A 72,089-nucleotide genomic window follows, 5' to 3' on the forward strand; every position below is an offset into this window, starting at 1 on the left:
TCCTCTATCATATAACTCTATATATCACAGAGCTCAGCTTCTCTCCTCTATCATATAACCCTATATATCACAGAGCTCAGCTTCTCTCCCTCTATCATATAACCCTATATATCACAGAGCTCAGCTTCTCTCCTCTATCATATAACCCTATATATCACAGAGCTCAGCTTCTCGCCCTCTATCATATAACTCTATATATCACAGAGCTCAGCTTCTCTCCTCTATCATATAACTCTATATATCACAGAGCTCAGCTTCTCTCCCTCTATCATATAACCCTATATATCACAGAGCTCAGCTTCTCTCCTCTATCATATAACCCTATATATCACAGAGCTCAGCTTCTCGCCTCTATCATATAACACTTATATCACAGAGCTCAGCTTCTCTCCCTCTATCATATAACTCTATATATCACAGAGCTCAGCTTCTCTCTTCTATCATATAACTCTATATATCACAGAGCTCAGCTTCTCTCCTCTATCATATAACCCTATATATCACACAGCTCAGCATCTCTCCTCTATCATATAACCCTATATATCACAGAGTAAGCTTCTCTCCTCTATCATATAACCCTATATATCACAGAGCTCAGCTTCTCTCCTCTATCATATAACCCTATATATCACAGAGTTCATCTTCTCTCCTCTATCATATAACCCTATATATCACAGAGCTCAGCTTCTCTCTTCTATCATATAACTCTATATATCACAGAGCTCAGCTTCTCTCCTCTATCATATAACCCTATATATTAGAGATGAGCGAACACTAAAATGTTCGAGGTTCGAAATTCGATTCGAACAGCCGCTCAATGTTCGTGTGTTCGAATGGGTTTCGAACCCCATTATAGTCTATGGGGAACAGATACTCGTTAAGGGGGAAACCCAAATCCGTGTCTGGAGGGTCACCAAGTCCACTATGACACCCCAGGAAATGATGCCAACACCTCTGGAATGACACTGGGACAGCAGGGGAAGCATGTCTGGGGGCATCTAACACACCAAAGACCCTCTATTACCCCAACATCACAGCCTAACAACTACACACTTTACACACTCAATACCACATCTCTGACAGTAGGAAAACACCTTGAAACATGTGTATTTGGCACTTGCAGTGAGGAGAGCTTGTCACCAGCAGTGAATTTGGCCCTTGTAGTAAGTTGAGGTTGGCACCAACATTTGTTTTGAAAATCAGGGTGGATTGAGCCTCTAACCAGCAGAGTTTGGGCAAATTCATGGTGGAGGGAGCCTCTAAACACCCCAGTTTGGGCAAATTCATGGTGGAGGGAGCCTCTAAAAACCCCAGTTTGGACCAATTCATGGTGGAGGGAGCCTCTAACCAGCCCAGTGTGGGCAAATTCATGGTGGAGGGAGCCTCTAAAAAACCCAGTTTGGACCAATTCATGGTGGAGGGAGCCTCTAACCAGCCCAGTTTGGGCAAATTCATGGTGGAGGGAGCCTCTAACCAGCCCAGTTTGGACCAATTAATGGTGGAGGGAGCCTCTAACCAGCCCAGTTTGGACCAATTAATGGTGGAGGGAGCCTCTAACCAGCCCAGTTTGGACCAATTAATGGTGGAGGGAGCCTCTAACCAGCCCAGTTTGGACCAATTCATGGTGGAGGGAGCCTCTAACCAGCCCAGTTTGGACCAATTCATGGTGGAGGGAGCCTCTAAACAGCCCAGTTTGGGCAAATTCATGGTGGAGGGAGCCTCTAACCAGCCCAGTTTGGACCAATTAATGGTGGAGGGAGCCTCTAACCAGCCCAGTTTGGACCAATTAATGGTGGAGGGAGCCTCTAACCAGCCCAGTTTGGACCAATTAATGGTGGAGGGAGCCTCTAACCACCCCAGTTTGGACCAATTCATGGTGGAGGGAGCCTCTAAACAGCCAAGTTTGGACCAATTCATGGTGGAGGGAGCCTCTAAAAACCCCAGTTTGGACCAATTCATGGTGGAGGGAGCCTCTAACCAGCCCAGTTTGGGCAAATTCATGGTGGAGGGAGCCTCTAAACAGCCCAGTTTGGGCAAATTCATGGTGGAGGGAGCCTCTAACCAGCCCAGTTTGGACCAATTAATGGTGGAGGGAGCCGCTAAACAGCCCAGTTTGGGCAAATTCATGGTGGAGGGAGCCTCTAAACAGCCCAGTTTGGACCAATTCATGGTGGAGGGAGCCTCTAAAAAACCCAGTTTGGACCAATTCATGGTGGAGGGAGCCTCTAAACAGCCCAGTTTGGGCAAATTCATGGTGGAAGGAGCCTCTAACCAGCCCAGTTTGGACCAATTAATGGTGGAGGGAGCCTCTAAACAGCCAAGTTTTGGGAAATTCATGGTGGAGGGAGCCTCTAACCAGCCCAGTTTGGACCAATTCATGGTGGAGGGAGCCTCTAAACAGCCCAGTTTGGGCAAATTCATGGTGGAGGGAGACTCTAAAAAACCCAGTTTGGACCAATTCATGGTGGAGGGAGCCTCTAACCAGCCCAGTTTGGGCAAATTCATGGTGGAGGGAGCCTCTAAACAGCCCAGTTTGGGCAAATTCATGGTGGAGGGAGCCTCTAACCAGCCCAGTTTGGACCAATTAATGGTGGAGGGAGCCGCTAAACAGCCCAGTTTGGACCAATTCATGGTGGAGGGAGCCTCTAAAAACCCCAGTTTGGACCAATTCATGGTGGAGGGAGCCTCTAAAAAACCCAGTTTGGACCAATTCATGGTGGAGGGAGCCTCTAACCAGCCCAGTTTGGACCAATTAATGGTGGAGGGAGCCTCTAAACAGCCAAGTTTGGACCAATTCATGGTGGAGGGAGCCTCTAAACAGCCCAGTTTGGGCAAATTCATGGTGGAGGGAGCCTCTAACCAGCCCAGTTTGGACCAATTAATGGTGGAGGGAGCCTCTAACCAGCCCAGTTTGGACCAATTAATGGTGGAGGGAGCCTCTAACCAGCCCAGTTTGGACCAATTAATGGTGGAGGGAGCCTCTAACCACCCCAGTTTGGACCAATTCATGGTGGAGGGAGCCTCTAAACAGCCAAGTTTGGACCAATTCATGGTGGAGGGAGCCTCTAAAAACCCCAGTTTGGACCAATTCATGGTGGAGGGAGCCTCTAACCAGCCCAGTTTGGGCAAATTCATGGTGGAGGGAGCCTCTAAACAGCCCAGTGTGGGCAAATTCATGGTGGAGGGAGCCTCTAACCAGCCCAGTTTGGACCAATTAATGGTGGAGGGAGCCGCTAAACAGCCCAGTTTGGGCAAATTCATGGTGGAGGGAGCCTCTAAACAGCCCAGTTTGGACCAATTCATGGTGGAGGGAGCCTCTAAAAAACCCAGTTTGGACCAATTCATGGTGGAGGGAGCCTCTAAACAGCCCAGTTTGGGCAAATTCATGGTGGAGGGAGCCTCTAACCAGCCCAGTTTGGACCAATTAATGGTGGAGGGAGCCTCTAACCAGCCCAGTTTGGACCAATTAATGGTGGAGGGAGCCTCTAACCAGCCCAGTTTGGACCAATTAATGGTGGAGGGAGCCTCTAACCACCCCAGTTTGGACCAATTCATGGTGGAGGGAGCCTCTAAACAGCCAAGTTTGGACCAATTCATGGTGGAGGGAGCCTCTAAAAACCCCAGTTTGGACCAATTCATGGTGGAGGGAGCCTCTAACCAGCCCAGTTTGGGCAAATTCATGGTGGAGGGAGCCTCTAAACAGCCCAGTTTGGGCAAATTCATGGTGGAGGGAGCCTCTAACCAGCCCAGTTTGGACCAATTAATGGTGGAGGGAGCCGCTAAACAGCCCAGTTTGGGCAAATTCATGGTGGAGGGAGCCTCTAAACAGCCCAGTTTGGACCAATTCATGGTGGAGGGAGCCTCTAAAAAACCCAGTTTGGACCAATTCATGGTGGAGGGAGCCTCTAAACAGCCCAGTTTGGACCAATTCATGGTGGAGGGAGCCTCTAAACAGCCCAGTTTGGGCAAATTCATGGTGGAGGGAGCCTCTAAACAGCCAAGTTTGGACCAATTCATGGAGGGAGCCTCTAAAAAACCCAGTTTGGACCAATTCATGGTGGAGGGAGCCTCTAACCAGCCCAGTTTGGACCAATTCATGGTGGAGGGAGCCTCTAAACAGCCCAGTTTGGGCAAATTCATGGTGGAGGGAGCCTCTAAACAGCCAAGTTTGGACCAATTCATGGTGGAGGGAGCCTCTAAAAAACCCAGTTTGGACCAATTCATGGTGGAGGGAGCCTCTAACCAGCCCAGTTTGGACCAATTCATGGTGGAGGGAGCCTCTAAACAGCCCAGTTTGGGCAAATTCATGGTGGAGGGAGCCTCTAAAAACCCCCAGTTTGGACCAATTCATGGTGGAGGGAGCCTCTAAACAGCCCAGTTTGGGCAAATTCATGGTGGAGGGAGCCTCTAAACAGCCAAGTTTGGACCAATTCATGGTGGAGGGAGCCTCTAAAAAACCCAGTTTGGACCAATTCATGGTGGAGGGAGCCTCTAAACAGCCCAGTTTGGACCAATTCATGGTGGAGGGAGCCTCTAAACAGCCCAGTTTGGGCAAATTCATGGTGGAGGGAGCCTCTAAAAACCCCCAGTTTGGACCAATTCATGGTGGAGGGAGCCTCTAACCAGCCCAGTTTGGACCAATTAATGGTGGAGGGAGCTGCTAAACAGCCCAGTTTGGGCAAATTCATGGTGGAGGGAGCCTCTAAACAGCCCAGTTTGGACCAATTCATGGTGGAGGGAGCCTCTAACCAGCCCAGTTTGGGCAAATTCATGGTGGAGGGAGCCTCTAAACAGCCCAGTTTGGGCAAATTCATGGTGGAGGGAGCCTCTAACCAGCCCAGTTTGGACCAATTAATGGTGGAGGGAGCCGCTAAACAGCCCAGTTTGGGCAAATTCATGGTGGAAGGAGCCTCTAAACAGCCCAGTTTGGACCAATTCATGGTGGAGGGAGCCTCTAAAAAACCCAGTTTGGACCAATTCATGGTGGAGGGAGCCTCTAAACAGCCCAGTTTGGGCAAATTCATGGTGGAGGGAGCCTCTAACCAGCCCAGTTTGGACCAATTAATGGTGGAGGGAGCCTCTAACCAGCCCAGTTTGGACCAATTAATGGTGGAGGGAGCCTCTAACCAGCCCAGTTTGGACCAATTAATGGAGGGAGCATCTAACCACCCCAGTTTGGACCAATTCATGGTGGAGGGAGCCTCTAAACAGCCAAGTTTGGACCAATTCATGGTGGAGGGAGCCTCTAAAAACCCCAGTTTGGACCAATTCATGGTGGAGGGAGCCTCTAACCAGCCCAGTTTGGGCAAATTCATGGTGGAGGGAGCCTCTAAACAGCCCAGTTTGGGCAAATTCATGGTGGAGGGAGCCTCTAACCAGCCCAGTTTGGACCAATTAATGGTGGAGGGAGCCGCTAAACAGCCCAGTTTGGGCAAATTCATGGTGGAGGGAGCCTCTAAACAGCCCAGTTTGGACCCATTCATGGTGGAGGGAGCCTCTAAAAAACCCAGTTTGGACCAATTCATGGTGGAGGGAGCCTCTAAACAGCCCAGTTTGGGCAAATTCATGGTGGAGGGAGCCTCTAACCAGCCCAGTTTGGACCAATTAATGGTGGAGGGAGCCTCTAAACAGCCAAGTTTTGGGAAATTCATGGTGGAGGGAGCCTCTAACCAGCCCAGTTTGGACCAATTAATGGTGGAGGGAGCCTCTAAACAGCCCAGTTTGGACCAATTCATGGTGGAGGGAGCCTCTAAACAGCCCAGTTTGGGCAAATTCATGGTGGAGGGAGCCTCTAAACAGCCAAGTTTGGACCAATTCATGGTGGAGGGAGCCTCTAAAAAACCCAGTTTGGACCAATTCATGGTGGAGGGAGCCTCTAACCAGCCCAGTTTGGACCAATTCATGGTGGAGGGAGCCTCTAAACAGCCCAGTTTGGGCAAATTCATGGTGGAGGGAGCCTCTAAACAGCCAAGTTTGGACCAATTCATGGTGGAGGGAGCCTCTAAAAAACCCAGTTTGGACCAATTCATGGTGGAGGGAGCCTCTAACCAGCCCAGTTTGGACCAATTCATGGTGGAGGGAGCCTCTAAACAGCCCAGTTTGGGCAAATTCATGGTGGAGGGAGCCTCTAAAAACCCCCAGTTTGGACCAATTCATGGTGGAGGGAGCCTCTAAACAGCCCAGTTTGGGCAAATTCATGGTGGAGGGAGCCTCTAAACAGCCAAGTTTGGACCAATTCATGGTGGAGGGAGCCTCTAAAAAACCCAGTTTGGACCAATTCATGGTGGAGGGAGCCTCTAACCAGCCCAGTTTGGACCAATTCATGGTGGAGGGAGCCTCTAAACAGCCCAGTTTGGGCAAATTCATGGTGGAGGGAGCCTCTAAAAACCCCCAGTTTGGACCAATTCATGGTGGAGGGAGCCTCTAAAAACCCCAGTTTGGACCAATTCATGGTGGAGGGAGCCTCTAAAAACCCCAGTTTGGACCAATTCATGGTGGAGGGAGCCGCTAAACAGCCCAATTTGGACCAATTCATGGTGGAGGGAGCCTCTAACCAGCAGAGTTGGTGGAAATCAGGGTGGAGGGAGCCTCTAACCAGCAGAGTTGGGGGAAATCAGGGTGGAGGGAGCCTAGTATTAGCAGAATTGTGCAACGCTTATGGTGGATGAGTATGAGGATGCGGAGCAATTGGAGAGGTTGAGTACAGACATGGAGTTTCATGTTGGGGTGCTTTACACAGGTGGGCACAAAAATGACGGCTCTACCCAGTGGTGGTTCATTTTTATCAAAGTGAGCCGGTCGGCACTCTCAGCTGACAGACGGGTGCGCTTGTCAGTGATGATGCCACCGGCTGCACTGAACACCCTCTCAGATAGGACGCTGGCGGCAGGACAGGACAGCACCTCCAAGGCATATAGGGCAAGTTCAAGCCACAGGTCCAACTTCGACACCCAATACGTGTAGGGCGCAGAGGGGTCGGAGAGGACAGGGCTGTGGTCGGAAAGGTATTCCCGCAACATGCGCCTATACTTCTCACGCCTGGTGACACTAGGACCCTCCGTGGCGGCACTTTGGCGAGGGGGTGCCATCAAGGTGTCCCAGACCTTAGACAGTGTGCCCCTCGTTTGTGTGGACCGGTGAGAACTTGGTTGCCTACTGGAGGAACTGCCCTCCCTGCCGCCAACGTCACATGCTGGAAACATCTCCATCATATTCTGCACCAATTGCCTGTGGCAAGCATTGATGCGATTGGCCCTCCCCTCTACCGGAATAAAAGACGAGATGTTGTTTTTATACCGGGGGTCAAGGATAGCAAAGATCCAGTACTGGTTGTCCTCCATGATTTTGACAATACGCTTGTCGGTTGTAAAGCACCCCAACATGAACTCAGCCATGTCTGCCACAGTGTTAGTTGGCATGACTCCTCTGGCCCCACCGGAAAGTTCAATCTCCATTTCCTCCTCATCCTCCATGTCTACCCATCCGCGCTGCAACAATGGGACGATTCGAAGTTGCCCGGAAGCCTCCACCATCACATCATCGGACAACTCTTCTTCCTCCTCCTCCTCCTCCTCCTCCTCCTCCTCCATTAAACGCAGTGAAGCGGACAGATGTGTGGACCTACTCTCCAGCTGTGACGGATCGGATGCTATCCCTAACTCCTCTGTGTGATCTGAGTTATCCCTGATGTCAATCAGGGATTCTCTCAGAACACACAAGAGCGGGATTGTAAGGCTCACCATCGCATCCTCAGAGCTCACCCTCCTTGTGGACTCCTCAAAGACCCGTAGGATGTCACAAAGGTCTCTCATCCATGGCCACTCATGGATGTGAAACTGAGGCAGCTGACTTTGTGGCACCCTAGGGTTTTGTAGCTGGTATTCCATCAAAGGTCTCTGCTGCTCAACCACTCTATTCAACATCTGAAACGTTGAGTTCCAGCGTGTGGGGACGTCGCACAAAAGCCGGTGTTGTGGCACATGCAGGCGTTGCTGGAGAGATTTTAAGCTAGCAGCGGCTACTGTCGACTTGCAAAAGTGGGCGCACATGCGCCGCACTTTCACCAGTAGCTCTGGAACATTGGGGTAGCTCTTTAGGAAATGTTGCACCACTAGGTTGAAGACGTGGGCCAGGCATGGAACATGTTGGAGTCCGGCAAGCTCCAGAGCTGCTACCAGGTTCCGGCCGTTATCACAAACGACCATGCCTGGGCCCAGGTGCAGCGGCTCAAACCATATTGCCGTCTCATCGAGGAGGGCATCCCTCACCTCGGAGGCAGTGTGCTGTCTGTCCCCCAAGCTGATCAGCTTCAGCACAGCCTGCTGACGTCTACCAACGCCAGTGCTGCAACGTTTCCAACTCGTAGCTGGGGTCAATCTAACAGCGGAGGAGGAGGCGGTGGCGGAGGAGGAGGCGGTGGCGGAGGAGGAGGCGGTAGAGGAGGAGGAGGAGGGGGGTGTTCTTCTCGTGTCCCTGCCAGGAATGTTAGGCGGGGAGACGAGGTACACCGGGCCAGTTTGGGAAGCAGTCCCAGCCTCAACTACATTCACCCAGTGTGCCGTCAGTGAAATGTAGCGTCCCTGTCCGCATGCACTTGTCCACGCGTCGGTGGTCAAGTGGACCTTTGTGCAAAGCGCGGAACTAAGGGCCCGCCTGATGTTGAGTGACACGTGCTGGTGCAAGGCGGGGACGGCACACCGGGAGAAGTAGTGACGGCTAGGGACGGCATAGCGAGGTGCCGCAGTTGCCATCAGGTCCAGGAAGGCGGGAGTTTCAACAAGCCGGAACGCCAACATCTCCTGGGCCAGCAGTTTAGCGATGTTGGCGTTCAAGGCTTGCGCGTGTGGGTGGTTAGCAGTGTATTTCTGCCGCCGCTCCAATGTCTGAGAGATGGTGGGTTGTTGTAAAGAAACGCCTGATGGTGCCTTTGATGGTGCAGGAGAAGGAGATAAGACAGGACCAGGGGAGGATGAGGTAGAAGTCAACAAAGTGGCGGAGGCAGATGAAGTGGTGTCCTGGCTCGTCCTCTGGAGTGCATCGCCAGCACAGTCAGCAGTGGCAGTGGCAGAGGCAGAGGCAGTGGCAGAGGCAGTGGCAGTGGCGTGAACGGCAGGCGGCCTTTGTCCTGCCGTTACTGCCTGCCACTGATTCCAGTGCTTGGATTCCAAATGACGGCGCATTGAAGTGGTGGACAGGTTGCTCTTCTCAGAGCCCCTAATCAATTTCGAGAGGCAAATTGTGCAGACAACACTATATCTGTCCTCGGCGCATTCCTTGAAAAAACTCCACACCTTCGAGAAACGTGCCCTCGAGGTGGGAGTTTTTCGGGGCTGGGTACGAACTGGAACATCTTGGGAGATTCCGGGTGTGGCCTGGCTTCGCCTAAGCTGCTGACCTCTGCCTCTGCCTCTAGCTACCCTTTTTGGTGCTGCACCTGCCTCAACATCCACACTACTTTCCCCGCTTGACATCCCCCCTGTCCAGGTCGGGTCAGTGTCCTCATCATCCACCACTTCCTCTTCCAACTCCTGTCTCATCTCCTCCTCCCGCACAATGCGCCGGTCAACTGGATGCCCTGACGGCAACTGCGTCACATCATCGTCGATGAGGGTGGGTTGCTGGTCATCCACCACCAAATCGAACGGAGATGGAGGAGACTCTAGTGTTTGAGCATCTGGACACAGATGCTCCTCTGTTAGGTTCGTGGAATCGTGACGTGGAGAGGCAGGTTGAGGGACAATGAAAGGAGCGGAGAACAGCTCTGGGGAGCAGGGACAGTTTGGGTTATTGTTCTGTAAAGCTTCGGAATTTTGGGAGGAAGGAAGACAAGACTGTTGGGTAATAGGAGGAGAGGAGGCAGAGTCTGACTGGCTGCTGGACAATGTGCTGTAAGCGTTCTCTGACAGCCATTGCAAGACCTGTTCCTGGTTCTCGGGCCTACTAAGGTTTGTACCCTGCAGTTTAGTTAATGTGGCAAGCAACCCTGGCACTGTGGAGTGGCGCAATGCTTGCTGCCCCACAGGAGTAGGCACGGGACGCCCTGTGGCTTCACTGCTACCTTGCTCCCCAGAACCATTCCCCCGACCTCGCCCACGGCCTCGTCCACGTCCCTTTCCGGGAGCCTTGCGCATTTTGAATTCCTAGTTAGAAATTGGCACTGTATACCAGTAGTAAAAATTGTGGGTGCACGTAACCCCAATATATTCTTTGAATTACCAGTCAGAAACTGGCACTATATGGCAGTAGCAAGAAATGAGGGTATTTGTATTCCCAATATATTCTTTGAATTCCCAGTCAGACACTGGCACTATATGGCAGTAGCAAGAAATGAGGGTATTTGTATTCCCAATATATTCTTTGAATTCCCAGTCAGACAATGGCACTGTATACCAGTAGTAAAAATTGTGGGTGCACGTAACCCCAATATATTCTTTGAATTCCCAGTCAGACACTGGCACTATATGGCAGTAGCAAGAAATGAGGGTATTTGTATTCCCAATATACTCTTTGAATTCCCAGTCAGACAATGGCACTGTATACCAGTAGTAAAAATTGTGGGTGCACGTAACCCCAATATATTCTTTGAATTACCAGTCAGAAACTGGCACTATATGGCAGTAGCAAGAAATGAGGGTATTTATAACCCCAATATATTCTTTGAATTCCCAGTCAGACAATGGCACTGTATACCAGTAGTAAAAATTGTGGGTGCACGTAACCCCAATATATTCTTTGAATTCCCAGTCAGACACTGGCACTATATGGCAGTAGCAAGAAATGAGGGTATTTGTATTCCCAATATATTCTTTGAATTCCCAGTCAGACAATGGCACTGTATACCAGTAGTAAAAATTGTGGGTGCACGTAACCACAATATATTCTTTGAATTACCAGTCAGAAACTGGCACTATATGGCAGTAGCAAGAAATGAGGGTATTTGTATTCCCAATATATTCTTTGAATTCCCAGTCAGACAATGGCACTGTATACCAGTAGTAAAAATTGTGGGTGCACGTAACCACAATATATTCTTTGAATTACCAGTCAGAAACTGGCACTATATGGCAGTAGCAAGAAATGAGGGTATTTATAACCCCAATATATTCTTTGAATTCCCAGTCAGACAATGGCACTGTATACCAGTAGTAAAAATTGTGGGTGCACGTAACCCCAATATATTCTTTGAATTACCAGTCAGAAACTGGCACTATATGGCAGTAGCAAGAAATGAGGGTATTTGTATTCCCAATATATTCTTTGAATTCCCAGTCAGACAATGGCACTGTATACCAGTAGTAAAAATTGTGGGTGCACGTAACCCCAATATATTCTTTGAATTCCCAGTCAGACACTGGCACTATATGGCAGTAGCAAGAAATGAGGGTATTTGTATTCCCAATATATTCTTTGAATTCCCAGTCAGACAATGGCACTGTATACCAGTAGTAAAAATTGTGGGTGCACGTAACCCCAATATATTCTTTGAATTACCAGTCAGAAACTGGCACTATATGGCAGTAGCAAGAAATGAGGGTATTTATAACCCCAATATATTCTTTGAATTCCCAGTCAGACAATGGCACTGTATACCAGTAGTAAAAATTGTGGGTGCACGTAACCCCAATATATTCTTTGAATTCCCAGTCAGACACTGGCACTATATGGCAGTAGCAAGAAATGAGGGTATTTGTATTCCCAATATACTCTTTGAATTCCCAGTCAGACAATGGCACTGTATACCAGTAGTAAAAATTGTGGGTGCACGTAACCCCAATATATTCTTTGAATTACCAGTCAGAAACTGGCACTATATGGCAGTAGCAAGAAATGAGGGTATTTATAACCCCAATATATTCTTTGAATTCCCAGTCAGACAATGGCACTGTATACCAGTAGTAAAAATTGTGGGTGCACGTAACCCCAATATATTCTTTGAATTCCCAGTCAGACACTGGCACTATATGGCAGTAGCAAGAAATGAGGGTATTTGTATTCCCAATATATTCTTTGAATTCCCAGTCAGACAATGGCACTGTATACCAGTAGTAAAAATTGTGGGTGCACGTAACCCCAATATATTCTTTGAATTCCCAGTCAGACACTGGCACTATATGGCAGTAGCAAGAAATGAGGGTATTTGTATTCCCAATATATTCTTTGAATTCCCAGTCAGACAATGGCACTGTATACCAGTAGTAAAAATTGTGGGTGCACGTAACCCCAATATATTCTTTGAATTACCAGTCAGACACTGGCACTATATGGCAGTAGCAAGAAATGAGGGTATTTGTATTCCCAATATATTCTTTGAATTCCCAGTCAGACAATGGCACTGTATACCAGTAGTAAAAATTGTGGGTGCACGTAACCCCAATATATTCTTTGAATTCCCAGTCAGACACTGGCACTATATGGCAGTAGCAAGAAATGAGGGTATTTGTATTCCCAATATATTCTTTGAATTCCCAGTCAGACAATGGCACTGTATACCAGTAGTAAAAATTGTGGGTGCACGTAACCCCAATATATTCTTTGAATTCCCAGTCAGACACCGGCACTATATGGCAGTAGCAAGAAATGAGGGTATTTGTATTCCCAATATATTCTTTGAATTCCCAGTCAGACAATGGCACTGTATACCAGTAGTAAAAATTGTGGGTGCACGTAACCCCAATATATTCTTTGAATTCCCAGTCAGACACTGGCACTATATGGCAGTAGCAAGAAATGAGGGTATTTGTATTCCCAATATATTCTTTGAATTCCCAGTCAGACAATGGCACTGTATACCAGTAGTAAAAATTGTGGGTGCACGTAACCACAATATATTCTTTGAATTACCAGTCAGAAACTGGCACTATATGGCAGTAGCAAGAAATGAGGGTATTTGTATTCCCAATATATTCTTTGAATTCCCAGTCAGACAATGGCACTGTATACCAGTAGTAAAAATTGTGGGTGCACGTAACCACAATATATTCTTTGAATTACCAGTCAGAAACTGGCACTATATGGCAGTAGCAAGAAATGAGGGTATTTATAACCCCAATATATTCTTTGAATTCCCAGTCAGACAATGGCACTGTATACCAGTAGTAAAAATTGTGGGTGCACGTAACCCCAATATATTCTTTGAATTACCAGTCAGAAACTGGCACTATATGGCAGTAGCAAGAAATGAGGGTATTTGTATTCCCAATATATTCTTTGAATTCCCAGTCAGACAATGGCACTGTATACCAGTAGTAAAAATTGTGGGTGCATGTAACCCCAATATATTCTTTGAATTCCCAGTCAGACAATGGCACTGTATACCAGTAGTAAAAATTGTGGGTGCACGTAACCCCAATATATTCTTTGAATTACCAGTCAGAAACTGGCACTATATGGCAGTAGCAAGAAATGAGGGTATTTGTATTCCCAATATATTCTTTGAATTCCCAGTCAGACAATGGCACTGTATACCAGTAGTAAAAATTGTGGGTGCACGTAACCCCAATATATTCTTTGAATTCCCAGTCAGACACTGGCACTATATGGCAGTAGCAAGAAATGAGGGTATTTGTATTCCCAATATATTCTTTGAATTCCCAGTCAGACAATGGCACTGTATACCAGTAGTAAAAATTGTGGGTGCACGTAACCCCAATATATTCTTTGAATTACCAGTCAGAAACTGGCACTATATGGCAGTAGCAAGAAATGAGGGTATTTGTATTCCCAATATATTCTTTGAATTCCCAGTCAGACAATGGCACTGTATACCAGTAGTAAAAATTGTGGGTGCACGTAACCCCAATATATTCTTTGAATTCCCAGTCAGACACTGGCACTATATGGCAGTAGCAAGAAATGAGGGTATTTATAACCCCAATATATTCTTTGAATTCCCAGTCAGACAATGACACTGTATACCAGTAGTAAAAATTGTGGGTGCACGTAACCCCAATATATTCTTTGAATTCCCAGTCAGACACTGGCACTATATGGCAGTAGCAAGAAATGAGGGTATTTGTATTCCCAATATATTCTTTGAATTCCCAGTCAGACAATGGCACTGTATACCAGTAGTAAAAATTGTGGGTGTATATAGCCCCAATTCTATTGCTAGGGGACTTGCAGGGTATTTCTGGGGTGAAGGTGGGGGGGCACACCGTTGGAACGGGTATCGGGGTATATATCGGGTATACGGGAATACACTGACAGTGTATTCCATTCAGGATCCTGGGAAAGCTGGGTTGCGGCGATTGAGCCCGTCAGTGCCACGTTACACTGACAAGCTTCTCCCTGGAATTTAGCTCTTATAAGAGCTGTTGGTTGTCTTCTCCTTCCTATCCTAGCCTGTCCCTGCCTACCCAGAATCTAAGCCCTAGCTAACTGGACGGAAACCTCCGTCCTCGGTGAATTGCAAGCTCAGAATGACGCGAACCTGGGCGGCGCTGTTCTTTTAAATTAGAGGTCACATGTTTTCGGCAGCCAATGGGTTTTGCCTACTTTTCTCAACGTCACCGGTGTCGTAGTTCCTGTCCCACCTACCCTGCGCTGTTATTGGAGCAAAAAAGGCGCCAGGGAAGGTGGGAGGGGAATCGAGTAATGGCGCACTTTATCACGCGGTGTTCGATTCGATTCGAACATGCCGAACAGCCTAATATCCGATCGAACATGAGTTCGATAGAACACTGTTCGCTCATCTCTACTATATATCACAGAGCTCAGCTTCTCTCCCTTTATCAAATAACTCTATATATCACAGAGCTCAGCTTCTCTCCTCTATCATATAACCCTATATATCACAGAGCTCAGCTTCTGTTACTATATTACATAGTAAGCTTTATTTTGGTAACATATCTGTGTAGTAATCTTGCTTTTTTTATCTTGTCTGTGTAGTAAGCTTGACCTTGTTGTTGAATCTAAGCTTGCTACATGTATCAAGTTTATGTAATAAACTAATTTCTGGTAAGTATATATGTAATAAGATTGATTGTTGTACCATGACCATATTGGAAGCTTGGTTATAACTAGAAGAGAGCGAATCATTTCATAGCGAATTTTCCAAAGGTTTTGGATAGACAGAGGGCAAATACTCCTGGTGGCAGAACCTGTTTGAGAATTCACCTGTCCAGTATCCACGATCAGGTGACTCTTTTCTCTTTGACGTCTGTATACTCTGAAATACCCACAGAAAATTATTGCACTAATTTGCTTTCTAAGCAGTATTTTTTCTCTCTTTGTGATCAATAGACATCTCCATAGTTCCAATGTATAAACTGGATTATCTTTGCTGGAAAATGAATAATCAATTTATTGCATTATATCCAAGATGCAACATCCAAGTCAGCTAAAAGAGCTCCACACCAAAGGATGATCAGTCAATGCTCGCTCAAGAAAATACTAAAGCATTGATTCTTTTTAATGTGATTCTGTTTAGCTGATTCCTATATGGTTTGCTTAATTCTTTATTGTTTTACTAAGTGTGGTGGGGTGATAGAATTACAGATACTAGTCTTTCCTGTGCTTCATGGATAGTATGGGCTGGACTCTCTACTATTTACTAGGAGGCTTCGGCATGTTGAGCATGTAGGTGCTATCAGGTGCCACAGACTGCCGATAAAAGATCAACTTTCCATCATGAGTCAGAATAAATCATGATAAATCTGATGGACTGACTCCTGCACCGCTCAGCCCACTGTCTGAATAAGTGCTGGACAGGGCGCAGGGGCTGAGATGCGGCATTGTGCATCAACAACATTCTGAATTGAGATATTTTTTACCACATTCTTGGCACAGCCCAGTTAGTAAATTTGGCACAATGTTTTGTTCATTGCCATCTTCCATTGTGTCTATATTATGATTTTATACTTTGTTTCATTCTTTTATATTTTGTAACTCATTTTACAAAGACACAAAGATAGCAGCCTTGTCACAATAGATGAATTGCTGTAGCTACATTAAGGGATTCAACATATTCTTTTACCTTACAACAATAGTGTACATAAAGTAAAACAATACATTAGTTGTAATAGTAATGAACCATGTGCATTCTACAGTATATACTGCTTGTCATTTAGGCCAAGGCCACACATAGTGTAAAGGCAGTGATTTGGCCGTAACGGAATACAGTACCTGCAAAGTGGCTAATTCCATCCACACATTGAAGAAAAACATCAAGGCAGCATGGTGGCTCAGTGGTTAGCACTGTAGCCTTGCAGCACTAGAGTCCTGGATTTGAATCCTGCCAAGGACATCATCTGTAAGGAATTTGTATGTTCTCCCTGGGTTTGTGTGGATTTCATCCTACACTTTAAAGACATACTGGTAGGGAAAAATGTACATTGTAAGCCCTATATGGTGCTCACAATCTACATTTAACCTCTTCCCGCTGACTGCATTTTTTGATTTTTGTTTTTGACTCTCCACCTTCCAAACCCCATAACTTTTTTATTCGTCTGCTTTCAGAGCTATATGAGGACAAATTTTTCTTCATGATGCTACCATTAATTATTCTGTACAATGTACTTGGAAGCTGGAAAAAAATTCAGAATGGGGTGGATTTAAAGAAAAGGGGCATTTGTGCGATTTTCTTATGGACTTCGTTTTTACGTTGTTCACTGTGCAGCCAAAATGACAAGTCACCTGTGTTTTGTGTTTCATTATGATTCCAAGGATACCAAATTGATATGGTTTTATTTACAATTTAACTAGAGATGAGCGAACAGTGAAATATTCAAGATTCGATATTCGTTTCGAGTAGAGCCTCTATATCCGACTACTCGATCGAATATCGAATCCCATTATAGTCTATGGGAAAAAATGCCCATTACAGGGGAAACCACTATTCGACTAAAGGAGAGTCACAAAGTCCACGAATAGCAGGAGGAGAGTGTTTAGGAGGAGCGCTGTGCAGTTAAAGCGCACGGATCCCATTACAGTCTATGGGATCCGTGTACTTTAACTGCACAGTGCTTGCAGTTATGCTGATAAAAAGTAAGCTTCCTCGTAACTGCAAGCTGCCAGCTCTCCTGACTAGCAAAGACGAACCTGCGGCAAATCAATGCTGGTTCTGCAGCAGGCTCGACCTTGCTAGTCGGGAGAGCTGGCAGCTTGCTGTTACGAGTGAGCTGACTTTTTGTCATAGGAATGAATTGACCAGCGTTGATTGACCAGTGTACAGCATTCGGCCAATCAACGCTGGTTCTGCCAGAGGCTCTTCTGTGATGAGGTGGAGTCTAAAATTGGACCACAATGGAGACTGCTGTGATTCGATCTCAGACTCTGCCTCCTCACAGACGAGCCTCCGGCAGAACCAGCGTTGATTGTCCAAATGCTGTACACTGGTCAATCAACGCTGGTCAATTCATTCCTATGAGAAAAAGTAAGCTCCCTCGTAACAGCAAGCTGCCAGCTCTCCTGACTAGCAAGCACAAGCCTGCTGCAGAACCAGCATTGATTTTCCGCAGGCTCGTCCTCACTAGTCAGGAGAGCTGGCAGCTTGATGTTACGAGGGAGCTTACTTTTTATCAGAGCTATTGCTTTCAAGTAAAAACAAGAGGAAAGACACCGAGCGGAAATATAGTATAGTAAGGGGCCACACGGTGGCTCAGTGGTTAGCACTGCAGCCTTGCAGCGCTGGGTCCTGGTGTTCAAATCCTGCCAAGGGCAAAAACCATCTGCAAGGAGTTTGTATGTTCTCCCCGTGTTTGCATGGATTTCCATCCCATATTCCAAAAAGACATACTGATAGGGAAAAATGTACATTGTGAACCCTATGTGGGGCTCGCAATCTACATTTATAAAAAAAAAAAAAAGAAATATAGTATAGTATTTTCAGCAAATGAATAAATCATAGTATTATATGGTAAGATAGCTTGATTGGCCTTTTACCTTCTGGTGTAGCTAGTAGCCTTAGGTTAATACCTGATGATTATGGAGGCAGCAACTTCGTCCTCACGTTAACACTAGGTTGCGTGTACCAGTGTAGTGTATACCCTCCAGGTGCAAAGCCCTTGGGGTGGAGGAAGACTCTGGATACTGTGCGCACAATATCCGCAGGACCTGTGAATCAGGGAATAGTTAACAGTTTATTAGACACTACGCGTTTTGGGCTGGAAGCCCTTTCTCAAGTGGATAGCTTTCAACAAGCTTTCGACTATCCCAGATGTCTAATTCCCTGATTCAGGGTTCCTTCAGATTTTGTACGCACATTGTCCATAGTCTTCCTCCACCTCACGGGCTTCGCACCTGGAGGGTCATATACTCTATTGCTTTCAAGGTCTTTGATTTTTGTCAATCGTATGGATGTCTTGGCCCAGCAGTCCCACAATCTTACTCTAGGGAGGGTTATAAATACATTTTATCTTTTACAAGCTGAGCAGCTTTCTTAACATCGGTGTCAAAGCACATGACTTGTCTGGAGTGTATTATACAAGGTGTCTTCTTGATTTCTTTTTTTCTTTTTTTTCACTTAAGAATAAAACTTGGCATAAGAAGAAGACATTATAACTCACAAGCTCCTAAAAGACTGTGTATTAGTATCCAGAGCGTATACAGTATTGTGTCAAAGACTTAGGACAGTGATGGAAATATGTTTTCAAAAATGTATCAATAGTTTATTTTTGTCAATTAACCCTTAAGTACTATGATGTATGATGTATGTCGATTATACACCACTAACATAGACATATCATTGTGATAGACACCATGATAGTACTTAAGGGTTAAAATAAACAAATGAGAGATCTAAATCTCATTAATATGGGTGTGACCTTACCCTTGACCTTCCATCGGTTCTTCTCGGTACTTGTAGACAGTTTTTAAAGGAGTTCAACAGGAAGGTTGTTCCCGCCATCTTGGAGAACTGAGCTCAGATCTGTGGATGTAGGCTTGCTCCAATCCTTCTGTCTCTTCATGTAATCCCAGACAGACTGGATGGTCAGAGATCTGTGGTGGCCAGGTGATAATTTAAGGCTCACACATCCTAGTGCAAAAGCTCATATTGGGCCAACAGGTGCAAACTCTCAAAAATTCTCAAAAAAACTCCTGAACCCATATAGATACGCCAGTGGTGGGGGCCATAACATCCTTTCCAGGACCCTTCCGTCAAAGGGCGATGGCACCAAATATTGATTTCTCTTTCATTCATTCCCTTCATTTTGTTACATGACAAAAATAAACCCTTTATTTTTTAAAGCATTCATTCTACCCCTGCCTAAAACATTTGCACATCAATATTAATACTAATCACCGACCTCAGATTTACGTATAATTGTGACTATATCCATTTTTCTGCCTTAGTTTTACTGTCAGGTCATTGAATTGTTCAGTACTAGACGAAGGCTCTTTGTACTACAAACAGCCTTAATATGCCGCTAAGTGGTGCGGGACTGCCAGATCCTTCTCATCCACAATAAGAAGAATACAAATATTCATATAAATAAAATATCCTTAGCCAATCTGTAAGAAAGGAGATTGTAGCTTTATAACAGCAATTATGAGATGCAGCCTCTTATTATGTTTTTATTCATGGTCTGGTGCTTTCGGCTAGATGTTGCGCGCAGCCAGACAAACAAAGCAAGCGGTTTGATATTCTGCCAATTTAAGGAGAGTTTGTTCTCTCTCAGGGCGGCGGATGATGTATCGTTGCATCATTAATAGGTGGCACAAGTCTCATTCATAATGAACAGCGACTCTTCTATTTGTGCTCTTAGCATGATTTTAGTCATTTAAGAAAAACACAGTATTACAATCTTTGCAAAGGTGTTGTGTTCTGCAGAGATAATCATCGCACCGCTGGCTTTCAGGGGTGACCAGTAAATAAATCTTAACATGTAATTGTATTTCAGGACAGCTCTGCATAGTGTACGGACAGTATAATAGAGCATAGCGTGTGAAAAATATAGGAAATTATCATCGCCTGGATGCAGAAAGAATGTTTGCTTTCTATTGGATCAAAGTTTCTTTGGTTTGCTCTTTTTGATGGTCACTCTAAGCGCTGGTATTATAGAAATTATACCAGATTATGGAAAGTTTGGAGCGTGTATATAGCCACATGTAAGTTGTTAGCCATAGGGAGTTTATCACAGTGTTATATAGGTGAGGCTGGCCTGAACGATTGCTTTGTGCTCCTATACAATCCATCTCTCCATTGCTGAGATATTGTTATAGTTCTAAGTATACAAATTTGTAATCTGCCACCAAGGCATATAAAATTATGGGATGTATCAAAAGAGGTCTAGATCTCATGACAAGAACATAGTTATGCTTCTATACAAATCACTGGTATGGCCACACTTAGAATATTGTGCGCAATTTTGGGCCCCAGTATACAAGTGGGACATAACTGGACTAGAGAGAGGGCAGAGAAAGCGACCAAGATTATTAGGGGAATGGGCGGATTGGAGTGCAATGATGGGTTAACAAACTTGGCATTAAAACAGACGTCTATTGGTAGATCTAATAACAATGTACAAATATATGAAGGGACAATACAAAGAACTTTCTAAGGATCTTTTTACTCCTAGGCCAGTGACAGTGACGAGAGGACGTCCTCTACGTCTGGAGGAGAGAAAGTTTCACCAGAAACATAGAAGGGGATTCTTCACAGTAAGAACAGCGAGACTCTGGAAGTCTCTGCCCCCGGAAGTGGTGATGGCGGATTCACTGAACAAAGAGGACCTGGATGCCTTTCTCGAACAGAAAAATATTATCGGTTAAGGGTTTTAAATTTTGTTAAGGACACATTGATCCATGGTTTTATACTGACTGCCAGATTGGAGTGGGGAAGGATTTTTTTTCCCTGACATGGGGCAACTGGCATAAGCATCGTGGGGTTTTTAGCTTCCTCTGGATCAACACTATAGGGTTATAGGTTGGACTTGATGGACCTCGTTCTTCATCCAACCACATCTACTATGTAACTTTGTAAGGGTGGGTCTGATGCTCCAGACTGCTATGCACTGCTCTATGATTGGTCTATTTCTGCTGTCTTCCATAAGTGACAGGACCAAAGAGCTAAGACAGCTAAGGTCTTTTGAATGCTGATTTCAAGATGTTCACCATGATTTTAGCTTCATGACTTAACTTATGTCTCCCTTCTCTGATACACAAAGACTAGGTGGGTTTTGTCCCTTGCTGTTAAGGGGTCTATAATACATGGAGGACGAGTGATCTGACATCACCTCTAGATCTGACTCTGAACTCCTGGTGTTCAGCCTGGATCCTGAGAAAGCCTTTAACTGCTTGGGGTGGCCTTTCTTATCTGTGACCTAGAACAACTTCGGTTTATGTAGTCCCTTACTAACATCGATTAAAAGTCTATATACCACCGCTATGGTGAATATTAACTCCCATGCAACACACCTTCTCCATGACTTTTACTCTTAACAATGGTATGTGGCAGGGTTTCCCATTATGCCCCCTACACTTTGTCATGTTCATAGAACCTTTGGTAGCTGTCATCCATCTGCAACCTGACATTGATGGGGTGAGGATCCAATATAAGTTTAAACTTTCCCTTTTTATGTGGATGCTGTTCTCTTGACCCTGACTAATCCACACATCATGTTCCCTAACCCTCATGCCCTTTTGGATTCATTTGCAAACCAAAAAGAATGGAAAAAGATGTGGACTGATGCGCTCACTGGTCGAGAAAGAAGGACAATTGGGAGAATGTACTGCATACACCTTACTGGCACAGTGCAACGCATTTCTGGAAAACTGAAGGCCCTTTTTCAAGTGCACAAACGCATTCCATGCATATGATTCAGTTTGTGCACTTGAAAAAGGGCCTTGAATTTGCCCAAAACATGTTGTACTGTGCCAATAAAGTGTCTGTGGTTCATACTCCCAATTGTCCTTCCTTCTAGACCAGTCAGCGCGGACCTCAACTTTTTCCATTCAGTTGGGTTTGTATTTCTGTTTCTTCCGATTACGTACCTTGGTATTCGGTGACATCAGTGGGATTCAATGCCACTCTCACCTGGGTCTAGTTCAACTACAAGCTTCTATGTGTGGTTGTGACATTTTAACAATCACAGCGAGAGAGAGGTCTTACATATTTCTAGTGAATTTTCTGTAATAATTATCCAAATGGTTCTACACTATTGTGTTGCTCGGTGTCTCTCTCCCTTTTGGATGCATTTGGCCGTCTCTCTGGCTGCAAAATTAATGCTCCTAAATCCAAGGCTTATCCATCCGGATCTACTCTTCACATTAAACTTACCTGCGAAGCAGACCTACTGGAATGAACTATGATACAGTCAATTCAATATAAGTAGATAGACCCATTCAGAGAAGAGAAATTTGAGGTGGACATCTGCCTCAGTTTCCTCTTTATTCTTTGATTCATTCTTTGTTGCGCCATTTCTCTGTAATATGCCCTCAAAATTTATGATGCAAAGAAAATCAAATTGTAAGCTTCAGCTCACCTTATTTAGGAGGTAAATAATAGGAGATGCCTCCTCTCCACTTTCATTCCATGATGTGCGCCAGAGAGTTTTAACTTGATGCTTCTGGACCCCAATGCATAATTTGTAATGGATTCCCACTTACCATGTGCTATGTATAATGCTGGTAAATTTGCATGTTGTAGAAAAAGTCTTTGGGCCCCCCTCAGGCCACAGGGCCCAATAGCAATTCCTAAATATGCACCCATGACATGATCATATCTCCTTTTCTAAACTTGAGATAATCCTTTTTTTTTGCATATCAATAATTTTTCTGTCTGGATACCAGAGAGTCCTACTTTTCCTGGTCATTTATAAATAGCTTGCCAAACGGGTGTTACTGCCTTTGACATAGAGACTTGAACTAGCAGTACTGACTGTAGTGTCGGGACACCATCCTAAATGCTGCCAACAACCAGCTGGCAGTTGACAGTGGCCTTACTTGTCGCTGGTGACATCTCGGAGTCCAACCAGTCTAACTGGTTTTGTGATCCTTTCCATTTTTGACCCATGGGATGACATGGGAAGGGAACGGGACCAGAACTGTACAACAGAGTGGGGTATAGGGGACTTTTTTGTTCTACACCCATCCTGGCCATTCTTGAGTTTCTGGCAACTCCTGGATGACCCTATTAAAAGGCCCCAAGGGCCCTCTGCCGCAGAGAAGACCTCTTAAAGGAGCCCAAAGGGCCCTCTGCCACAGAGAAGACCTCTTTAAGGAGTACAAAGAGCCCTCTGCCACAGAGAAGACCATAGTATAAAAAAGACACATGGCTGGGAAGGAGGTATAATAGATTTTGCATTGGGGCCCAGAAACCTGAAGTTTCCTTTGGCTCCTTATCAGTTTGTGGCCAGCACATCAGGTAGCACATCTACATTCTAATGAAGCGAATGGCAGACATGAAGTATGTACAATATTATATCATCACATCCTGACATAAAATGATTGCACATAATTATTAGCTTCATATAGAAAAGATTTTCACAGCCCCGAGTTGCCTATTCACAACATATTAGCGACAAGCAGATGGGCTTCTTGGCTATAGATTTTGTACATTATGGAATTGAAAAGCATTATTTGACATGGATAAGACAGAAGGGAGTGTGACATGATATCTCGGAGGTTATGTCAGCGGGTGGCTTATTAAGGCTCGCTTCCCTTCTGCAGGTCTGAGAGGGGCTCCCAGCAGGGAAGTAATTTGTGAGTTGCTTCAGGTATGCTATTAGTTGTCTGATGAGATTCACCAGGATGTCACTAATGATTGACAGACATTATAAAATCCCTCGTGATGCCGCTTATTTGACTGATCGCTCCAGTTTTAAAAGGTTGTGCATTTGACAGGTTGATAACTGAGCTTCTTGCTGAAGTGGTAGTATTTCTGGAATGTGCCCTATTCTCTGCCACATCTACTAATTAACATAATTAGCAATATATACATTACATTTTTATTATTTCAGACAATGAATTATTGATTTTACATTTCCATCTGCATAGTTACTTCAGTTAAATATGTGGTAGCATTAGCCAGCTAAGTGATATTAAAGGGGTTGTTTTATCACATACAACCCCTTTAAACCCGAGAGACTCACCCAGCAAATAAATGAAATTCCCAATGGAAAGCTGCTTATGTATTCTACAGAGGCCACTACAGGGGAAATGTAGAATTACAATCAGCCATTCAAATGAATCGACTGGCGTTCCAAATGGTTGTCAATTTATCCAACTATTTGAAAATGGCAACACAAATTTATTGTAATTTTGATACTTCTTTGACACTTTAACATGTATCTCCAATTATAACATAAGTTTTCATTAATGAATAAAACAGGCAGGGGTGTAGCTATATGAGGTGCCAATATAGCAATTGCTATTGGGTCCTGGAGCCTCACAGTTCCAAAAGGCCTCTCTACAACATAAGAAGATACCAGTATTTTAGACAGCACATGGTAAGTTGGGGTCTCATTATATCTTAGATCGGGGCCCAAGTTATGGCTCTGAGAACAGGTGAGTATAAGAAACTTTGTAATATATCTTAAAGAGAACCTTTCACCACCTCCATCAACTCCAATTTTAGCATCTGTTAATAAGTACCAATCTACTCATTCAAGCGTAGTTGGAATTTTCTCTCTAGCTCCCACCATTCCTGAGCAATCACTGCTGGTAGTTTGGTACCTGATATGTTACTTAAGTTCTGTATGGTCAGGCGAGCAGTGTCAGGCAGGATCAGACAAGGGGCTTGATTCAGAGGTAGCCAGTGTCAGCGCTGAGAATCACACCACTTGCTTGCTCCTGCCTGACACGACCTGCCTGAGAGTACAGAGCCTAAATAGCATATCACACAACAAAAAGAACAGCAATTATCACTCAGGAATGGAGGGGCTAGAGAAAAAACTCCAACTGTGCTGGGATCAGTGGAGCAGCAGCTATTAAATGATGCATAGAGCTGAACTTAGAGGAGGTGGTAAAAGGTCCTCTTCAATAAGAAAATATTTTTCCTTTTCCACTTATTAGGCTAAAGTTACTTTATACACAGAAGTCTTCGGAGAGGGGACAGGGTAGAAAACATTGCTGGAAAAGACACACAAATAACTACTGCTGCTACTCTTTGAGCGAGAGAGCTCTTCTAACAATGCTATATCTTTAAAATAGGACTGTACCGTGCATAGTAATAAATCAATTACTGTAACTGGTCAGCAGTAGTTTTTCCTTTACCCTCTGTCCTGTCCATAGACTTCTGTGTCTGAGTTGGATACCAATAATGAATTCTATATAAATAAACAGTGAGTGAGGATTAGAAGGCGGAGAGTAACCTAATAAGTGGAGAAGGAAACATATTACTTTAATAAGATATATTACAAACTTTCTTATATTTGCCTGTACTATTCATGTATGAAAAGTGGTTTTATAATTGGAGATATATTTTACACAAAATTATGTATAGCAGATATGTTATATGTTTCTATTTACATTTGATGACTAAACCTTTCAAGATTTGGGCAAAAGTGCTTACTTGGGGTTTTTAGACACAAATGGTAGTTATAATAATAATAATAATACATTTTATTTATATAGCGCCAACATATTCCGCAGCGCTGTATAATTTGTAGGGTTCAAATACAGACAGAAAGATACATTACAAAGAAAGTCATTTCACACAATGGGACTGAGGGCCCTGCTCGCAAGAGCTTACAATCTATGAGGTAGAGGGGGTGACACAAGAGGTAGAAGGGGCGATATTGCTTATACAGAGGTCAGACACTTTTGTAATAGAGGTTACTGTCATTACACAAACATAAAACTTTATGAGCCGTCAACAGTCGTGTCCTTTAACATGTGGATGGAGCTTGGACAGATAAAGTTATCCTGAGATGACATCATATATGTGGGGAAATGTGGAAGCGGGGACAGAGGAGGGTTAAGGGTGTACGTTAGAAATTGTGATAGGCTTGTCTGAAAAGATGCGTCTTTAGGGCTCGTTCACATGGAGTAAACGCGCCACGCAATGTGGCGCGTTTACGGCGCGTGTACACCGCGGTTTTTTTTACGGTGCGCGATTACTCCGTGTGAATGAGCCCTTAGTTTGCGTTTGAAGCTGTAGAAATTGGGAGTTAATCTGATTGTCCGGGGTAGAGCATTCCAGAGAAGTGGTGCAGCTCCGGAGAAGTCTTGTATACGAACGTGGAAGGTTCTGATAATAGAGGATGTAAGTGTTAGGTCATTGAGTGAACGGAGAGAACGGGTTGGACGGTAGACAGAGCTGAGGGAGGAAATGTATGGAGGTGCGGCATTATGGAGAGCCTTGTGGATGAGAGTGATAACTTTATATTTTATTCTATATTTGCAAAGTTATAGTTATAGTTATATTGCAAAAAGCAATGGTTTTATAGAAAAATTAGCCTGTTTTGATGGTTTGTAAGTGCTACAGGCGCTTATTTTTGGAAGACAAATTTTTAGCTGTGAGACACTTGAAAAGTGATGAATTGGCTTTACATGTCTGGTGGTAGCTGTGGCAATAGGAGTGGCACAGTATAATAGCAATCCCAGGTAGTGCTGAACAAACCCAAAACAAACCAGAGGGGTAACAAACACAAATATTCGTTGCAAAGAATCTCGTCTATTTGTCTATCTTTACCCACCTCTAGGGGAATGAATATAACTACCATTGAATTCAAAGGAAGCTGTAAAAATCTCCTTGCGTTGCGCTTTGTTCTCGTACAAGTGGCTTCCGCAGGACAATATAGTGAATCAGTCTTGAGAAGCAGAAGAAGATAAGCATCGGCCTCCTCATCCCACAGGTGCCATAAAAGCTGTGAGGTCTATCTACACGGTAAGTAGACCATTAAGTTCTTATTAAAGATGAGCGAGTAGTATTCGATCGAATATTACGGTATTTGAAATACTCGTACTCAATCGAGTACCACTCGCTATTCGAATGTAAAAGTTCGATGCAGAACCAGCATTGATTGGCTGAATGCTATACAGTCGGCCAATCAATGCTGGTTCTTCTCCTACCTTTAGAAGTCTTCTCCGTGCGGCGTCTTCCGGCTCTGAATTCACTCTGCCGCTTGTAGTGCGGACATGCGCAGTCGGCTCTGCCCAGGCCCGATGCCTGGCAGAGTGAATTCAGAGCCAGAAGATGCCGCGGGGACGCTGCACGGAGAAGACTTCTCGGAGGATCCAGCCCGACCCTCACTCGTGGACTTGGTAAGTATAATTTGATTGAATGTTGCCTACCCCTGAAATGAGCATTTTCCCCCCATAGACTATAATAGGGTTCGATATTCGATTCGAGTAGTCGAATATTGAGAGGCTACTCGAAACGAATATCGAACCTCGAACATTTTACTGCTCGCTCATCTCTAGTCCTTATCATTGAAGCCATTAGAGATGGGCAAATTATTTTGCAACAAACCAGATTTGACCTTAATATTCTAAATTGCTTTGTTTTTAATGAAAACGAATAGAGATGAGCGAACACTAAAATGTTCGAGGTTCGAAATTCGATTCGAACAGCCGCTCACTGTTCGAGTGTTCGAATGGGTTTCGAACCCCATTATAGTCTATGGGGAACATAAACTCGTTAAGGGGGAAACCCAAATTCGTGTCTGGAGGGTCACCAAGTCCACTATGACACCCCAGGAAATGATACCAACACCCTGGAATGACACTGGGACAGCAGGGGAAGCATGTCTGGGGGCATAAAAGTCACTTTATTTCATGGAAATCCCTGTCAGTTTGCGATTTTCGCAAGCTAACTTTTCCCCATAGAAATGCATTGGCCAGTGCTGATTGGCCAGAGTACGGAACTCGACCAATCAGCGCTGGCTCTGCTGGAGGAGGCGGAGTCTAAGATAGCTCCACACCAGTCTCCATTCAGGTCCGACCTTAGACTCCGCCTCCTCCGGCAGAGCCAGCGCTGATTGGCCGAAGGCTGGCCAATGCATTCCTATGCGAATGCAGACTTAGCAGTGCTGAGTCAGTTTTGCTCAACTACACATCTGATGCACACTCGGCACTGCTACATCAGATGTAGCAATCTGATGTAGCAGAGCCGAGGGTGCACTAGAACCCCTGTGCAAACTCAGTTCACGCTAATAGAATGCATTGGCCAGCGCTGATTGGCCAATGCATTCTATTAGCCCGATGAAGTAGAGCTGAATGTGTGTGCTAAGCACACACATTCAGCACTGCTTCATCAAGCCAATACAATGCATTAGCCAGTGCTGATTGGCCAGAGTACGGAATTCGGCCAATCAGCGCTGGCCAATGCATTCTATTAGCCCGATGAAGTAGAGCTGAATGTGTGTGCTAAGCACACACATTCAGCACTGCTTCATCAAGCCAATACAATGCATTAGCCAGTGCTGATTGGCCAGAGTACGGAATTCGGCCAATCAGCGCTGGCCAATGCATTCTATTAGCCCGATGAAGTAGAGCTGAATGTGTGTGCTAAGCACACACATTCAGCACTGCTTCATCAAGCCAATACAATGCATTAGCCAGTGCTGATTGGCCAGAGTACGGAATTCGGCCAATCAGCGCTGGCTCTGCTGGAGGAGGCGGAGTCTAAGATCGCTCCACACCAGTCTCCATTCAGGTCCGACCTTAGACTCCGCCTCCTCCGGCAGAGCCAGCGCTGATTGGCCGAAGGCTGGCCAATGCATTCCTATGCGAATGCAGACTTAGCAGTGCTGAGTCAGTTTTGCTCAACTACACATCTGATGCACACTCGGCACTGCTACATCAGATGTAGCAATCTGATGTAGCAGAGCCGAGGGTGCACTAGAACCCCTGTGCAAACTCAGTTCACGCTAATAGAATGCATTGGCCAGCGCTGATTGGCCAATGCATTCTATTAGCCCGATGAAGTAGAGCTGAATGTGTGTGCTAAGCACACACATTCAGCACTGCTTCATCAAGCCAATACAATGCATTAGCCAGTGCTGATTGGCCAGAGTACGGAATTCGGCCAATCAGCGCTGGCTCTGCTGGAGGAGGCGGAGTCTAAGATCGCTCCACACCAGTCTCCATTCAGGTCCGACCTTAGACTCCGCCTCCTCCGGCAGAGCCAGCGCTGATTGGCCGAAGGCTGGCCAATGCATTCCTATGCGAATGCAGACTTAGCAGTGCTGAGTCAGTTTTGCTCAACTACACATCTGATGCACACTCGGCACTGCTACATCAGATGTAGCAATCTGATGTAGCAGAGCCGAGGGTGCACTAGAACCCCTGTGCAAACTCAGTTCACGCTAATAGAATGCATTGGCCAGCGCTGATTGGCCAATGCATTCTATTAGCCCGATGAAGTAGAGCTGAATGTGTGTGCTAAGCACACACATTCAGCACTGCTTCATCAAGCCAATACAATGCATTAGCCAGTGCTGATTGGCCAGAGTACGGAATTCGGCCAATCAGCGCTGGCTCTGCTGGAGGAGGCGGAGTCTAAGGTCGGACCTGAATGGAGACTGGTGTGGAGCGATCTTAGACTCCGCCTCCTCCAGCAGAGCCAGCGCTGATTGGCCGAATTCCGTACTCTGGCCAATCAGCACTGGCTAATGCATTGTATTGGCGTGATGAAGCAGTGCTGAATGTGTGTGCTTAGCACACACATTCAGCTCTACTTCATCGGGCTAATAGAATGCATTGGCCAGCGCTGATTGGCCGAATTCCGTACTCTGGCCAATCAGTGCTGGCCAATGCATTCTATTAGCTTGATGAAGCAGAGTGTGCACAAGGGTTCAAGCGCACCCTCGGCTCTGATGTAGCAGAGCCGAGGCTGCACTTGAACCCTTGTGCAGCCTCGGCTCTGCTACATCAGAGCCGAGGGTGCGCTTGAACCCTTGTGCACACTCTGCTTCATCAAGCTAATAGAATGCATTGGCCAGCGCTGATTGGCCAATGTATTCTATTAGCCTGATGAAGTAGAGCTGAATGTGTGTGCTAAGCACACACATTCAGCTCTACTTCATCGGGCTAATAGAATGCATTGGCCAGCGCTGATTGGCCAGAGTACGGAACTCGACCAATCAGCGCTGGCTCTGCTGGAGGAGGCGGAGTCTAAGATCGCTCCACACCAGTCTCCATTCAGGTCCGACCTTAGACTCCGCCTCCTCCAGCAGAGCCAGCGCTGATTGGCCGAATTCCGTACTCTGGCCAATCAGCACTGGCTAATGCATTGTATTGGCGTGATGAAGCAGTGCTGAATGTGTGTGCTTAGCACACACATTCAGCTCTACTTCATCGGGCTAATAGAATGCATTGGCCAATCAGCGCTGGCCAATGCATTCTATTAGCGTGAACTGAGTTTGCACAGGGGTTCTAGTGCACCCTCGGCTCTGCTACATCAGATTGCTACATCTGATGTAGCAGTGCCGAGTGTGCATCAGATGTGTAGTTGAGCAAAACTGACTCAGCACTGCTAAGTCTCTGCATTTGCATAGGAATGCATTGGCCAGCCTTCGGCCAATCAGCGCTGGCTCTGCCGGAGGAGGCGGAGTCTAAGGTCGGACCTGAATGGAGACTGGTGTGGAGCGATCTTAGACTCCGCCTCCTCCAGCAGAGCCAGCGCTGATTGGTCGAGTTCCGTACTCTGGCCAATCAGCGCTGGCCAATGCATTCTATTAGCCCGATGAAGTAGAGCTGAATGTGTGTGCTTAGCACACACATTCAGCTCTACTTCATCAGGCTAATAGAATACATTGGCCAATCAGCGCTGGCCAATGCATTCTATTAGCTTGATGAAGCAGAGTGTGCACAAGGGTTCAAGCGCACCCTCGGCTCTGATGTAGCAGAGCTGAGGGTGCACAAGGGTTCAAGTGCACCCTCGGCTCTCCTACATCAGAGCCGAGGGTGCGCTTGAACCCTTGTGCAGCCTCGGCTCTGCTACATCAGAGCCGAGGGTGCGCTTGAACCCTTGTGCACACTCTGCTTCATCAAGCTAATAGAATGCATTGGCCAGCACTGATTGGCCAGAGTACGGAATTCGGCCAATCAGCGCTGGCCAATGCATCCCTATGGGAAAAAGTTTATCTCACAAAAATCACAATTACACACCCGATAGAGCCCCAAAAAGTTATTTTTAATAACATTCCCCCCTAAATAAAGGTTATCCCTAGCTATCCCTGCCTGTACAGCTATCCCTGTCTCATAGTCACAAAGTTCACATTCTCATATGACCCGGATTTGAAATCCACTATTCGTCTAAAATGGAGGTCACCTGATTTCGGCAGCCAATGACTTTTTCCAATTTTTTTCAATGCCCCCAGTGTCGTAGTTCCTGTCCCACCTCCCCTGCGCTGTTATTGGTGCAAAAAAGGCGCCAGGGAAGGTGGGAGGGGAATCGAATTTTGGCGCACTTTACCACGTGGTGTTCGATTCGATTCGAACATGGCGAACACCCTGATATCCGATCGAACATGTGTTCGATAGAACACTGTTCGCTCATCTCTAAAAACGAACAATAAGGGATTTGTCTTGGTCTAAATAAAATGGCCACCACTGGTAAATTATTATACTCTGGCGTCTCTTTAGCCTCTTCGGTGACATCATGCACCCAAGGTGAGGCCTAAACTGGAGGCGTGCTTCATCCGAACATCGGACAAAACAAATCCTCTGTGGTTTGCCCATCCTTAGCGGCCAATTTAGAAGTAAATTTTCCGTCAAATAAACCAAAAAGAGCTGCAGTATATCTTTAAATTTCTTCATGTCAATGCGCAGTTTTCTATTATTTTTATTACTTGATGTTGTTTATACAATTTTTTCTGTTTTTGCCTGATAGTTTATCGTAACGGTTCTGGCGTTTTCTTAAGCCCTTGGTGCGCCATGGAATACAGTGACAAGACATAACGTTAATACACGTGTACAGATTCTACACACAGTTTGCTCTGTACTTTGAAGGCTCCTATTAATAATACAAGCCATGATTAATAATGAAAAACTTAGTTTTAACCCGATGGAAAAATGCGTTTTAGTATAATCCTGAATTTCGTACATCACACAAAATCATGTCAATAACGTTGTCATTTTTCCAATTCAATACCAGAAGCATTGGAGCCCCCCAGGGAGAAGACTTTGCTGGAGTTAGAAAAGTCATTCATCAGGACCATATCATTTTAACCTTTCATCGTAAGAGGGTCACTTCCTTGAACCACCCGTGGCCCTTATGGGAAATCATACGGCTGTGCGGCTGCTCTGGTTTATGTTGGTCTATATTGAATGCATCTATCACAATTGGCCTTCAATTCATATTTTATGCCCTGAAAGACACTTGATCAGTAATGCGCCGTGTGCACCGTCCAGTTTAAAATCTTGGAAATAAAAGAAAATAAAAGTATGGAAGATGTTTCTGTGCCTGAATAAAGGGAATCTGCCATGTTATATGCATTGTAGAGATGGGTCAACCTTGTAAAATTCTCTTCAGATCCAGGAGTAAAATAATCGGAGGCAAAGGGAAGGTGCACAAAAATAACTATACTATACTCACCTTCCCCCACCTCTCCTGGACTCCCGCATGACATTCGGAGTCCTTACCCACAAATCTTTGTGCCTTCTGGGTCACATCAATCTCATCTTGCTCTGATGCAAGCATGATAACATTGACATTGGACGTCAACAGTTATGTTGGGCATATCAACGTCATGATTCTTGCATCAAAGTGTCATGGCAGTGATAGACCCTGTACCACCACTCAAATCAGGGTCCTCTAGGGTCCCACAGGAGTGCAATGTAACTCAGGACTGGAAAGGCTGGAAGACACAAGAAGAAAGACACCAGACACCACAAAGTTATCCATGAAAGATGACGAAAATATTATTTTCCCCCATTTCCCCTGGGTCTCTACTTATATATACTTTGAGAGACCCAGAGTATTTTAATAGCACTTAATCTGTATCATATAAATTCAGTCCAAAACTAACCTTGAAGATGAAACTTCACAAACTGAAATATTCACAAAACAAGTCTTGCAAAGTTTGCGCATCTCTACTCATGACCGACATGGGTGTAGGGATATGGCTCCCCCAATACACTGACCTACCCAATGTCCGGACAGATGGGTGCCCATCTACTTTGGTGCTTATAAAGCTGGCACACACTAACTAGCAGGTCTTCTTATCACCAGAACTTTACTGAAGTAGTAGCTTCACTCAATAGAAGAAATACAGCAAAACTTTAGCAGTTTATCACATTCTAGAAATTCAGCATGAGATAGAAGCCATGAGGCAACAAACAGCAGTCTCCTCGTCTGTCCTCAGCTCATGAGGGTCCCACTTTTCTATCTACATGCCAGGGTTCTTGATGCTAGCATGCTAGTAAAGCCCAGGCTCCAGCCTCGAACTGACCCAAACAATTTGCACTAACAGGTGGCCGCAATGGTTGGAAAGGAACTCTAGACAGAAGACCAGAAAGTGCATGAAATGCCCTTTCATAAGAGAATTTCTTGGATGGGTGACTACTAGTTGTCAGGCCACAGTGTGTGAAGACTGTACTTTAAGTGGCGCAATGTTACACCACCTGCTGTATAGCCAATGGGCCATTTGAAAAAACCATCGAGCACCCTCTTTCCAGAAAATTCTAGCTCAAACAAGGCAACAAATCATTAAAGTGACAGCGCAAAATACTCAATGCAACAAAGCATGATAATATACAGTGTAGTCTTCCAGCTAAGGTTATATTTGTAGAAGGTGTTACCTTCCACCAATACGGTGCATTTAGTCCTTGTTCAGCCATGACGTGTATATTTCAATTCACAATCTGGTTCACTTAAGGCCTGATATAATAACTTGCTTTAAGGGCTGGGAAGAAGCGTAGAGCTGACTGTTACAGAAACACGACTTATCGCAGAACTTGTGATCACTGTGTACCAGCTGGGGATTCTGTCACATTATGGGCACAGCTGAGCTGCTAGAATATACTGGTGGCTGCTTTTCATCAGAGACACCTCGAAATCTCATATTTCAAGTGTTACAACGTTGTGTTCATCTTTAACACTGCTATCGTAAGATGAAGATGGAAGTAAAATCTAAATAATAAAAATCCGCGGTTCTGCTGAATGTGGAAGAAGGCAGTGGACGGGCAGCAGACTGGGATTGTAATTAACCCTTTCTGCATTGAAAAATATTGCGTTAAGAGATTGTGTTGGAAAAAACTGCCATATGGCCATTTTGATTTTTTTCTCCGCTACACTGTTCACCGTATGCCATTCGTATTTTAATAGTTTGGGCATTTTTGAGCGCGGAGATTGAATTTTTGTGTGTTTGGGTTTTTTTTATACTTTTAAAACTTTTTTTTTCTTTTACTTTTATTTTCAGACCCTCTAGGGACCCTGAACTCATACTAATGTTAATAGTAAAATCTCTTGACTTCTATTACACACTGCCATAGGCTACCATTCCAATGATAAATCTGGGAGAATTCTATAGGCTCCTGGCTGTCACTGCCTCATCATCCCTCCGATGATGACCCGGAGGGCAGAGATCTGTTTAAGATGGTGGCGCCCATGGTGCCTGTACACTTTAGATGCTGTGGTTGTGTTTAACTGTGGCATCTAAAGGGTTAACAGCTGCGACCAATGTCTTTACATGATTCATTACAGCTATTGGAATAACCATACAGTTAATTCAGCAGACTCACTAGTATTCACCCTTTAACCTCCCCATAGGGATCCGGACTTCACTGAACGGGGTCTGCCAAGTTGTTACTTCTTAAAGGGGTCCAAGTGTTTGTGACAGCTGACCAGGCAGGTCAAAGACTATGGTGCAGCCCGCCATAGAAGCAGTCAAATGTAAAAAGTCACCCTTTTCAAATGCGAATTCCATTCCCATAACAGCAGCAGATTTCAACCTGATTCTGCCGTTCATTGTTTTCATGATATGAATAAATCAGTTAATGTTTTCCTAATTGAATAACTTGTAGATGAAAGATCTGCATGAAAGGGCTCTGACCTACAGTACTCTCCAAAAGTTTTAGGCAGGTGTGGGGGAACAATAATATCTTATGAAAAATTGTGTATAGAGGTGGGGGCTGAGATGGTTCTATCTGTCCATCTCTCTCTCCCAGAGAGATGGAGTTTGGATCTTGCCAGACTGGTTATGTAAATACTATGCTCTGTGTATTGGGTGATGCTATCTTACAAAGAAACTAATTAAAATGGAAACAGTTCGGCAGGAACCACGGGCATTGTTAGGAAAGGATCAAAGACCAAAGACCCTTTTTAAGATAAAGGGACAAGAGAAGGGTAATTAAGTTAATTGTCTCCAACAAGGATGTCTATTGTCTTTAGAATACCATGAGATAGACATCTAGGATGTGTATTTGAGACATGTGCTGATGGCTGCCATTTTGATTGATACATGCGGCTACCATGTGCTCACAAGACTCCATTTTAGAGTAAAGCCAGCCCTCAGGGGGGTGTGTCCTCTCTCCAGTTTCTTATCCAATAGATATGCATCAGGGCTATTGTTACAAACTTCTCCACCAATAGATGTATGCTAATTATACTAGCCAATCCTGTTCTGTCTATGCCATGTGATATATACTTTGTTCTAGCCACCATTAAAGTAGAATCCATTTTGATACACGACCACCATGTGTCTTGTGGTTCTCCAGGCTAAGATGGCGGAGGCCGATCTTGGCCTGTTAATTAATTTTCCTTTACAGACAGCATATCTCTGGGGTATTATGATTTTCCCCCGACAGAAACTGTCGCCCAACGTGAGGGCGTTGATGATCGTTTGATGTGCAGCCGATAGTGTACTGATCCACTCACCAACCGATTTGGAGACGGGCACGGAGGACCTCAGATGAATAAATCAGCGCTGAAAGAAAGGTAAGCGTTTGCTTTACCAAATAATTAATCTGAGTTCCTACGTGTCCCGGATCCTGTGTGTTGATAAGTGAGGTTAGTGCTGCATATAGTATAAAATCAACGCCATTTTTATATAGCTCGGAAGAACCAGTAGAATATATTGTCTGTAAAGGGGGTGGGAATGTTATACCTCATTCTTTGTATACTGTCCATGCTGTGATTTGATTGATACATCTGTTATAAAGTGTATAGGGAGGCATGGAAGGGAGAGTCAGTCTCCATCCTTAATACTGAGTGATTGAAAAGTCCTTGTTTAAACACTAAGGACTGAGTAGAATCCGCGCAAGTACGTGTAAAGATTCAGGGGTGTTCGGAATAGGTTTTGCCTTGAGCACAGATACCGGAAACTTGTACATTAGAGATTAGTTCAGTGAAAACAGAGTGACTGTTTGGGAGATCCCACTAAGAGAGGTCAGTATGTATGACCCTCGAGTAGTCAAGGGTGACCCTCTATTGTCTTAATTGCCCTAGAGGAGTGGGAAGCTCACAGCTGACTGGCCATCAGCTAGTATGGGGAAGGGACCCTCTAAGATATGGTACACCCCATATGAACTAATAGAAAGAGAGAGAGAGAGAAGTTGCCGCCCAAGTAAAAAAAAAAAAAAAAAAAAAAAAAAAAAAAGATTAAATAAATAAAAATCCTTAAGAAAGCAGGGGTTCCTAAGATAGGATTGTTTGATAGTAAATGTTGGGAACCAATGGAGATTAGATCATGCAGGACAGATACAGGAGCATCAGTTACAAAGAGGAATAAGCTCTGATTGAAGAACAGAATGGGGGGAGTGCAGAGTCAGCCAGTATGGAAATCAGCCCAAGAGATAGTTTAAGGAAAGAGCAGTTAGAAATGGAGATGAGAAACTGCTGATAAGATGTTGGATAGTTGGAAAAACAAATTAAGTAAGGAATGGTTACAGAAATAAGGTATTCAGTGTTTGTATATTTTCCTTAGTGTAAGGAAATGCATAGTGGACACACACTCAGTCCAGTTAAAAGATCAATGCGTTCTGCACATGGCATTGTGTTGTTAGTGCCATGTGAGTGATGATGAAGGTCAGGCCCATCCCCCCAGTGTGACTCGTATATATCCACAGCAGAGGTATCATGGTATACAGGTTTGGTAGCAAGAAGGGGGGAGGGGAGACACGGCAGGTAGCTAAGATTTCAGCTATGAGTGATACGATGTAACATCACTGGTATAATGTATGGAGAATTATGAATATATGGTTTAATAATTTGTAACTGTATAATGTAAGCTGTTTTTAGAAATGCCAGTATTTGATTTTTAAACCTTGTGTAACAGTGGTAAAAACTTTGATTGGAATCTCATAAAGAAAAAAAATGTTAAAATTCTGGCCCTTAAGGCAAAACCTCAAATATAGTTTAAAAGGTTCTGAACATCTGTGGTAATTAGAAGAGAGGGGTTTGCCATAGACATATTCAAAAACTGCACAAAGATATTAATATGTAATGTTGGTATCAGTATTGGCTGTTTAAATCATATTTAATGTCTTTAGAATTGGATTAATGGCATAAATTTTAGATAATCATTATTATGTTTATTTTTCAGTGATATACACATTGATAAGAAGTCGAAGCCATCTAATGACATGTTTGTTTATTTTTCCTCAATATTCAGCTGTGCAGGAATTATAACTAACCCTGTGATTATTTGTAGGAAAATAATTTATCATAATCTTTATGATTTAATGGATGTGTGTGTGTCTGGAGCTCCAGTGTGAAGTATGCATGTATATATGGAAATGAATGGGCCCATATGTGTGTCAAGTATATGTACAGGTTACATGTGTTTGCTATATGTACATGCTCTGTTTGTTCATGTTTGTATTGTTACATTTTTAGTCTCCACAGGGAGCAGATGAAGAAATTGAATGCTGATAGTCCCACAGAGGGTGGTGACAAGTAGATATGAGTTTCTTTCCATTGCTGAATACATATATGTGTGTTTTGGTAAATATGAGATGTACTTAGTCATTGTTATTTAGATGATCCTTCTGATATGGGATTAGGCACCATAAGGGGTAGGCAATGCATGTGAGCTATCTTAATATGTACACGCAGGTAAAGATAAATCGTAGTTTTGCAAAACAAAAGTGGTGTTTCTGCGGCATTGTTTGCTACAAGGTGATAGACATCTGACTAAGTAGATTAGAAGGCACTCGGATATCTGCTCTGTAATGTGTTTTTGTGTATAAATTCTTGTTATGACGGGGGAGGGGGGAGATAGATTGATCCCTTAAAGTTTTTGCCTTCTCTGCTGATATATTTTGAGCATTTAATGAATTAGTTGTAATTCTGAAATAATTAGGAGTTGTAGAGAATTGAATTTACTTAGGATTGTATAAATAAGTCTGAATACAGGTTTGGCAAGTTTTAGCCAGCCAGCCACTTACAATGGCTGGACCCTCAAACAACAGAATGTCTTAATTAGTGTCTTAATTAGTGTCAAAAGTCCTATTGTATAACGGCTAAAGGGCAAATAGAGTATTGTATTGCCCTGTATAGCTTAAAGTGAGACACTGGAAATCTAATTAGAAGTGTCTCTTATTGTCACCTTAACTAAAAAGAGTCAAGAGAAGTAATAGGGGATGTGATACTGCCAGAAATAGGCAGAGTATTAAAAGATTAGGCAAATGTTTTATGGGAAATTAAGTGAATATTATGGTGATATGTTGATAATTTTAATTTTTTTTTGTGCTACAGATAGACAAACCTGAACCTGATGTGTTTTCCTCTATCAGAACGGTGGTAAGGCAATCCTCACACAGATAGACAGATGTCATATTTCTTTGGCAAGATAGAGTAACATGGAATTTGCTCTACATCCTCCTCAAACATCTCATTTCAGCGTTATTTGACTTTTGAATCCTGCAACTCTTATACCAGTAGGAGTTCATGATTCAAAGGGGGGAGTAGATAATGAGATATTAGTAGATGAGATATTTTTAAACTCCCTCTCAGAAGAGGCGGCTTCGGTCATGTCACTGACGCCCCATTGGAGAATCCTGACTATGAGATGTTTGTGGACGGTTCCAGGTACCTAACAGAAAAAGGCAAATTTGAATACAGGGTATGCTGTAGTCATTATACATGACACCATAGTATAAGAAGCCCTTCCACCACACATGTCAGTATAAGAGGCCTGACCTTATAGACGCCTGATAGCACAGCAAACATTTACACTGACTCCAGGTATGCGTTTGGCATTGCACATGGTTATGGTCCAATATGGAGGTCCAGGAACTTCCTGACGGCACAGGGCAAACCAATTAAGAATGGAAACTTAGTAAGTCAGTTGAGATATGGCCATATTGCTCCCTAAGCAGTTGGCAATTGTGAAAGTCAGAGCTCACACAAAGGGAAGAGACCCTGAGAGTATTGGAAATGAGAAGGCTGATTGAGCAGCGGTGCTACTACCATGGAAGGGTCTCAACCAGGTGAGAAAAATAGCAGACCCCAAGGGGCTGTACTCTAGGGTGACTGGTGAGGAAATTGAGAAATGGACAAAGGCTGGTGCCAGAGAATGTGAAAATGGGGGATAAATCAGTGTACCCCCAAATGGCTGGTTTGGCCCACGGTAAGGTGCATGCCTCTTGAAATGCCATGGAGTCATTAGTGGGTAAACTATAGTTTGCCTCAGGGTTTGGAAGGGCTGCAGGGAATCACATAAAAGCATGTCACATATGTGCTCTACACAATCCAGGACAGGTAGTTAAGACACACCACATGCACACCAAAACCCCTGTATCCATTACATATAATTGCCTGAATCTGAACGTACAAATATGTGTTGGTCTGTGTGGATTTGTTCTCAGGTTGGATCAGCCGAGTAACGACGCAGGTAACTGCCAAGAAATTGATATCTGAGCTTGTGTGTAGATTGGGGATACCTGAGATGATAGAGTCTGATAGAGGGACACATTTCACAGGTGAAATAATGAATAAAATAATGTATGTATTGGGGATTGAGCAGAGTTCAGGCAAAGTAGAAAAGGTTGAAGTGCACACTCAAGGTGCTTTATGGAAGGGTGCTTAGACTAAGGGTTGTATTTTCCCCAGACTTCACAACTTAAGTATGAGAAGTACTGCCAGCTATGTCCAGAACTTGTGTCAAAGACTGAAAGTAACACATGAACAGGCGTTTTCTTCTATTCTAGACCCTGTTTGATCTTTTGATTTTTTCCAGGAGCACATAGCTTGCAGGTGGTAATTGAGTGATAGTGAAAAGACATATCAGAAAGACGGCCCCTCCCAAGTGCTGATGACAACTGCCACCTCCGTCAAATTGGAGGATACCTGCTTCCCATTATACAAAGATTCCTGAATCACGGCAGGAATGAAGAAATGGACATTATTTGTTTGTTTTTTTGTTTTGCTTTCCTAAAGGATAATGGGGATATGGCAAAACATTGTACAAATTGCCATGGGCATATTGTGTATATAGTATTTTCTTTCAAGTTAATTTTGATATGTTTTAATAGATGTTATGATAAAGATAGATATAAGTGGTAGACATTTATAAAAAAAAATATCAGATGGGGAATCCAGCAGGGCTGGCATTTAGGGAACTAAGTGAACGTACTCATCTGATATGAAAAATAATAAATGTCTTAATGGGGGAATTGTGGGGGAACAATAATATCTTATGAAAAATTGTGTATAGAGGTGGGGGCTGAGATGGTTCTATCTGTCCATCTCTCTCTCCCAGAGAGATGGAGTTTGGATCTTGCCAGACTGGTTATGTAAATACTATGCTCTGTGTATTGGGTGATGCTATCTTACAAAGAAACTAATTAAAATGGAAACAGTTCGGCAGGAACCACGGGCATTGTTAGGAAAGGATCAAAGACCAAAGACCCTTTTTAAGATAAAGGGACAAGAGAAGGGTAATTAAGTTAATTGTCTCCAACAAGGATGTCTATTGTCTTTAGAATACCATGAGATAGACATCTAGGATGTGTATTTGAGACATGTGCTGATGGCTGCCATTTTGATTGATACATGCGGCTACCATGTGCTCACAAGACTCCATTTTAGAGTAAAGCCAGCCCTCAGGGGGGTGTGTCCTCTCTCCAGTTTCTTATCCAATAGATATGCATCAGGGCTATTGTTACAAACTTCTCCACCAATAGATGTATGCTAATTATACTAGCCAATCCTGTTCTGTCTATGCCATGTGATATATACTTTGTTCTAGCCACCATTAAAGTAGAATCCATTTTGATACACGACCACCATGTGTCTTGTGGTTCTCCAGGCTAAGATGGCGGAGGCCGATCTTGGCCTGTTAATTAATTTTCCTTTACAGACAGCATATCTCTGGGGTATTATGATTTTCCCCCGACACAGGTGTGGAAAAATAGTAAAGGAAGAATGCTTCCAGTGTTAATAGTTTATTTTTGTCAATTAACTAAATAAAGTGAATGAAGAAATGAGAAATCTATATCCCATCAATATTTGGTGGGACCTTTGCCCTTTCGAGGAGTAGTCATGGAAGTGATGATATGGCTCGAAGAGATCCCTGATCTCAACATCATCCAGTCTGTCTAGGAGCACATGAAGAGACAGAAGAATTTGAGCAAGCCTATATCTAAAGAAGATCTGTGCTTAGTTCTCCAAGATGGCGGGAACAACCTCCCTGCCAAGTTACATAAAAAAAAAAGAAACTGTCTGCAAGTGTACCTAGAAGAACTGATGGAAGGCAAAGGGTGGTCACACCAAACATTGATGGGATTTAGATTTCTATTTTCTTCATTCACCTAATTTTGTTTGTCAGTTTTATACCGTATTATCATGTGATATTGGGTATTTCAGGGGTTATTTAACTTCACTCACTATCCTGCGTGTAAATCACACCACAACACAATCCACACACCCCATAAACACACTGCTACCATCTGTTGCATTCAGAATCCATAGGAATCCAGGACACATACGTGCTCACTGCTCTCAGTGGTCAGATGGCAAACACACTTGAGAATACAGAGACTAACATGCTAATGCTTTAAAACAAAAAGGTTCATTGCTTACAAAAAGATACAAAAGTGAGATACAACAAGCAAACAGTTATAAAATAAAAAGGGAGAAAATCAAAACACCTTACAGGTTCTTAGGGAGTAAACACGCGTGTATTTTTGCAAAATACAAGTTTAAAAATACACATGTAAAAATAAGACTCCCATTGACTTCAATAATATTTTTTACTCGTGTAAAAATACGCCTGTAAAAATACGCCTGTAAAAATACGCCTGTAAAATATCATTGAAGTCAATGGAAGTCTTATTTTTACTCGTGTATTTTTACACGTGTATTTTGCAAAAATACACGCGCGTTTACTCTGTGTGAAGGCTCCCTTATGATTCCATGGAGTTTGGTAAGAATCTTACAATGGCTGCCATTCAATCAGGCTCCAAGAGTGTGACAAAATCTACAGTTTTTATAACGTTAGGCCTTGTCTCAAGTTTCAGAGATGCCCTCCTGGTTTGTTTTTCCTATTCCTTGTCAGTGGGTTAATAAGGAGGTCCCATTAATATTAATTGTTGCTGTTTAGTTCACCTCCTCAGGGTTGAAATGTCTCTATAACATCTACTGAAGCTGGGAAAGCTGTGTCTGTCAGACCCCTTATCTTTCTTGTGCTAATTTCAAAGGATTCCCATTCACAGACCATAAGGGTGCATTCACACGGAGTAAACGCGCCGCGCAATGTGGCGCATTTACGGCACGTGTACACCGCGGTTTTTTACGGTGCGCGATTACGCCGCGTTAAAAAAACAAAAAACAAAAAACTGGAGAGTCTTCAGTAGATGATACCTTTTTTAATGGCTAACTCATAATGATTAGAGATGAGCAAACACTAAAATGTCCGAGGTTCGAAATCCGATTCGAACAGCCGCACACTGTTCAACTGTTCGAACGGATTTCGAACCCCATTATAGTCTATGGGGGAAATCCTCGTTTCAGGGGTAGGCAACATTCGATAAAATTAAACTTACCAAGTCCATGAGTGACGGTCGGGCTGGATTCTCCTTGAAGTCTTCTCCTGGCGCAGCGCCCCCGCGGCGTCTTCCGGCTGGAATTCACTCTGCCTAGGCATCGGGGCCTAGGCAGAGCCGACTGCGCATGCGCGGTCGGCTCTGCCCGGCCCGATGCCTGAGCAGAGCCAACTGTGCATGCGAGGGCATGCCCGCGCATGCGCAGTCGGCTCTGCCTAGGCCGGATGCCTAGGCAGAGTGAATTCCAGCCGGAAGACGCCGCGGGGACGCTGCACGGAGAAGACTTCTAAAGGTAAGAGAAGAACCAGCGTTGATTGGCAGAATGTATAGCATTCTGCCAATCAACGCTGGTTCTGCATCGAACCTTAAACTTCGAACAGCTAGTAGTGTTCGATCGAGCACGAGTATTTCGAATACCGTAGTATTCGATCAAACACTACTCGCTCTCTCTAATAATGATGACAGAATATAACGTTTTGAAGCTCTTTGGCTTCTTCTTCAGATATAACTCAAAGAAGCCAAAGAGTTTCGAAACGTTATGTTCTGTCATCATTATGAGTTAGCCATTAAAAAAGGTATCATCTACTGAAGACTCTCAAGTTTTTTGTTTTTTTATATTTCATACCCACTGGCTAACACGGTACAAAAACAAACATTTTCTTCTTTAGACCATAAGTGACACACCACAGGGGTTCACCAATGACCACAAGTAATTAACTTTGAATCATCAGCCCCCACAAGGTAATATTTTCAACTTGAATACATAATAAACATCAAATAAACACTCATCAAAAATACTGATAAGTATAAGAACACCGATAACAACACTGTATAACATCCCTAATAACTATATACAGGTAGTGGCTTTCATTACGTTGTCAATTGACAATAATATACACTTCTATTTTTGAGAACATTCTTACTTAGCAGCATTTTTTCCACACCTGCCTAAAGCCCTTGCACAATACTGTACATGATATTGAAGCATACGCTTGGTAAACATACACTACATTAATGTCTAATAAATTGGAGCACAGACATATAGTCGACTGCCATAGAAATGTACTTTAATATGAGCCATCTGTGTATTTATATCGCTGTAATGTACATTATAAATCAATAAATTGGGACGTCTCACAAAAGGAAAGTATCAGGAGTAAATGGTGAAAGGCGTGACAGTCAGTCACATTCATAGGCTCTAACACTTGAGCCCATATGTTGCTTGGTAATTGTGAAGTCTCAGCTAATGCACAGTGTGTTGGCACGTCAAGGCGCACAGCATTTACTTGCCAAACTTAGTTTATGTCACTTTGCAAGTAGTGGTAGAAAAAGTAACATATGTACTGGAAGTATCATCATCACCTTAAACTTTTGTATCAAATTTATGATGATCTGTGGATTTTATTTTTACACTGTGTTAAAACTCTTAAAGCTGTTTCAGCATGTGGTGTGTGACTACTGTAGGTTTTATGTTGCAAAAGGGACAATCTATATGATAAAGTGCAAAACTGTATTCCAAACTAAATGCAAAACACCATAGTGGGGTAGACTTGATTTTATGGTTGGTGCAGAGACACTTCAGCAGTAGGGGATCTGCACGTGGCCCTGTGGATCGATTGGGGCAATCCCATATTTCAGATATGATGTTGCTGTCCTAGGCAGTGCATAGTGATTTCAACTTCATCTGTGCCCTGGAGAAGACGCTGATGAGTGCCGAGCCCCGACATCATTAGGGCCGGAGCCTGCAGGCTAATCCGTGGAAATGGGGTTAGGTACCTTTTTTTTTTTAAATTGTATGTAATACTGGTGATGAGAGATCAGGGGGCCTTATGTGGGGGCTATTCACCATCAATTGATCGGCAGCATCATGGCGGACTTTTATCTTACTCTAGGCTCACACTAGCGTTCAGCTCTCCTACGTTTGGGACGACATGAAAGACAGGAAGTCTAATGACTAAAAACGTGACTACCCGCAGAGTCTCATAGGCCCCACAGACTATAAGATAAGATAATCCTTTAATAGTCCCACAGTGGGGAAATTTCAGTATGTTACAGCAGCATAGTAATACAGATACAGGATAACACACAGTAATATACTACGGGAGTAGACACACATATGCTGAGAAGAGAAGGTATACTAGGAGTCCATAGCAGCTAAGGAACAGAAGAAGAAAGAAATATAAAAAGCAAAAAAACTTGATTGTCTTCAGTAGTTGATACCTTTTTAATGGCTAACTCATAATGATGACAAATTACTGACGTTTCGGAACCTCCAGGGTCCTTTATCAAAGTAAATTTAAAACATTTAATAAATAAAGGACCCTGGAGGTTCCGAAACGTCAGTAATTTGTCATCATTATGAGTTAGCCTTTAAAAAGGTATCAACTACTGAAAACGATCAAGTTTTTTTGTTTTTTATATTTCCAACCCACTGGCTAACACGGTACAAGAACTAATATTTTCCTTATACTAAGAAGAAAGAAGGAAGACTTCATAGTCATAATCATTAGTTTTCTTTGCCGAGTGATCTTCGCTTGGTCTGATGTAGATTATACAGCCTGATCGCGGTTGGAAGGAAGGACTTGTGATAGTGCTCCTTCTCACACTTGGGGTGAAGCAGACGGTCACTTTGTCACCCACCACCTGTACAGGGTCCAGGGGGCTCCCCAGGACAGAGCTGGCCCTTCTGATCAGCCTGTCAAGTCTATTTCTGTCCCTGGTTGATATAATGCTCCCCCAGCAGGCCACACCGAAAAAGATGGCTGAAGCAATCACAGATGGCTGAAGCAACCACACAAAAAAGCCCTAAGAAGTGGCCCTTGGACTCCGAAGGCCCTCAGCCTCCTGAGCAGGTAGAGTCTGCTGTGGCCCTTTCTGTGCAGCGCCTCCAGGTGATCAGCCCAGTCCAGTTTATTACTGAGGAGCACACCCAGATACTTATAGGTTCTGACTATCTCAATGCATGTTCCTTGGATCTCCACCGGGGTTGGAGCACCTCTCCATTTACTAAAGTCCACCACCATCTCCTTGGTCTTCCCAGCATTAATCCTGAGGTGGTTCTGCTGGCACCATTCAACAAAATCCCGGTTTAAGTCTCTGTATTCCCTATCGTCGCCATCAGTGATAAGGCCGACTATAGCAGAGTCATCGGAATACTTCTGTAAGTAACAGCTGGATGAGTTGTGCCTAAAGTCAGCAGCGTACAGTGTGAAGAGAAATGGGGCAAGAACTGTACCTTGTGGTGCCCCCATACTATAGACTAGTGTCAGACACACTGTCCTGGGCTCTCACATACTGAGGGCGGTTTGTGAGGTAGTCTAGTATCCAGTTGGACAGGTGATGGTCCACACCAGTAAGGTTCAGCTTCTATAAAACTGCCGATTTTATACAGGCAGTACAAAGTCAGACATGCAGTTCTTTGTGTCCGGCCAAAAAATTGGTTGCCTATGGACACTGGAGGTTTGTTTTTAAACCTATTCAAATGAATGGGTTTTAATACTGACCACTGGGAAGCTGTCCCATATGCAGTTTTTCTGGGGCTTAGGATGGAAACCCAGCGGACTGACACAGAGCACACAGTGGCACAAGTATGAAGGCCCCCTAAGTTTGCCATACCTAGCAGTCAAACTCTTGCTGGCTCTGCGGCCAGTCAGAGCTTTGAGACACAGAGCCAATCAGAGAGCTGCCTCACTGTCCAATCCTGAGATGCGGCGGGGTATTTACATCTAGAATAGAGACGTGTCAGATGCCTGTGATTATATTGTAATTTTGCTGTGTTATCAGAAAGAATCTGATTTTCTGATGTATCTCCAGGTACTGATTTTGGTTTGCTTTCATGGATAATTGATCTCTTTCTGATTTTTTTGATCTGTAAACTCCTTTAATAAACCTTGGCTTGGACTTGGGTTCTTTTTCTGTTGCTGTATCTGATACTCCTGTGCTCTCCTGATTTTGACCTGACTTGTTTGCTACACTCTGTCTGCTGCTAGGTTAGTTGGTTCTGATCTTTGTTCACAAGTGCATCTATTTTCTGACACCAGTTCTGGGGTGTAATCTGGGTCTCCGATCTGGAAAGTACAAGGCTCTGTTGAAATCCTTGGGATGTTGTTAGGGAATTGCTAGGACAGCAATTCCCCAGTAACTGTTTGAACATGGGACGGGACACAAGAGACAGTGAGCCCTAATCTGAAGCCCCCAACTGACCCTTCCTATTGCCAGGTCCTATCCTACGTAATGGTGGCAACCACGAAGACGATCTCTTCCTGGATATGTGAGACACAAAACGGAGACAAGACAGACAACAATAAAGAGAGGTCAGCAAGCCAAGGGTCAGTAACAGTCGAGTGATGCAGTACCAAATCGGAGTCCAAAGAATAGTCAGTGAGGAAAGCCAAAGGTCAAGGATAAGTATGCAAGCAAAAATAGGGACAGTAAGGAACAGGTATGCACAAGGCAATAGCACGCATAGGTGTGAATGAGAGTCAAGACTAAATAGGGAGGAAGAACCCGCCCCTGGAGTTGACAGGAAGGCAGGCTGTCAATCACACAAATTAAACTTAATGAACAGAGGCAAACAAGGGCAGAAGACGGGTGTGGTGCAAATACAATCACAGAACTAGAGCCGTGTTCACACAGTGCGACCAAAAACTTTAAGCCAAGAACCAAACTGCACCTGCCTCCTGCGCCGCAGCACGCGAGCAGAGGGTGGCGAAGAGACCCGAACAGGCAGAGATGTTACAGATGCCTTCGACTCCCCTAACCATACTGGTGTTGAATTATTGGTAGCTTGTTTTTCTTTGTCCTTGATCTGCCAGTTGCTTGCATCATATTTGGAAATTGGTTAAGTGGCACCTTCAATACAGAACAGCTAACCAAGACCAAGTCAAGGGATTCATATAAAACAATGGACCAAAGATTCCAGTACTTGTTATAAAATATCCATGCTTACCAGAGGTACTCTTGTAGATAATCCTTTATTGAGCCACTCTTATCACAACGCGTTTTGAGATCCCAAAACACATCCCTTCATCAGGTGTACAGTAGGCAAGGAGATTGGCAGAGTAGGCAGCAGTCAAGGGGTGCATTGACGGGACACTTCCCTTAACTCCTTAACAACACCTGCCGTACTATTATGGTGGATACTGGGTATTTAAATATGGCGTCCACATCAGGGATTTGGATGGCGGGGAGTCAACAACAAATATCAAAAAACATCTGCAGCGAGAAGGGGTTAAATGTCTTTGCTGGAAGTTGCTGGGGTACAATGAGCTCTTTCAATGTATCAATGAGGCAATGTTCCAACCAAACAGTTACAGACTAACAATTTGTGATAGGGTTCCAGTGTAAGCAGTCAGGGCTCCTCTGTAGAGGGAAGAAATTGCTTGCAGAGACTAAGCATACAACCCTAAAACCTCGGTCTAGAGAGCATATCCCTTCCCTGAAAACCTACCCACCATATTCATTATAAAACTACATGGCAGGGTATATTGCTATCAATGCCAGGAGATCAGCCGCAGCTGAAATAATACAAAGTAACACAGTTCAGAGAGTATGTGAATTCTCCCAAGATATCCAGAATCCAGAATAAGGTTATTAATGAGGCACAAAGGTATAGAAAGCGAAATGGAGATGATGAGAATTTAGGAGTCAGTAGCTGTATGATTTTTCTTTCCGATCCTGGTTGTTACCGGACCTGCCAAATAAATTTTTTGCCTTGAGTAAACACTGGACAGGATTTTAAGCCTTTGTGACCTCATATCACTCCCTGCCTATAAATACTATCCGGCTGACAAGGAGTAATATGTAAGACAAGCCTAAAATACATATCCATCTCCCCGGTTATCAAATAAAACAGAATATTTTGCAACTCTGCAGAGACGGCGCTTTATGGCTTTCAGCACTATTAATGACTCCCTTTTAGACCATTTACTTTATAGACGGCTTCACTGAGAGGAAACGTAAGACCAAAACAATTAAATGTCACGGTTTCCATTACTTCCTAAGGACTATGCTAAACGAATCCATTTATCGCAGGCATACTTAAGGAGATAACCTCACAAGACCTTGCACTAGGTATACATATCACGGCACGTCACAGGTGAGCACAAAACTTGGTCTTGGTTTTCCAGGACTTTAGAAATGTTAAAAAGAGAATTTCGAAGCGGCGGCTATAAACTCATTAGATGTATTTGGGCTGAATCTGATGCTTTCACCGGGACTGGCAACCATCTAATACCTATAGGGGCCTCTTAACTCTGCCCAGTGTCATATGTCAGTGGAGAGAGGGGTCAGGCATCTTGGATATCAACATAGCTCAATCCATTTGTTTCCAGAGAGATAAATCGCTGCCCGACTCCCCTCCCCTCTCCCTATTGGGGTTTGGGGGGGGGGGAGGGTTTGGGGTTTGTAGTACTAACACGCTCAGCTTGGCTATTACACAAAGGAATAGCCGAGCTGAGCGTGTTAGTAGTACTAAGGAATAGCCAAGCTGAGCTAGTCGTGTTAGTACTGGAGGAGTAACTGGAGGGATGGTTGGGTGTAGTGTAGAGCTCTTTCATCTCCGGTTTCTGGAGTAGCCGGGCTGACCGCACGGGCTCTGCTATATCTCACTATAGAAATGCATTGACCAGCGTTGATTGGCCAGTGTATGGGCATTCAGCCAATCAATGCTGGTAGATGCATTCCTATGGGAAAAAGTCAGCTCGCGCATATCACAAGCTGACAGGGATCCCGACAAGATAGAGCCCCAAAGAGCTAGGTGAGTGACATTACCCCCTAAATAAAGGTTATCCCTAGCTAACCCTGCCTGTAGATCTGTTCCTGTCTCACATTCATATAGTTCACTGCTCCAAATTAGTCGAATGGTAAATCCACCATTCATCTAAATTGGAGGTTATCTGTTTCCGGCTGCCAATTCCTTTTTCCGATTTTTTTTCACTGCCTACCTTGTTGTAGTTCCTGTCCCACCTCCCCTGCGCTGTTATTGGTGCAAAAAACGCGCCAGGGAAGGTGGGAGGGGAATCGAATTTTTAATGAGTTTGCCACCTGGTGTTCGATTGGAATCGAACACCTCGAACGGCCTGATATTCGATCGAATATCAATTCGATCGGACGACGTTCGCTCATCTCTAATAACTACATAATTTTTGGGTTGAAAAAAGTTATTCTTAAAATTCCAATACATGCTTGATCTGTTCTTTTAATAGTAGAGATCCAATGATCACAGAAAAATGTTTTTCTGCAAAAATATTTTTCAAAAATGGTTTCCATGTTATTTTATTTATCACTAAACATAAAGTACTTGGGTTTACCCATCACAACCATAATATTTTCAGGGATACAAAAATCAAGATGACCAAGTTCTATTTGGAGCGGCTTTCTGTCCACCAATCTGTCCAATTTATTGCAGTTTTCGCCCTGTACAGACACTCTGGTCAAAGAGATATTTTCTGGTTAATGTAGAAAGGTTAGTGCATTCGACTTTGCTGTGATTGTCTATACAGACAATATTGTTTTATCATGGAAAACCATAGAAGAAAAGTCCTGCAGCTGCGATAGTGGCCTTGCACAATCCAGGTTCAGCGCTAACCCTTTGAAGTGTTGGTAGGTTATTCACCGAGCTAATTAAAAAGAAGAAGAGGAACGGCGGGCTAGAGAGAGTCGTGTTCTGTGTTCTATGAAGACAAAGCGGGGGTCATGGCCTTATAGCCTTGAGTTGTTTGTGTACTTCTATATGCGATGATTTATAATTTGCGCTTATTATTGCTATTGTGATACTCTTCTATACTATATAGACTCTGGTCGTCTTCTGAGCGTGCAGATTTACAGGGTGCTCTCAGATAATACAATGTTGTGTGTAAAGATCAAGAAGAATGAGAAATCGACTCTCTAGACATTCTATTTTACTCAAGTAATTAACATTCCTAAGAAATACAAAAATGATTAAAAATTAGTCATACAGAATTGGAATATTAATACTTAAATAAAATATACTAAAATACATATCAATAAAAAAATTTGAAATAATGGAATATTCCCTCCAAGAGGTCCTGCACTAGGGATATATTACTCGTACTTGTTGCAAGGCCCTAAATAGTCAAGTATCTGTAATGGTGACAATCGATGTATCTGAAAGCAAACACAGTAATCCTGCAAATTTTTAGTGGCAAAGTAACAGTAGCTTATATAAAAAATAGCGCTACGTTCTCATTTGTGCCAAAGTCTTGCAGGAATTGGACAGATGAAAAAGTTCAGCATGCATAGTTGTATCATGCGCCACTTTCATGTAGACACCCAATGAACCTCTTTACAACAAAGGACAGCCAATGCTAGTGTGAACCTAGCATAATTCATACAAAACTCTGATGGCTGTCAGTGAAAGGAATTCATTTGTAAATGCAATTTATGTAATACCTACCTAATTCTTCAGTCCACTATATTTTATAGATAGGTTTCTATGAGCCCTGATAGTATTCTACACTATGCTTTATAGATAGGTTCCTAGGAGCCCTGACAGTCTTCTACACTATGCTTTTTAGATAGGTTCCTAGGAGCCCTGACAGTGTTCTACACTATGTATTATAGATAGGTTCCTAGGACTCCTGACAGTGTTCTACACTATGTTTTATAGATAGGTTCCTAGGAGCCCTGACAGTGTTCTACACTATGTATTATAGATAGGTTCCTAGGACTCCTGACAGTGTTCTACACTATGTTTTATAGATAGGTTCCTAGGAGCCCTGACAGTGTTCTACACTATGTTTTATAGATAGGTTCCTAGGAGCCCTGACAGTGTTCTACACTATGTATTATAGATAGGTTCCTAGGACTCCTGACAGTGTTCTACACTATGTTTTATAGATAGGTTCCTAGGAGCCCTGACAGTGTTCTACACTATGTTTTATAGATAGGTTCCTAGGAGCCCTGACAGTGTTCTACACTATGTTTTATAGATATGTTCCTAGGAGTCCTGACAGTGTTCTACACAATGTTTTATAGATAGGTTCCTAGGAGCCCTGACAGTATTCTACACTATGTTTTATAGATAGGTTCCTAGGAGCCCTGACAGTGTTCTACACTATGTCTTATAGATAGGTTCCTAGAAGCCCTGACTGTGTTCTACACCATGTTTTATAGATAGGTTTCTAGGAGCCCTGATAGTATTCTACACTATGCTTTTTAGATAGGTTCCTAGGAGCCCTGACAATGTTCTACACTTTGTATTATAGATAGGTTCCTAGGACTCCTGACAGTTTTCTACACTATGTTTTATAGAGAGGTTCCTAGGAGCCCTGACAGTGTTCTACACTATGTTTTATAGATAGGTTCCTAGAAGCCCTGACAGTGTTCTACACTATGTTTTATAGATAGGTTCCTAGAAGCCCTGACAGTGTTCTACACTATGTTTTATAGATAGGTTCCTAGGAGTCCTGACAGTGTTCTACACTATGTTTTATAGATATGTTCCTAGGAGCCCTGACTGTGTTCTACACTATGTTTTATAGATAGGTTCCTAGAAGCCCTGACAGTGTTCTACCTATGTTTTATAGATAGGTTCTTAGGAGCCCTGACAGTGTTCTACACTATGTATTATAGATAGGTTCCTAGAAGTCCTGACAGTGTTCTCCACTATATCTTATAGATAGGTTCCTAGGAGCCCTAATAGTGTTCTACACTATGTTTTAAGCCAATTTAAGTTGTGGCCCATACTGAACTTGTTCGACCCAAAACAAATCTTGGTCCCGAATCACCTGAACCTGAATCAAAATGAATCTTTGGGGGTTTGCCCATCTGTAATCATAACACTGTGCCTGCTTTTACAAGTTTTGCATTCTGTTGCAATGGAGTCGCAAGAGTGTGTATATTTACTGCATAAACGTTCTTCTATTATGATGATGTCACAGAACTGTGTCGATATCTTATATGTTTATAGACTGGAATATTTCAGTTATGTTCCATTAGTGCCTCTAATTTTACAGCCCTTTGTGCTAAAATATTGTTTAAGGTAAACTCTCTCCTCCCAGTGTTCCCAAAGTGCGCTTGTATGGGCAAATCCTTGTTAGCTTGTTATAAATGAACAGTCTCTAACAACTTTACCTAAAGGCAAATGTTTTGTTCCACATTGCATCGGCTTAAGCTCTAGTTTGTGAATTCATAGTGCTGCAATACAAAGATACTCATTTCTTACTTTTGTACTTCCATCCCCTCTGAAGATTATTTCGGGTTTTTCTTCTCTATCGGTATATTGAGCTATATGTTGTTATATCTCCTGAAAGGGTTTAGAGAATTTCATGTATGCAGTATGGATAAAGTAGTTTTACCACAAATAATAGAAAATTGCATCAGTGTGAAAGATTACCTAAAGTAACTCATGCATTGCAAAGAAATATTACTACACCCATAGTATAAATCCTCATTTGACTTGCCCCGGCACAGTGGATAACGTCATGCTGCTTTACCGTGGGGAGCTTGTAATTCATAGAGGATGCTTGTTAGAGCTGTGCAGTAATATATTTGATTTTACCCTGTGACATTTTCACATGATCTTGAGTTATTCCGAAATCTTCAAACAAAAAAATGAGAAGACACCTGGGAACACTAAACTGAAACAACATAAGCCATTTATTACACAGGCCCTCTCGCTACATAAGCAGAATATTGTAAGGGAAGATTATATCATTCTTCAGGAAAGAAAAATATCTCTGCGGTCCTTGCTGCCTTCTGATGCAGCTGCTTTGTGATGTTCCCAAACTTAGAAGTGCTCCGCTGAAAAGAACACACACTTGTTTATATATTGGGGGTCATAAACCATTCGGTATGCAGAATTTATGTTTCGTCTATTAATTATTATAACATAAGTTTATTTTCCATCTTTGAACTGAGACGTAACTAAGGTTTAGAATGGCTGAGAAAAGACGTAGTGTTCACCAATTCCCTGCTCCTTCCCGCCCAACACATACTGGGTTCTCACAAGGGTATAACTTAAGACTAATGGGTCTGAGTGCAAAAGTTCAGCGATTCCCCCTCCCCACACACACAACTTCTCATCACATCTACCACCCAAGGTCCATGCATTACTTTCAGTAGCATTTCTGGGTCTCTTAAATTACCCTACAATGCATTTGTTGCAAGGGTCTTAAATGATACTGTCATATCCTCCAAGGCATATATTTTGGCCTCCCCCAAATATATTATGTTTTGGAGACAGCATATCTATAAAAAAAAATAAAGCTTAGGGATCTTAAAGAAGACCTTTCAGGTCCTCAGACATGTCCGTTTTCCTGGTATGTGCCCCAGGGCTGGATATATTGGTGGCATTAGTTTCTCCACTGTCAGAAAGGCTCACAGTTCAACGTCATTGATGGGCTGGGAAGAACCCAATGACACTAGGCCTGCCTTTCTGACAGTGGAGAAACATAAGTGCCCAAACTAATGGCATCATTATCTCCAGCAGCGGGGCACATACCAGAAAAGCTGATAGTATGCTAAATTGCACTGTCGGCTTTCTAGCGTTGTATAATACCATCGATCTGCGAGAACATGAAAGATCTTCTTTAAATATAGCAGCTTAACTCTGTGTAGGCTGGTATATAATGACAGACTTAGCTATAGGGACTTAGATATCGTTTAGATACCTAGTGGAGTTAAAGGGGCTCTATCATTGGGAAAAGTCATTTTTAGATAAGCACAGCCTTGCATAGCCCTTAGAAAGGCCATTTCACACCTATCTTTTGTATGTAAATTGACTCAGTAGATTTTGAATAATTCCATTTTTATTCATATGTTAATGAACTTCCACCGTGCACCGGAAGTGTCTGAGATCACTGTCTGCTCTGTGTGTATGCACAGCAGAGACAAGTCAGCAGCACAGCAGCCTCTGCTACACATACACATAGAGCAGACAGTGCACACAGACACTTCCAGTGCATGGAGAAGATAATTAGCATATCAATAAAAATTGAATTATTCAAAATCTACTGAGGTGATTTACATGCAAAAGGTAGGTGTGGAATAGCCCTTATAAAGGCTGTGCAAGTATGTGCTTATCTAAAAATGACTTTACCCAATGATAGAGCCCCTTTAAACCCATGTACAGCTCAGCAGCGTCTTCCATACTGTGCTGAATAATGAGAATACCGCAATGCTCTCAACAATCTACAGGGACTGGGCACGTATCATGGAAATGATGGGGGTCAGTAAAGTAAAATGAGTACTGTTGCTTTTTGTGTTCACTTGTTCTGAGCCTCTATAATTTTTTTTTTCCTGCTGAAAACCCCCTTAAAAACTCAGTTGTCCTCACTACTATTGGGCAACGCTCTATTTAATGAATATTTGTGAGAAAATATGCGCATCCCTAGTTCTCCCCTATCTTGTATCATTTATAACATTGTTGTCTCTTCATGTGGCTCAGGAGTCTTCAGGCCTCCTCAGGAACCAGGTCTCAGGTGCAGGTGTAACTTCTGCACCTGACATTGTACACAGAATACACTTACAGTTCATTACCTATCATATTATTATTAGCAAATACTGGATATGAGAGGTAAATATGAAAGCAATATCATACTAATACTGTAGCTTCAAAAAGACAGATAAATACAATGTATTTGTGTGTGTTCTATTGTGTATAAACTGTTGCAACTCAAGGCTGTTTCTTTATGAAATATTTATTTTCCCATAGCAGGCAATGTCTTAGCCATGTTAATGACCTTTTCCTATTCTTTGGCTTTTGTTGTCCACTAAGACATAATTTATCCTGCTGTAGACAGTTGGGTTAACTCTGTTAGATGTATATGTAGTTTCTGGGCAGTCTGGGACTAGTGAAGCTTAATATTTTTGCCTTACAATATTAGTCCACTTTCAACGCCATGTCCCACTGGAGTGAGATTTTTGTAGCTCTTTAAAAAGTTGCATATGATAAATTCAGTGAATGTAACCTCAATGGCTATATACGCCCAATTTCAGATCCACTTTCCAAAAGTGTAGTGATTTGCGTAAAAAAATTTAAATATCAAAAAACGTGTGCAAATAAGCCTAAAACGTCCTATTTGGGAGTTAATGATGCCAGAATTGTGGAGTGCAGTACTTAATACAGTCAATATCACCTACTGTGTTGTGTCATCACGAAGCTTCTTCTTTTGTGCTCTGTAAGGGAATTGCTAGTAGTGCAATTCCCAAGTGCTACCGCTGAAACCAGGAAGGAAGACAGAGACAGTGAGGCCTGAACTCGACCCATCCCCTGTCCCTACCTACTTACACCTATTGGCAGAACTGCCCTAAGTTACAGAAGACAACTTGGCAGCAGTCCTCACTCTGAATAGGTGATACACAGAACACGACAACACAGAAGCAGAATCAGCAAGCCAAGGGTCAAAGCCAGAGAGGCAAAGCAGTACCAAATTGTAATCCATAAGAGTAGTTAAGAAAAGCCAAGGTACAGGAAATAGGTGTGGTGGAAATTCAATTACAGAGGAGAGGTAATAGAGCAATGTTCAGACAAAGCAACAAGAACCCTAAGGAAGGAATCAAATTGAAAACGCCTCCTGTGAGGCGAGGGTGGTGCAGAGACCCGAACAGGAAGAGACGTTGCATGCTCATTCTTATTATTAGGGGTGCACAATAGTACTCTGGTACTGATCCCCATCCTATTTGAACCTCTTATGACCTCCTGAATGATGTCAGTGGTCTGTGGTCATGTGGGACATACTGAAGTCATTATAAACAACTCAGAGATCCACTTATTATACTTTGGGGTCTGAGAAAGCAGAGTATAATAGTTGTTCATAGGTGGAAAACCTTCAAAATTTTGGGTTTGGCCTGACCTATTAAGCTTTGCCCAATTTTTTTGAAAAGTGGATGAAAAAATGGCTAAAGGGCAAACTTTTATGTGAATGAGGCTGGCACCAAAATTATCGACTTCTGTACAGCTTTCTGGCATAAAATCTTTGATAAATTATCCCCATTGGAGGAATATTTTCAGGCCCCCAAACATGTATGAACTGCAATTTTTAGACACGTAATTATTATTTTTTTTACTTCAGTTCCAGCAGAAAAGAATGTAACGTAAGGAGAAATGTAATGTTAAATTGTAGGATGTGCCCTTTAAGAAAATCTCCAATGCATGACATGTTAGGGTTGAAAAACATTGCTCTATAGAGAACTAATCACAGAAGGAGACATAAGATCCCCGTTCTATCTACATTCTATTACAAACATGTCACATGTAGGAGTTGCTGCCAGGTGACATAATAACACAACACAAATTTAATCCCAACCACCAAATGTAAACCGGTTTTGCTCTCGAATTGTATTTGATAGACGCAATGTAAAATGCAATCAAGTGTTTTTGTGGTTCGCTTGTTTACCTGATGGCGAAATACAATTTACAATGTCTGATGTCTTCATCCGGTGTCACATGTGACTTGTATGCTTGTGCTTCATTTCACTGGAAGACAATTGTTAGATTTGCTCTAATATAATAACTAGAGTAACTGGGCTACAATGCAAATGTAGCAGAGTCATTCGGCTCTGAACATTAAAATACCATGATATAGGATTGTACAGTATAGTGCACTGTAGTGTGGATTTGTATGACTACTGATAGCTCTGAAAATATCATCCAATAGAAATTAAAGGGGTTGTCCTATCTCAAGGATACTATCTATGCTGGTAGCTTATGTAAATTGAAGACTTTTCCTAAATATATTGCTTTAGAAATGCTGCTTTGTTTGCCTGCTATGTTAACTTATTCCTCCCATAGATACCAGTGCTTCACCAATATGGCAAAAATCATTGTGCCACTAATTCTACAGAAAGTGCTAAGTACAGTGCATGATGGCACAAGAATGAACCAGTTAAAGTGACAGTGTTATGTTATACAGCGCAATAAGTCATCAGCACAGGCACAGTATTAACAGCATATTACTATATGTGTCATATGATACACAATAACATATACATACCGATATATCAAAAGTTTACATGACTCATAACGTGTCTACAATAATGAGCACAAAGTGTTAATTCAATGCTTTCAATGGTTTTTGTTGTCTTCTGAGATGGGATATCACACTGAAGAAAAATAAGTTAAAGGCTGTATTCACACAGAGTAACGCCAGGCGTTTTTTGTGTGTTTATTGCACATAGCGCCGCGTTAACGCCGCGTAGCGCCGCGTTAACGCCGGGCAACGCCACCGCAAAATAGCGCGGCGTTAACGCGGCGCTATATGCAAAAGACACACAAAAAACGCCTGGCGTTACTCTGTGTGAATACAGCCAAACAGTGCTACATCTGAATATAGAGAACAATCGTGGTTTAGTTACCTCCCTAAGGATATTTTGTGGATGGGGTAGTTTCAGGGCCGACGTTAGAGGGAGCCAAATGGGCCCTCGACTCCTAAGGGGCCCCGGGATCCGCAGCACCAGACGTTTGGTGCACATGCGTAGAAGTTTCAAGCACTGGGGACTGCTCCCAGTGCTGCGAGAGAATTCATTTGCATAAAGAAGAAAATTGGGATTTCTACCGAACGGTGGCACAGAGAAGAAATCTAAAGGTAGGAGAAGAATAGCCTTTCTTAAGGTTATTCCTACGTGTTAGTCACAAAAAATTGCATTTTAATGATAGGATCCCTTTAATTTTTTAAGACTATATCAATGGCGCCGGAACTGCAGCACTAACTTGTGAAATGACTAAATAGGACGGTTTTGTTGGTATGTCAGGATTTGGGGCCCCACTTTTAATTTTGCCCAGGGCCCCATTTTGTCTAAAACCGGCCCTAAGTAGTTTCCATCACCTCACCTTACTTCCTTCTTGCTGTTCCAGGCAACAGGCAGCAATCTCAATGCTATCTGTGTCCTTAGGAAAGTTGAATACAATGGTGGAGCAAAGAGCTATCTGCTCCATGCACCATCACTGAGGCTTCAGTTGATGATGCCTGCGGTAGGTAGGCGTGATGAGCATCAAGTATAGCTTATTTTTTTCTATTTAGGAGGTTTGGGGGCAGGGGGCATTATATGGAGGCCACTTTAGAGAACATTAAATTGTAGGGGGCCCAATTCCGAAAGCTTTGAACAGGGTCCACTAAAGGATTAAAACTGCCCTGGTGATTGTAACACTGGACTATAAGAAGGTATATTTCATCAGAACAAGATATGAAATGGAATGGGAGGACTTTATTAAGATTGGTGTTCTGTACTCCAGTCTTAATCAATTCTTATGCTGGAGTAAGATGTTTCTGAATTACTAAAAGTCTCCGGCTCCATCTTTATTCACACACATTTCTGTGCACCGGATTTGACATCTCTGCCAGTTGGGAACTGTTGTTACAGTATATTTGTTAGGCTTAGCCATCCCCTTTTGAATCCGCTTTGGTCTTTGCCCCCACATCTCTCATTTTTCTAAAACGTGCCGAGCAAGTTGGAAACTTGAGAAAATGGCAAATGTCAAAATAGACCACTTTTGTACTAGGAAACCTTTTTTAGTCATCCCCTTTGCTCCAGTTTTATAAAACTGAACATATTGTTATAGGAGAGAGTAGTGGAAACCTGATGGACCCCATTGTCTGCTATGTCAACTGAATTCAGAGAGGATCCAACACCTCTCCTGATAGGTCTACTTTAGTACCTGTGAATATTTTCCATTAAATTGTAGATCATCTTTCACCTGTAAGGGAATTGCTATAGGAGCAATTCCCCAGTAGCTGCTGGTGAACCCTGTGGGGAGGGGCACAATAGACAGTGTTCCCTAAGATGAATTTCCACCACTGTCCCTTCCTGCTTGACGATCCTATCCTAAGCAATAGGTGGCAACTGGTCGACGAGCCCTTGCTATATAAGTAACAACACAGAACAAAGACAAGATAACAACAAAGGAAGATCAGCTAGTCAAGGGTCCGGTAACAGTCGAGCAATGCAGTACAGAATCAAAATCCAGGAGAGTAGTCAAAGGGTAAGCCAGAGGTCAGCAATACAATAGTAGCAGAAGAGGAGCTTAGCAGGGACAAATTCACAATAGCCAGCACTTTATGAGGGCTGATCTCCATTATATAGGAAGCCCATCATCTTTTAATTCTGCATTGTGCTATTCCTCTTTAATTCTTATTGGGAAGGTAGTTGTGGACAGTGGAGGTGCCTTGTCCAAAAAATTTTCTGGTGCAGTGCAGTTGCCATTCTTCCTGCTCATATTATGGCTAATAAGATAAAAAATCTGTTTAGGGCTGACCTAGAACCCCCATTGATCAGCTGTTTAAAGGGATTATATCATTAAAACTGCATTTTTTCTCACCAACACGTAGGAATAGCCTTAAGAAAGTCTATTCTTCTCCTACCTTTAGATGTGTTCTCCGCGCTGCCGTTCTGTAGATATGCTGGTTTTCATCAGTATGCAAACGAGTTTTCTCGCAGCACTGGGGGCAGTCCCGAGCGCTCAAACAGCACTGGGTGCATCTCCAATGCTGTGAGAGAACTCTCCAGCGATGGCCTCTTCTTTCTCTGGAACGTCCTCTCCGCAACGTGTTCTTCGGATCGCTTCTTCTGGTTTTAAATGGGACGCATGCGCAGTCAGCTCTGCCATGCCTGCAGCCATTTTCTTTTTTTTTTTTAATGTAGATTGTGAGCCCAATATAGGGCTCACAATGTACATTTTTCCCTATCAGTATGTTTTTGGAGTATGGAAGGAAATCCATGAAAGCACGGGGAGAACATACAAACTCCTTGCAAATGTTATGTCCTTGGCAGGATTTGACACCAGGACTCAAGTGTTGCAAGGCTGCAGTGCTAGCCACTGAGCCACTGTGTTGCCCCACCTGCGATAATTTTCTTGTGGCCGCTTACTTAGTACGCTCGTGTAAGTGGCCACAAAAAAATGGCTGCAGGCATGGCAGAGCCAACTGCGCATGCGTCCCATTTAAAACCAGAAGAAGCCATCCGAAGAACACGTCGCGGAGAGGGCGTTTCAGAGGGAGAAGAGGCCGTTGCTGGAGAGTTCTCTCGCAGCTCTGTGGGGCTTGTTTGAGTGCCTTGACCTCTTCAGGGCTCATATCGCATGGCTATTTCACAATGCCCACGTTACATCCCATTCACTTTTATGTAAACAGTGAAGAGGTCACAGTACAGACCCTTTAAAGGGATTCTATCATTAAAACTGCATTTTTTTTCAATAACACGTAGGAATAGACACATGCACATTTGTGGCCTTCTGGAGGTAATTTTTTTGAGCAGTGAAATTCCATCAGTTCCCGCTCACACTTCATATAAAGGTAAGGCAACTAAAGCCGAGTCTCTGAGTATAAGCATCTACTTTCCCATGATGGAGAGCCTATGTATCTATAGTATCAACATAACGACAATCCTATTAGCTTTAATATGGCACCGCTCCTGCCTGTGTTTGACACATGAATAAAATAAGCACCTAATTTAAGCCGGTGTATCATGCATAAAACCTGGCCTATAATCATACTAACACAACATAGGCCTTGTTTACCGCACGTGTCATGCTCCCTAAATCCAATTTGGTAGCTGTAACATGACAAATGCATGGTGACTTTTATTAATCATAGCTTGCTTTACCAGGTAGTACAAGACTTGTCTCAGTGAAACACTTAATTATTTCTACCGCTACCGGTGTCAGGATAATACAGACCTGTCATTCGCCAAATGTCACATATATCGCTGGGTTATCACATAAGTTTAATCGCTGCTTTGTGATTTATGGCGCACAGCTATAGGCTTCCATACGCTCGCGTCTGTGTAATTACGCTGCACAAAATACAATGGAAAGGTTGTGAGCATTATTATGTAATATTTCCTATTGGGATGCCTGTGGTCTCTTGATAAACACGTCTTTGTTTATGTCTATAGAGATAACGCCGTGTATTAGGATATAAGAAGACCGCAGGCTATATAGGAATCTTATGGGTTTTGTTGTGTCGGCGTGATTAGCTCATACATATGGAATATGAATATTTGCCCTCTAGGAAGTAATAAAGATAAATTAAGGATGGCTGATTTGAGCAGAAGCCAAATGGGGACAATATGCATGCTGTTATATTGACTTTATTAGCTATTTAGTCTGGGCATTGTATTGGAGGACGTTTTATAGACATAATAGAGGAAGTCAGACGCTATGCAATGTCTGTACAATAAGAGGTAAAGGTAAGAGTCTGTTTACGTCTGTATTGTGGCTTTCAGAGACCACAATGCTATGCGGGATCTCTTGTAGGACTTCTAATGAGGTCCATGAGGGTTCTCTCAAAGTTTCTGTAAGAGCAACATGGTAGATTGGTGGTTAGCAATTCCTGGGTTGAATCCAACCAAGAACAACATCTCCGTGTTTGCCTGGTTTTCCTTCTACATTCCAAAATTGGAAAAATTGGTATCCCATGAACTCTAGGTGGATGTCTCTATTGCAGTCACTAGCTCCACATCTTCCCCTATGCCAAGTCCCTTGTGTGAGAAAAGTGAATTACAAATGGTATCGCCAAGTAAAATGGTCAACGGAGACGAGAACAGTCTTATGTGTCCTTTAGCTGCTGTAAAATTTGGTAGGGTAAAAACAAAACCTTACAGCTCAGACTTAGACTGGGAGAGGTTCTAAGAAGGCGAGAACACACTTTGCGGTCTGGCCGAACCCAAAATTTTTGGAACATTTATAAGATAAGATAAGATAATCCTTTAATAGTCCCACAGTGGGGAAATTTCAGTATGTTACAGCAGCATAGTAATACAGATACAGGATAATACAGAGTAATATATTACAGACGTAGACACACATTTGCTGAGAAGAGAAGATATACTAGGAGTCCATAGCAGCTAAGGAAGAGATGAAAGAAAGAAGGAAGACTTCAGAATCATTTAGTTCTCTGTGCGGAGTGATCTTCGCTTGGTCTGATGTAGATTATACAGCCTGATTGCAGTTGGAAGGAAGGACTTGCGATAGCGCTCCTTCTCACACTTGGGGTGAAGCAGACGGTCACTTACAGTGCTGCCAAGTGCCATCAAGGTCTCATACATGGGGTGGGATTTGTTCTCCCGCATGGAGGTCACCACAGACAGTGTCCTTCTATAGCAAACCTGGCTTGCTATGAGCCATTTTTGCACATTCCTTATTTGTTTAGCACCATTAATAGGTCTTCTCTTTGGCTCTGTTGCTTATTCTTTCACACATTAGATTTTATGGTTAATTGAAATCTTAAGATGCGCTGATAATAACCCAGAGGCCTAGTATTAACAGGTAGTAACCACTTTATTTGTGATGACTGCTGATTTATAAGATATTTAATCCCTTAAGGTCACAATCATTTTCATATTTTTTCCAATTTAATTTTTTCCTCTCTATTTTCCAAGATGCCTCACTTTCATTTATTTTCGTTGGCATAGCCTTGTTGGAGCTTGTTTCTGCAGGACAAGTTGTATTTTTTAAAGGGATTCTACCACTAAAACACATTTTTTTTCTAGTTAACACGTCGGAATAGCCTTTAGAAAGGCTATTCGTCTCCTACCTTTAGAAGTGCTCTCCGCTGCGCCGTTCGTTCAAAATACCGGTTTGTACCGGTATGCTAATGAGTTCTCTCGCAGCGATGGGGGCGTCCCCATTGCAGGAGCAGCGATGGGGGCGTCCCCATTGCAGGAGCAGCGATGGGGGCGTCCCCATTGCAGGAGCAGCGATGGGGGCGTCCCCATTGCAGCTCGAAAACCGACCGCAGCGCTGCCTCTATGGTCTTGGGTATCCTCCCCTTGCTTCTTCAGCGTCCTGTCGCATGCCTGCGCAGTACGCTCTGTTCGGCGAAGATTGCCGGACGTACTGCACATGCGCGAAATTGCGGTCCCAGCCATAGTGTGGGCACTGCAATTTCACGCATGCGCAGTACATTCGGCAATCTTCGCTGACACCACTCAGTTTTCCATTTGTTGTATTGCGTTTTAACCCCTTAATGACCTCATTTTAGCTTTTAGAACCAATCCAAATGTTTTCCCTTCTGTGTTACAGCAGTCATAACTTTATTTTTTCTTATTGGTTCATCGGTGTTGCTGTATCAGACCTTATATTGTGTGGGACAAGCTGTATTTTTATCAGAAACAATTATATAGCAATTATTTGTGATCATTTTGAATAATAACATATTTTGGAATTCTTTTTTTAAGTGTATACTATTTGACTTCATATTGACTTTCAAAATGTTACAGTAAATCTATTCAAATGCCATGGTATTCTAATTTTTTGAAGGATTTCTATTACAATGTATACTGCTCAGAGGGGAAGTAAAATGTTAAAGACAGACAAGGACAGAAATATTGATTTCAGGTCAAGGAGGGCATAGAGTAGAGGAAGAGAGCTACAGAGAGCATGTGTAGGAGAAGTAGCCCTTCACTCTCCTGCATAGCATAGATTAGAAAGCACAACAAAAAGTACACATGGATATGGGGAGAAGAATGGTTCATTCCCTTACGCAGGGTAAGGAGATACAGACCTCTAAAATCTCAATTCGGACAGAATAAGGTACCAGATGAAATATCTGCTACTAGTTAACAGCTCTCCCTGCAATTAAAGTGATGTACAAGCAGGAGTAATGGGAATTGCTTGTTGCAATAAGTCGGGGGATTAAAGGAATTTTCTCATCTCAGAATTTCATCTGCTCTTTGTCTCCTCTCCCTTCCTCTTCCTAGTTTAAAGGGATTCTACCATTAAAAACCTTTTTTTTTCTCTCTAACACGTCAGAATAGACTTAAGAAAGGCTATTCATCTCCTATCTTTAGATGTTTTCCCTGGGCCACCGTTCCGTAGAAGTCCTGGTTTTCACCAGGACCAATGAGTTCTCTCACAGCACTGGGGGCGGGCCCCAGCACTCAAACAGCACTGGGAGCATCCCCTACGTTACCGCGTCTTCTTCCGCGGGTTGGCTTCAAACTTCTAGGCCTCAGGCCTAGGGCAAAGCCGACTGTGAAGACCCCTTTCCTGAAGAAGATGGAGGCGATGCTGGAAAGTTCTCTCGCAGCATTTTGGATGCCCCCAGTGCTGTTTGAGCGCTGAGGACTGCCCCCAGTGCTGCGAGAGAACTCATTTGCATACCGGTCGAAAACGGGATTTTAACCGAACAGCGGGGCGGAGAAGACATCTAAAGGTAGGAGAAATGGAGAAATAAAAGATTTTTAATGGTAGAATCCCTTTAAGGCTAAGCCTGCAGGACGTCCTGCAGCAAAAAGCGACAGACAGAAATTTTGCTGAGTTTTCCAACGCGGACTTTCTTTTACAATTATACCTATGGGGAAACTGGTGGTGTTTATATGTATAATTGACATGCTGCGATTTCCAAATCCGGCCGGTTTTGGAGATCGCGTCGTGTCTGCACCATAGTTTTTACTGCAAAGTGTGGATGGAATTCGCTAGAATCCCATCCCTTTTGCCATTACTGTAAATGCCACGATTTTTCCCATGACGTTTCCATGGGCAAAGCACAGCGTTTCCGTCCTGTGGGGCCCTGGTTTCAGTGACAAGATGGTTGATAGGCGGCATTGTGCTCATGGGAATAAATTGAACACTGTTATAACAGGATTCATATACAAAATACAAAAAAATTACAGCAGCACCAAGACTTATATGAATAGAGCTGAAAATGCATTGCTTCTATTTGTTATATACACATATACGTTTACTACCATACTTACTATATATACATATAAATCTGAGGTTCTTTGTATAGAACATATATCAAGCTTTCTAAAGCCCATCTGCCATGACAATCAGACCTCATTCAGATGGACCCTACACTAAAATATACCTCTCCTGGGCCCAGAGTGTTTCTTTAATGAAAACCTTTGACCGGGAAGATAATTTCTTTAACTTTTTTTAAGCTAAAAACTAATAATAAAAAATTCCAATTTTCCTTCAGTTATACCTATATCTAAAGCCGGGTTCACATGGGGTGTTTTGGTCAGGATTTTGATGCGGAATCCGCTTCAAAATCCAGCTAAAAAACCCACCTTCCATTGAATTCAATGGGTTCCTTTTTCAACGACCGGTTTGCTCCGGCTCGTGGAAAAAAGAAGTGACATGCCCTTTTTTGAGGTGGATTCTATGGCGGAATTTGCTGCAGAGTCCGCGGCGCGACACCTCCCTCCCAACTAGGCCCATTTATTTGGGCCTAATCCGGAACGGAATTCCGCGACTGGATGCTGGTGCACTGTATACAATGCAACGGCATCCAGTTGCGGCTAGCCGTCTTTTGGACTGGATTCTGAGGTGGCCTCCGCCTCAAAATCCGGTTAAAAAAACCCGGGTGTGAACCCGGCTTTAATAGAAAGATGAGAACAAGGAAGTAATATACCCAGCGTTTCTCAAAAGTAGTTTCGAAAACTTATTAATTTTGTTCCATTCTTATGTTTCCCTTTCAACTAAATGGCAATAAAAATAAATTCATAAAAGTAATAAAAATCACAAAAATATTCACGTTTTATTTTCCACTTTAATAAAGACTGTTAACGCCATTCTACGTATCGAATAATTATCTGAACCTTCACAATCCTTCAGCTGTAGACTGCTGAAAAAAGGAATACAATAAGCTAAAAAATTCACACTTTTCACAAAAATTCCTTGTTATTTGTGTGATGATGTATCAGATCATAATCGGAATCTGACAGGGTTATCAGTCAAGAAAAGTCTATATTTGGACGGCGTTAAAATAAAATGCACACATGACTGAGCACGGCCTTCTCATGTGTTCCAGTTTGGTGGTTTTATCACTTTTAAGATTAATTGACTAGTTATTGAAGAGAAAATAAAGAAATGAAATCACCTACAGGCCGCCTCTTGCCCACACAAGTTCCTTTTAATCCAGTTGGATAATTTGTGACTCCTACGATTATTGTTCCCCATCACTGATCCTGCATTGGAAAGTGACCAGAATAATCAATGAACAGACTGATGTTATTTCTAACCCGAGAAGACCAAGTCCAAATTGACGGCTTTAGTGAGCTCGAATCTAGATGTATTATAGATAAATGAACATAAATCAATATGGACTACCAGGGAACTTGTGTTTGGCAAGAACTGATGTCCTGCTGCGTGTCAGTCCGGACACAACAGGACAAATATCTCTACGCTTGAAGGACTCTTTGGACTTGTGCTGTGTCTCTATATGCAGGTGATTTGATATGGATTGATATAGATTTATTCTTCTGCCAGATTCTTTATGACCCCAGGGTAAAAAAAAAACAATTTTGGCATGTTCCATTAGATTTGTTATTTTGGAGTTGGACATATCTCTGGGATACAGTGCTCTATGGAGGCACCACATATAGGCCATTCTCATGGCAGAGGCTGTACCCACCTCTGAGTTTCACATCTGTCTTGATGTCCCTGTGGCTACAGTGAATGGAGCTGTCCATAAAATTTCCAAATGGGAATTCCTTTTAAAGAAGACCTTTCTCCACTTCCACCCATTCAAGTCCTTACCATCTGTTAATAGATGCTGCTCCGCTGATTCCAGCACAGTTGGAATTTTTTTCTATCCCTCCCTATTCCCAAGCAACAAGCACAGTTGGTTTTGGTGCCCAATGTGCAAAATCACGGCCACAAAATAACACGGCGTTTACGATCCACGCTCCCATTGAAATCAATGGGAGCGTATACGGCCTGCAAAATCTCACACGGCGTATACGTGCCAGGTCACGCGGCACGTTACTCTGTGTGAATGGGCCCTAAGGGCGGTCTGGTAGTTCTTCAGACTTCTTCAAATCATGACTCTTGGCTCACCCCATGTGATTGCTAAGGCCTAATCACAGAGCTTCAGCAGTGAACATGGGGTGTGTGACATCTGACAGAGGCCTGAAGAAGATGCCCATGCCCACCAGACACAGCAAAGATGCTCAAAAGAGGTGAGTATAAATGCTTGGTCTTTTTACTCACCTCTCCTGGGCCTCCACATGGTTATTGGACCTCCTTACCATTGGCATCACATTTACGCCAATGTAATGCACTTGAAAGAGTTACCTGGAATGAGGGGAGATGAATAATTAGAACGGTCTAATCTGTTTTTTTGAAGTCTGGGAAACTGAAACTATGTTACAGTAATATTACATAACCAATTCATTTATACTGCTCGATTCCTCATCATTTTCTGCCTCCAGGCTCTGTGGAATTTTGCACAGATGAATCTTCAGCAAGATGGGAGGCAGAATCAGGGCAAAATCAATGGCTAATTCCACCGTCTGGACATACCCTTAAGGTTTGGGGCTAAAGATATGCAAATCTTTGACAATACACTATTTTTATTTAATGATTTTATTTCCTTTTCTGTAACATATTCATAGCATTTGTAGATCAATGGCTATAGTGGTAGATTAGAAGTAACAGCAATAGCTAACGCTAGGTTCACACCTGTGCCCGGAGTCCGTTCTCAGCTATCCGTCTTCTGCATGCAGAAAACGGAAAGCTGTCAGACTGGCTCCGGCCGTGAGCGCCAGTGAGCGTTTTATGCTCTCCCCCGCGAAACCGTTTTTTTTAAATCGGACACAGAGTACTGCATGTCCGACTCTGTGTCCGATTTTTAAAAAAATGGTTTTGCGGCGTAGAGCATAAAACGCTCACCGGCGTTCATGGCCGGACATCTTTCAAACCCATTCAAATGAATGGGTATGAAAGAGTCCTGCAGGTTTCCGTCTCCTGCCTCTGTTTTATGCAGGAAACGGAAACCTGCAGAACGGAGACCGGGCGCAGATGTGAACGAGCCCTAAGTGATCATAGAAGCCATAAATGATCAGCTTATTGTATTTATTTAACCTGATTTTCATGGTTTCCATATTAAGACACATGATTACATGGTTGCCACCTTTTGTTTACTTATGGTTGAAGATGCTTTCTTCGTAGCACACATGAAATGAAAGTGCTGTTTTTGGATATGCATGGTGTAAACTATACTGTACTATGTTGTACTATAGTGGACTATACTTATACTATACTATACTATACTATACTACACATGTCTATTATACTTTCATGTTGGTATGTTATCAAACGAGAAGGCAAACTCCAGTGTATGCCAGAGTATGTGTAACAGGCAGGAGGTGTTGACCCATTGTGTTAACTTACCCATTCCCTTTGCTGCAGGGAACCACCAGGTTGCTACCTCTAGGAGTATTCGCAATGTAGGTGGCAGTTGGCCCAGATGGGTCTAAAGACACCAGGGCATAGCACCAGGCATTCAGGAAAGGGAATGGTTCAGGTGAAGTCCAAGGTCAGGACTAGAAGAATATGATCATCACTGTTATCTAAGCAGTGGTGAAGGCAGATAAATGGCTTTTCATATAACACTTGACACAAAGATTGCAGTTCTACCTGTATTATTTTCCGAAATATTACCACTTGAAAAAAACTGTTGGAATTGGCATATTTACATGCAGCTGTGGCTGCTCCCAGTCCCAACTAGTGATATCTCTGGCAATGCAATCGAACAAACCTACAAAAACTGGTCAGCATCGTCACACCATTTGAACGAGAAATGCAGGTTCATTTTGCGGTGGCTGCAATAAAAATGCAAACATAAAAAGTTGCAAAAGCAGTCTGCTAGCACCAAGAGCATTAGTGAAAATACCTACTGTAGGAGCAGACAGGGGGTGTGGTTCTGAGCTGTGGCACTAGCCGCCTTTGATTGGAGCTCTGAATCACGCCCCCTGCCTGACCCCGCCCACATGACATTACAGAGCTTACATCAGACACCAAAACTAACTGTGCTTGTTGCTCAGGAATGGTGGGAGCTAGAGAAAAAATTCTAATTGCTCTGGAATTAGTGGGGCGGCACCTATTAAAAAATACTAAGAACTTGAATGGATTCGGAAAGGTCCTCACATAGGCAATACACTTGTATCAATGAGTCTTGGTAAAAAGTGGCCGAGGTTGTGTATGTGTGCAAAGCTGTAAGTTGTAGGGTAGTGGGGTGAATGTAGCTAGATTCAGTGTATGGACTATACCAGTACTATTATACAGTATATAACCCATAATAAGCAATAAATAATTAACACTATCCCACTGGGTTATCAGATCTATTCATCTATGCAGTGGTAGCCAATAGCTTCAGCGGTATAATGAGTGCATGGATACTTTATTATTTGCCACTAGTCCAGGTCAAGGATTTCCAGTCTCCCCTGTTGCAATGTTAAGAACCGGCAGCTCTTGATTCTAACCTTAAAAAGCTGGAGCAGTCCGTCTGGTGATCCAGCAATTCCCCATGTTATTAATAATGCAGTTATACAGGGCTATACAGAGACACTCTATCCAGTTACAAAACCATCTCTGCATCTCTGGCGCTCATTTAAAGGGAAGTAAACGTTAAATAGGTTTTATTCCTCTTTTAATTGATTTGCTTCCGCTTTTGCCATTTTGCATATTTCACAGTGTAGGTATCTGGCCGGTTATTTATTATTTTAATTAAAGCGTTCTCCGCTGAGTGATGACACAACTAATGGATCCTCCAACCCGGCAGTAATTAAGTATTTATTAAGCCGGCGTCACGCAGAATGTAACAGCCATAAATAGAATGAGGTAACCTAGATTTTACTGTCATTTTCTTCCAGGGTTATCTAAATTAGAAATGGCTGCCATTACGCAACACGCACACACTGAGCATATTCATTCAATAAACTATTTATTTTACCCATTGTGCTCACATTCTGCCTGCGAATGATTATTTCTGTTCCGCGCTGTGATTGTAAGCCAGCAATTCTCTGAATATATTTTATGCTGCTGAAAATTGTTCACTGTCTAACTGAAATAATGCAATTTGCGGGACTGTCGTGCTGTTTCAGGACGTGCAAAATTGGCTCCCGTGGATGAAAGAAAAAAAAAAAAAAATCAATAGAAAGATAAGGAATTGCTGTTGTAGTAACATAACAGGAATTGACCGAAATGATCAGTATGACAGACTCTAAGCAATGTAAAGAACAATCTTGTATCTGTGCAAGAATGCTATATTATATAATATATATTTTATTAGCATAAATTTATTATTTATTATTGGAGGATACACATTTATTATATATATATATATATATATATATATATATATATATATATATATGAGAGGTTATGTATTTACACTAATATATATATATATATATATATATATATATATATATATATATATATGTATATATATATATATATATACAGTCCTATGAAAAAGTTTGGGCATCCCTATTAATCTTAATCATTTTTTGTTCTAAATATTTTGGTGTTTGCAACAGCCATTTCAGTTTGATATATCTAATAACTGATGGACACAGTAATATTTCAGGATTGAAATGAGGTTTATTGTACTGAACAGAAAATGTGCAATATGCATTAAACCAAAATTTGACCGGTGCAAAAGTATGGGCACCCTTATCATTTTATTGATTTGAATTCCCCTAACTACTTTTTACTGACTTACTGAAGCACAAAATTGGTTTTGTAACCTCAGTGAGCTTTGAACTTCATAGCCAGATGTATCCAATCATAAGAAAAGGTATTTAAGGTGGCCAATTGCAAGTTGATCTCCTATTTGAATCTCCTCTGAAGAGTGGCATCATGGGCTACTCAAAACAACTCTCAAATGATCTGAAAACAAAGATTGTTCAACATAGTTGTTCAGGGGAAGGATACAAAAAGTTGTCTCAGAGATTTAACCTGTCAGTTTCCACTGTGAGGAACATAGTAAGGAAATGGAAGACCACAGGGACAGTTCTTGTTAAGCCCAGAAGTGGCAGGCCAAGAAAAATATCAGAAAGGCAGAGAAGAAGAATGGTGAGAACAGTCAAGGACAATCCACAGACCACCTCCAAAGAGCTTCAGCATCATCTTGCTGCAGATGGTGTCACTGTGCATCGGTCAACTATACAGCGCACTTTGCACAAATAGAAGCTGTATGGGAGAGTGATGAGGAAGAAGCCGTTTCTGCACGTACGCCACAAATAGAGTTGCCTGAGGTATGAAAAAGCACATTTGGACAAGGCAGCTTCATTTTGGAAACAAAAATTGAGTTGTTTGGTTATAAAAAAAAGGCGTTATGCATGGCGTCCAAAAAGAAACAGCATTCCAAGAAAATCACATGCTACCCACTGTAAAATTTGGTGGAGGTTCCATCATGCTTTGGGGCTGTGTGGCCAATGCCGGCACCGGGAATATTGTTAAAGTTGAGGGTCGCATGGATTCCACTCAGTATCAGCAGATTCTTGAGAATAATGTTCAAGAATCAGTGACGAAGTTGAAGTTACGCCGGGGATGGATATTTCAGCAAGACAATGATCCAAAACAC

Source organism: Leptodactylus fuscus, chromosome 3 (genome assembly GCF_031893055.1).
Source record: "Leptodactylus fuscus isolate aLepFus1 chromosome 3, aLepFus1.hap2, whole genome shotgun sequence".
Classification (NCBI taxonomy): domain Eukaryota; kingdom Metazoa; phylum Chordata; class Amphibia; order Anura; family Leptodactylidae; genus Leptodactylus; species Leptodactylus fuscus.